We start from the raw sequence: 72,089 nt of genomic DNA, 5'->3' as shown, positions 1-72,089 counted from the left end.
AAGAGTTCAAGGAGCAGCCATAATCTGAACATGTTAGGCAGAGGGTCTTGCGTGTAAGCAGCCCTCCGTCCAAGATTTTAATAAGTGAAGGAGGAAAATTTAAATGATGGAGATTTGAATATTAAGTTTTCAAAAGCTGTGGAGGCAAAATACAGGTTTTAGTAAGACGTGTAAGTTCAAAGAATCATCATTTATCTTAGAAATGTCTACAGTTGAGTGACGGGTTCTCTTCATTTTCTAGAAGTGATTTGAAAGACTTTGTAGTATGTAGTACCGTCCAATACTAGCATCATATTTTATAACAAAAAGGAGACCAAGCTGGAATGACATTTCCATTCTACCTGAGTCATTAAACGATGGAAATGATGTTTAGAGAAGTTTCAGGAATAAAATAGCATGACATGGTTCAAATGAAGTGCTTTTCAGTCTGATCCCTCATGTTAATATTCTATTTCTTTCAAATACTTTTTATGTCTCTTTGCATTTTTATGAAGAATTTAAATTATATTCTCAGCAGAGAATGGGCTTACATGTCATGGGGACCTCTTCCCCAGAACCCTCCTAGACCATGCAAGACAAGATATTAGAAAAAAATGTTCAATGGCTCTAAAAAGGAGCCATAGTATTTTTAATAATGTACTAATTCAGATTAGCTACCTAAGTTCCCTCAGAGAAAAAAATTTAAATATATATTCCAGTGGTAGTATATATAATCTAGGCTCCCAGAATCTTTAAAATAAACCAAAATTGTATCTCTTCCAAATGACAGTATATCTTATCCATTGACTTCCCCCTCTCATCCATGAACTCTTGCAATGCAAGTCTAGTCTTACAGAAGGAGAATATCCATGAATATCCACACTTCTAGTGATATTAGAGTAACTTGTTTCCTTAATTTGTTATACAGACAACTCCCTTGTGAGTAGCCTAGTCTGAGAACAGGGCAATTCCTTATATGCAATTTCTTGCTCAATATAATAGGTCATTCTAAGCTTGGAAGAAGCTGGTTGGTGTTTTTCCATTTATCTCAGGGTGGCAGCTACTTAAACTTGGAAGTGGATTTTACCTCGTAAAGCTCCAGACCACTGGGTGCATCTACGTGATCCAATAATGTGGTGGATTTCACAGTGCACAGCTTGATTTTGGTCTTATAAAAAGGTCTCTGGGTGATAGCAATCTGCCAACGCTGTGACCGAACGGTATTGTTCTGGAACTCTGCACAGAGGTGTCGGCCAATGTAAAATGGCACATTTACCAACCTTTGAGCCATGTGCTGAAATCATATTTTAGGTCTTAAAATGACTGCCATTTTGTTATTGGATTCCATAAAATAGTCTTTCCTCTATTCAGATAGAACCAATATACTTTAGAAACAAGTTAGAAATTACTTCTTGTTTTCCCGTGTAATCACCATTACACCGCAGATAATGCTAGTTTAAAGCCATGAAGCCGATTCTAAATTGTGTTCTTTTTGAGTTTTCATTCTGTGTTCGAATTCATGAATTCATCTTCTCACTACCTTAGGTAGATAAGAAGGAACCTCATTAAACATTCTCCTGCTTCTCCCACATTACCTAAATGCCAAGTGGCTGTCCGGATGCTGAAATAGTGTATCTGCAGCCGATGGCGAGAACATGGCTAGCAACCTCTTCAATAACATGGTTTCAATTGTAGAGATAACCAGAAGCCAGAAAGAGAGCCGCACACTAGGTGAGGGGCAAAGAAACATCCTCTGGCAGCTGGCGGGAGGATGCACAGTCCGCCACGCATTATCAGGATTGCTGACGTTTCATGAAGAATAAAGAATTGGGCTGGATATAAGTGAACAAGAAAAGCAACAGTTTTCATTAGCTGAGTGTTTACATTCTACTTTTGGGGAGCACTTGGTCGGCTCTCTACATTTTAGAGTAGCTAGTTAACTGTTGCAGGGCTATCCTGGGCATGGCAGGATCCATTGGCAAGGAGTGTGATTGGGAAATTGGCCCCACTTAAGAAGAACGATTCTCAAAAAACCAGTATTGTCCGTTTCCATTGCTGTATTTTCTGCCTTAAAGTTACGTTTGACAGGTTTTAAGATGCTAAAAGAACAAAGAAGAAGTTGAGATCATTAGTGCCGATTCAACAAAGACAAAATAATCCATTTGGATATTCTTTCAGTATTCTTAATGTTTAAAGAGGTCATAATCCAATATATGCATATGCAACAGAGTGATGCAATGTCGATGGAAGTCCATGTTTGAAGAGTCACCTACAAATCACTGGGTAAAGGTGTAAGAATCTTTAGGACCAATTACCACTTGGAAAGCAGCACTCCCTAAAATTGTAGGAGTGGTATTCTCTCATTAACTGTGAGAAATCATTAACCACACAAAGTCAGTCTTTTTTTTTTTTTTTTTTTGACTAACCATTCATCATTTGAAGTCATTAGCTTCCTCATAAAATTGTTAGAAATGCAAAATTATTTTTCAAAAAATCATTAGTTACAGGGCATTGCATTATAAAAGCATGGGTCTATTACTCCATCCTTTTCTGCATAAAAACGTGTCAGATATGCAAGATCATTTATGTTGATAAATAACTTTTTAACGAAGCCCATTGTCTCGTGGTCAGGCTGATATTAGCTGTTCCATTTCAACAGTGATTTTTATGGCAAGTCCATTTTATAGATATGAAAAATCCCGAAATGAAAGAGAGCAAAGATCATTTTTCATCCAGCTGAAAACAACATTTGAAAAAGCAGCTTTGTTCCGTGTAATATGTGGCTCGGAGACTTAACTAGAGGCAGCTGCTTTCCTCTGTTTACCAGCGTTTTGTCACTGCCTGGGTTCTATTCACTGAAGATTTGGCTTCCTTTCCTCCCTTCTCTGATTTTTTTTCAAGCTTAAAACAAGTGCCACAGCCACCAGGAGAGAACTTCAAGACTACTGCCTAATGATTTTTCACCCAAGGTATGTTATGGAAGATAAACATCACACCAATTGTTGGCCTCCGAAATGAGCTATAAAATGCCATTTCTTCTTTTTCTCCCTTTTCTCCAAGTTCCTAAGATCTCGGAATGATTCGAAGCAAATGTTGAAAAATGGATTATATACTACATTCTGTTTGTTTGGTTTTGGTTGATATCTGGATATAGGAGAGTTTGTTAATTTTTAGACACTAGGCCTTGTAATGGGGTCATTGTTTCACTTAATCCTCTGAGGTCTACTGGTAACCTACATTTCCAAACAGGGATTCTGTGCTGGTAGAATAACTCCTGTGAGCTCCAGGCCAGTATGCTATGCCCAAACGAGGTGGATGTGAAGAAATGCCACTCCATTCGCAGTCCCAGCAGGAATCTGCCTCATTGGCTCTGACCGATCACATGCTCATCGCTGAATCAATCACTGTATCCAGGGAGAAGGAAGCGCTCTGGTTGCCCACAATGGAGTCATGGGCATATCCTAGATTCCTAAGTGGATTCAATTCTCTGTGTGACATAGAAATAGAGTGACAAAAGTATCGGTCCTTCTGGGGAATGGTGAATAGGGCAGATGCTCAGGGAAGATTTTTAAAGGAATCAGCTGTTGAAGTAGATTCTGAGTAGGACATGGAAATCCAGAAATAGAGGGAATGGCATGAACACATGGCGAGTATTCATGGAAGAGTAGTAAGTCAGTTCAGCTATGGCCTTCGGACAAATCTTGTTTTGGTAAGCAGAACATAGCCATGCTCACTCATTTCCATAATGCCATGACAATTTTTGTTTAGATTTGAGTAGTTGTGACTGAACTTTTGAATGCCTGCAAATCCTAAAATACTTACTCTCTAGCCCTTTACAGGTAAAGTTTGCCAACCGCCCAACTATAGGGTAAATTTTGGAAGTAGCATGTGATTCATCTGGAAGAATTGTATGTGCACAATAAGAGTTGAGAAGACTGCCTTTGGTGTTAAAATCAATGGAAAACCATTGTCAGATATTGAGAAGCAGATGATATGATTAGAACTGAGCCTCACTGATGCGAATCTGGCAAGAGTGTATAGAACGCACTGGAGAGAGGAAGTGCTTTAGCACAAACTTCAACATGCAGAATTATTGAAGAGCTTGGGCCCAAGCAGATTCCCAACCGCAGCTCAGAGTTGCTACTTCAGATATGAGGAATCCGTACATATAACCTATTCACAGGCCATCCTTATTCTGCTAGTTCATCAAGTCCAGACTTTTTAAAAGATTGAACCAAATTTCTAAGAAATGGATAACCAATCTTAAGATTGCTACAGTAGCTCCTGTGAAAGATGGCGGCATCTCACTAGAGTGGCCCGCAGGCTTGGTTCTATTGTTTATAGAGCCATGGTTAGAACTCCAGTGGAGACACCCAGCCTCTTGCACACTCCCCTTTTCTCCCAACCCCAGGATCCATCCCTTCCACAAAGGGTCTCTTGAGCATATGGACACCCAAGGTCATGTTGCACATGCATCCCCTCTTCCAACAGCCATGTCAAGTATGCAGTGTGTCCTTGGGAGAACAACCCAGGAAAGTAGACTTGGGGTCATTTGGGCAAGGTAGTCTAGGGTCCTCGGTACCTTCATCATGATCTGGAATGGGACGTGCGAGCTTCATGTGGGAAAATTTTCTTGGTCTTTGTAACTTTCCATCTTTTGGCAAGGTTTGTGTCCAGAGGAAGGCCAGAGTAGAACCTCCTGGGATGTGAGACGGGGGCCCTGATTACCTGGTCTAAAGGTAGGGCTGAGAAAGGGAATAGCGAAGAGATGATGTGTTTTTAAGATACTGCTCTGGTAAAATTGGAGGGCTCAGTAGCTGTTTTAATATAGGATCTCATGAAAAGGAGAGTGAGTCGAGGGTAACGTGGTTTTCAGATCTTCGAAATAGAGGAAGTGTGTTGTCCTCGTAAAATAAAACAGAAAGTCAGGAAACATGTAGGGAGAAATCATGGGCTTCATTTAGGTATCTTATAAATGAGGAATAAGAATGAAATCTAAGTGGTAATGACTTGTAAGGATTGATAAATAAGGAAGAGATAGAACAAAGTATACAATATAGTGTTAAGAGAATAATCCTTTTGACTCCTTTACTTATGGATAAATTTAAATAGGTTTTAATTTTACCAGTCCTTTATTATCTAGACTATCTTAAATAGAGAAATTACCAGTTGTCAATTACTTGGCAACACAGGTAAATATTGCACAGAAAGGCAACATAAATGCCTCAACATTTATGAATGTTTGAATACTTCCTTTTATTTTGTAGTTTTCAGCTGATGCAGCTGTGCCCTATAATTTTCTAAAAGTTAACAATCAGGATTCATTTTTAAAGGTGAGTAGTACGTTTTGTTTTGTTTTGTAAAATTATGGACTCACAGATTTAACAGATAAGATTATCGGATGTGTTTTAATTCACTGCAATTATCTTTACTGCTATTCAAGTTATCCCACTTGTGGCCAGAGGGAAATTCTTTGAGTTGGCCCCTGAGTCATTGGTCATGACCCCCATCATCTTTAATAGCTTCCTTGCTATCAAAACAGTTTGCACTTTTTTCATTTCAGAACTGGATTTAGGAATTTCTCCAAAGATCCTTGAGTCATTTTAAAGAGATGTGCTCTTTAGAGATTATAATATAGATAAGAATAGTACTTCTTGCTTCTGGGCTGCTGATTACCATTAGTCTCCTTCCTGTGGCCAGTCCAACACAGTTCATATTTTTAAAAGGGAAAATTTATAGTAATTTCATGCAAACACTTCCAATTCGATATGGTTTTTACTCAATCTCATCAGTCTTTCCATATGTTCCTTCTCTCAAGCCAAAAATCCCAGTTGTCAAAGACACCAATATTCCCTTACTTCATCCCCCAAAACACCCATCATAGGCCAGAATGACATGATTTGCTCCTTCACCAATACAACAGCGTGTTAAAAAGTGGGAGGCTTTTGTTTGATTGGTTGGGTTGAATCTGCTCTTCTTTCAATTTTGGGGTAAATGTCATCAGGGTGTCTAGTGAAATTATAGTTTTAAAGTCATTTGGGAATAATTCCATTTTGTGGGGTTATGACAACTACCTTTATATATAGTTAGGTTCTCTCATTTCACTTTTCTTCCAAATTTGATTGACAATTTATTGTGTGTTGTTAATTTATTAATCTGTGTTTTTTAATAAATAAAAGATACCACAGAGTTATAGAATCAGGTTTTAAAAAGTTATATTGGGAAGAGTCTAGCTTCTGTTTCTGTCTCCTTCAAACTCTTTACCAGATTATTACATTTTATGTTGTTGTTTATCCTTTCATTTTTTAAAAATAGAAGCAAATATAGATATATTTTCTACATTTTCTTAATGTTTTTTGTTTGTTTTTGAGACAGAGAGAGACAGAGCATGAGCAGGGGAGGGGCAGAGAGAGGGAGACACAGAATCTGAAGCAGGCTCCAGGCTCTGAGATGTCGGCACAGAGCCCAACACGGGGCTCGAACTCATGGAGTGTGAGATCATGACCTGCGCCGAGGTCGGACGCCCAACCGACTGAGCCACCCAGGCGCCCCTATTTTCTATATTTTCTAAACTCACTCATAGAATAAATGTAGCTCACTGTATGTTTTCTTTTCATTTTGCTTTTCCCCCCACTTATTTCTGTATCTTGCTGATCACTTCACAGTATTTTATAAAATTATTTCCCATTCTTTTTTTTTTTTATAGCTACATAGTGCTCCAATATGTAAATGTACCAGTTTATTCAACTGATCTTTTATTGACAGATATTTAGGTAGCACATAACAGACATTCCAAAAGTATTTATTGAATAATGATTTAGATGCTGGTCTTTGGGCCTGTGATTATGTAAATATCACATGTATTTTTCTGTTATTTTCCTGAAAATTTAAAATAGAGGAAGATTCTTTTCCTTCACTGATATCCTAGAAAGAGCATAGGATATTTTTATGACCAAATCAGACAATGCACACGTGAAAATTAAGAGGTTTTTTTTTTTTTTTTAAGTAAAAAGCAATATTAAGTCTTTACATAAATGTTTTGAGAGTACTGGTTATATGATGATTTTCAGTAACAGTTCCCTTTCAGTTAACTTGGACATTTAAATGCTGTTTGTATTTTCCTCCTCAACTATATTACCATATTATAGCTTATAAAATAATCAGCTTTATTGTTTTCAGTATGTTCTTTATATGCTGATAGAAAAATATATAGACAGCTGAAGAATTTATAATTTATGAACAATTGCAATTTCCTAAAATTTATTGCCCTGTTTGCCGGAGCTTTTAAAGCTGATATTGGATATAAATGATATAGTAGCCTTATATTTTGCACTTTGATTCACTAGAATACAATGGAAAGTTGCTCTCTGATCATGCCTACCTCATCAGGAGCTAGAAGGACAGTGATAGCTCATCAAACACAATACTGCCATTTGTAGCCCCCACATGTGAGACCCTGGCCTAGGACCCGAGGGATATCCAGTTAGGCTTTTGCCAATGAACCATCCACGAGAGAAAATAATGAGAGCAGGGTGAGGGAGCATTCCTAGGACAACCTCAATTTCTCCACTAGTAGGAGGATAATCCTTGGATGACACCAGGTTTTATACAGGGTGAATGGATGGAAGATATGTGTTATAGGTTCTAGAATCATTAGTGAAATGTTTTATCTGTAAAACTAATGTCATAAAGGCAGTTCACTTTGATGTTTCTTAAGTGTTCTCTGAACCCTTCAACAGAGCTTATATATATATATATATATGTGTGTGTGTGTGTGTGTATGTATATATACATGAAATGTTAATATGTATATATAATGTAATATGTATATATTACATATATAATATAATATGTATATATACAGAAATGTTAATGAATTGACATATCCCCATCTCAGATACTCAGGAGACACTGATGTGCCTGGCTTGTTCTTCTGTCAGAGGGTGGCCCTATTGAAATGAAAATGTCACAGGATTTGCTGACAGCCATTTCTGAACTTACATGCCGTATCTGTTATCACCAGCTATGGGTCCTTGGGCAATCTGCTCAGTCTTCTCGAAGTAAGAAGGAAAGAAACACTTGTTTTCGTAATATCTAATAGACTAGAGTACGTATCTAAAGAACACTGCACAGTGACTTGCTAATCAATGAAGTTAGTTTCATCCTTCTTTGATTCATTCTTTACACTTCATCTATTTAGAGTATTTTTTTTTTCCAGCACAAGATAGGATAATTTTCTAATTTAGCTCATTTTTTTTTCTCATATATCTTTTCAGGGTTTTGTAAGTCTACACATTTATTAGCACGACTCGATAGCTACTGCCCAGCACCTCCCATTGAATATCTTCCTTGTGTTTTTCTCTAGATGCCCTTTATGGCTCTTTGAGTCTCCCCCCTTATTTTCCTGTGCCCAGCAATCCTAAGAACCTGGCCAATGGTAACTAATTAAATGCAATTGTAGAATAGGGGCAAGAGTATTGTCCTTTGCAGCTATGTGAACTTGAACTTGACTTGTTTCACATCTGTAGGAGCCAGTTTGTTCTTACTCTTAGCTTGGACTCCTATCATTTTGGGCCTGGGTTTTCACAAGTCTTTCTGTTAGTTGTCCAGCTTCCAATCAGCTTGCCTTCAAGCCTGCTTTTCCTATAATTCAGACCAATACACTAATGCATCCATGAAGTCAACTGCCCAAGAAGAAGATTGGACGTTGTAAAACCTCTTCCTGTTCAACACTCCTTCCCGCATTGATTCGGCTTCTGCTTGGCTTTCAACAATTGGCCTGACCACTTAGATTTGGCAGCTGTAACTAGTTTTTCCATTTAAGTCTCTCAGCCTTTGCCTTAAAGGTTCTGGCTTGAATATGACCTAGATCTTTCCAAAATTTAACTTTTTTTCCTGCATCTGTGAACAAGGTAATATAAAGTAGCTTGAATCCCAGTTCTATCACATATTTTCTATATGAACTGCACACAATACCCTTCACTCCATAGCCCATATGTGACTGTTAATGTTATGTATGTGTCAACTTGGCTAGGCCGTTGTACTTAGATATTTGATCAAATGCTATTACAGATATTTTTGTGAAAGTATTTTTTTAGATGAGGATTAACATTTTGATCAGTAGAATCTGAGTAAAGCAGATTACCCTTCATGATAGTGGGCCTTATCCAATCAGTTGAAGGCTTAAAGAGAAAAGATTGACCCTCTCCCCCCAAAGAGGGAATTCTGCCAGCCAACTGCCTTTACTCAGACTGTTAACTCTTCCCTGGGTCTCCAGCTTACCCGCAAATTTTGGGTTTGCCATCCTTTACAATCATATAGATACAGATAAAGAGAGAGAGAGAGAGACAGAGAGAGGGAGAAAGAGACAGAGAGAGAGGGAGAGAAGGACCTTATTAGTTCTGTTTTTCTAGAGAACCCTAATATACCACAGTTTTTTTTTTCTCTTTTGGTAAAATGGAAATAATAACCATACCTAACTCCTAAATTTATAATGATAATTAAGGAGCTTAGCATAGTGCTTGGCACATAATACGTACTTAATAAATGCTAATTTTTCTAATTATTACTTAGTTCCTTTCTTAACTTGATCCCTTGGATCATGCTTTTCCCTCTCTGTGGTTGCCATTCTCAATCATCTCACCTGGAAAACTCCTCCAAGGATTCAATCCAAATGCTATCTCTCCTGGGAAGCCTGCCTAGATGTCCCTCAGGCATGGTTATTTATGTCTACAACACACGCTATAGCTTACCAAGCTGTAATTTATCTGCTTAAGTATAGTCTTCAAGAAAAGGCTGCAAATGCCTCGAAGTTCTCAAGGTCAAAGACTTTCATTTTTACATATCTGGCACCAGGCTCAAATCCTGGCAATATTTGCTTCCCAATAACTATTCCCTGAATGAGTATGAGGCGATGCCTTTACTTCCTGTATTAGGAATAGAGGCCTTCTGTCAAACCCACGTGTCTGTGTGTGAGGGCAGATGTGTTGATTCACGAGACTGTTGTTTTTCAGGTATCTGTCAAGGAGGGTGCCAGTTGCTTCATTTTCAGCATTCGGGGGGCAAATGGTTGATTGGTGGAGGTAAGAGAGACGTACAAATAAGTGAGGCTTAGCGTAACACTTCCATTTGGAAGGCATGGGAAAATGATATCAAAATCTGGAGGGGGAAGTTATTTTTTTCTGCCTGGGTGAATCAGGGACAATTTTTTCATAAGAAATAACATAGAAGTTTTAGTCTGCAAGGAAAGGCAAGTTTGGAGGAGAAAGTCATTCCAGGTAGAAGGAACAGAGATTAATGTGGTCAGATATGTTTGAAGAATGATGACTTGTCCCCATTGGGGGTGGCATAAGGAAAGAGGATGGGGCAGCCGGAGATAAAAGATGGAGAAGGGAAGGACCATTTTACCAAGAGGATGGAACACTAGAACAGAAGCCTCAGGACTTGAAACCTCATTCAGGGCACAAGGAAATCTCACTGCATTTTCTCAGTGGATGCCAAGTGTTTAGGTCAATGCTTAACACTTAGATTTTTAACAGGAATGTGATAGCATTACAAGCTGAGAAGGAAGGAATTGGGACTTGGGAGACAGTGGCAATGGAGGGGTGGAAAAGAAGAGTTCAACCTGGGGAGCCAGTTTGTCCTGCTGTAAACTGGGATGTAAAATGATGAGGGAAACAAAGCCAGAAGGATTAAATCCAGATAAAATTAAATCTCCTTATAACCTGCAGCCCATTGACAAATACTTGAGGCAGGAGGAGTCAGACATTTTCCAGGAACTCCCAACTGGGAGTTCGTACTTAATATTCATACTTTGCTAGGGGGAAAAACAACCTTAGTGGGATAATCCTCCAGGATCCCGAGTCTTCTTTCGCGTATGAAAACCCTTTTGGAAACTTCCCCTTGACTTTACCTCCTTCGACTCCCAAGTATATAATCAGTCCCTCCTCACAATCCCAGGGAGGCTCTTTCTACCCATGGGTCCATGGGTCCCGTCCCTGTGCTTTAATGAAACCACCTTTTCACACTAAAGACATCTCAAGAATTCTTTCTTGGCCTTTGTCTCCAACCCCAACATTTCCACATCACAAAAGAAGCAAGAAAAGCAAATATTAAAAAACAAACAAAAGAAAAAAAAAAGAAAAAAGAAAATATTGTCCAGTGATTCCCAAATAACCTTTTTGAACTCCCAAATAGTATTTAACACAGCGCGCTTACTATGTGTCAGGCACTGTTCTAAGTGCTTTAAATGTGTCTACTCAGTTATTCCTTAGAAACAATTTTATTGTCCCCTGTTTTACAGATAAAAAAAAAAAAAAATGGAGACAACAGAGAAATTAAGTAACTTACCCAAGTTACACAGCAGGTGACTCATAGAGCTGCTACCCGATACAACGTTTCACTCTTTTACCTAATAGGATACTTACTAGATGCAGTGGGCAGCTGGGGAGCGCCTCTTTAAATAGTGCTGCTTGAAAATAAGAAGTGGAATGAAACATACATCATTTTCCCTTTGCCTTTCTTTGTACTCCTCAGTTGCAAACAACTTTTTCCCCCTTCTCTAAAAAGCACGCTTCAGAAAGTATCTTGGAAGCCAGAGACAAGTCAAACTCTGTATGAGCGATTGTTCCACCAAGGGGAGAGTGCCTGCCTGCAAGTCTTTGCAATCCTCGAGAGCAAGCCATCCTGAACAGGTAATGACTCCATAGTGCAAAGGAGCCCAACCACTCCCTCCCTGCGACTCGCATTCTAGAATACAGAAGAGAATTCAATATGTCTTACCAGGTTATTACAAAAGAAACCGGCTGTTGCCTAGCTCATTATGGGCAGCTGACGACGGGTTTTAAACACAATAAAACAAAAATAATGTGTACCTTTACTTTTAGTGACAAGAAAACTTTTTCTTGCTTTGTTCTTTGATATCAAGCTGTAGGTATGTCTGCCACGGCTCTTCGTCTGATTTGGAGACCCTATCTGCTCACGTAGGCTTCTCTTGGACACGGAGAAAATCAAGTCCTAAATTGGAAACACTTGGAACAAGAAATAGGTACTTCTGCAACAAAGGCAGTATTTATTGTATTTTTCGTTTTCTTTCTTGAAAATTTTTTTCAAAAATGTTTATTTGTTTTTGAGAGACAGTGAGAGACAGAGCACGGGCAAGGGAGGGGCAGAGAGACAGGGAGACTCAGAATCCGAAGTAAGCAGGCTTCCGGCTCTGAGCTGTCAGCACAGAGCGGGACACGGGGCTCAAACCCACAAACCGTGAGATCATGACCTGAGCCAAAGCCAGACACTTAACAGACTGAGCCACCCAGGTGCCTCTAATTTTTTTTTTTATGTTTATTCATAAACAGCTCTGAGCTGACAACACAGAGCCCGATGAGGGGCTTGAACCCATGAACCGCTATACCATAACCTGAGCCGAAGTCGGACAATCAACCGACTGAGCCACCCAGGGTCCCCTATTTCTCGTTTTCTTAACAAGACCACGTCTTCTCTAAATTTTCTGTTTTCAAGAGTTCTTACTGATGGTGATGCGTCTCTGCTCATGAATGAAGCAACACTATAAGCAGAGCAGTATAATGATGCCATTCTGCAATCCAGCTTTTCTTTCTTTATTCGCTCATTCGCCATTTTTTTTTTTTTTTCTTTAGGGCCTAATCTATGCCATTTGCCCACTATCATAGATAGTGGGCGTTACGGGATATATGTACGTTAATGAGATGGTTCCTGCCTTGAAAAAGTTTAAGCCACCTAGACAAAAAATTCATATGCATGTGCTTCAACACAAAGGAAAGTCTGATGGTGTCTCAGAAGAAAAATAACCTTTAGGGAGGCTATAGGAAGAGGGCGTTGGGTAAGGGGAGATTTTTCTGTGCCTGCAGGTGAGCTAAATATTTAGTCAGGGCGGGGATGTATCCCTCCATAGGAAGGTCTAGAATTTTCTCTGCGGACTTGGCAGATATGCGATCCATGTTTAGAAAGGCTTCATTTCCCACCATCTTTTTCCACATTGTCTTTGCCCCTGGCTCCCATTCTAACACAGCCCAACAAGTTGTGACACGGGCGCGTTCTGCTGAATAAGGACAAGGCTTAAATCAGATGCAAATTTCTTAATGCTTCCTTTCCACTTACTTACACTTGCCATTTATATGCAAATGTCAGTCTTTTCTCCGCTCCCCTTGTAACCCTTCTCCCCCCTCCAGCTTTGCCCTAAAGGGGCTCTAGGCAATGGAGAATTGTGTTTGTTTCAATCTAGAGCCATTGGTAACTATTTGTCCACTCAGTAACTCAAAAACCAAATGTCTCAGATCATAATTCTTCAGGAAACAGCTCTCCATAAAAATGTGTATCAGAGTCTGGGTGATAATGTAATCATAAACTATGGGTGTTAGTCAAAGTGCTTACAGGTAAATTTCCTGGCCGTATTCCCACATCCATGAAACATGATCATTTTTCAAAACCTGATGCCTTTGGCAGAAATGTGCACGGGAGGATTACTAACAGGCTTGTTTAGCACGTACAAAACCCAATCAGGACATTTCACTAATATATGCATCTGCATTGATTTTTCTGTTTTTTCTTCTGTGTTTATTTCTGATGAAATCTGTCCTGTCTGCTCAGAGGATAGAAGCTGAGCACTGCATTATTCGTAGCAGCTTAGGAGTGAAATAAACGCTTGTCTAATACTGTACGGCTCAATGCCCCTGTGTCATATCTATGCATGCCATAAAAGCAGTGATAAACATGATATATTTTTATGACTCTGAATGCTCTACGTGTCAATAAAATATTTTTTAAACTGGATGAAGGCTGCAGTGAACCTGCCTCCCTCCCGAAGCACGGAGTCCCAGTGTCCCGGATCTGATTCAGCCCGGATGGCAGAATCATCAATCGTCTGTGATGAAATTAGGTGCCTACTGCTGGTGGCATATGCAATGTTTTAGTCTTAATGGTCTAAGAGTTTTTTTCCCTGATACACATTGAGAAACACTTCCCTTGCTTCTCGTTGGGGAAATGGATCACAGCTATAATCGACCAGAGGAGCTAAATGACCTTTCCTTATTTGAAATGCCCTGGGATTTTACAAGAGGAAAAGATCCATAGATGCGGGGGAAACTGCAGTGTAAACTTTTCAAAGGCACTCTAATAGGCTGCTTTTAAAAAATAATTTAAATGTGGAGGAGCCCCTTTCCAGAACGCTTACACTGACTGAAGATATCTCCAAACTTTGGAGGCACGGTATTATTTATTCTGTGACAAAGGACAAGTACAAGATGTCATCAATAGTATTACCTACAGCCACACCCTGCTTTATTTTGTAAATATTTATTTATTTACCTATTTATTTATGAGAGAGAGAGAGAGAGAGAGAGAGAGAATGAGCAGGGAAGGGGCCAAGAGAGAGGGAGAGAGAGAATCCCAAGCAGGCTCCAAGCTCAGCAAGGAGCTTGAAGCAGGGCTTGACACAGGGCTTGATCTCACCACCATGAGATAATGACCTGAGCCAAAATCAGGAGTTGGAGGCTTACCCCTTGGAGCCACCCAGGTGCCCCCCTACATAGTATTTTATATTTGCGAAAGTCTGTCACATTTAGTTCTTGCAATAACCCTTAGAAGAATGAGTTATGTGCTATTCTATAAACACTATAAATAATAGTGTTGGGGGTGCAGCATGTTAGAATTGGTTAGACCAGGATGGATCTTTCTGTTATCCCACATTGTCTCCCCAGTATTTTATTAGGAGTAGCCGTGAACCACTCTATAATGAGAGCAGGAAAATGAATAAGGAAGCAAGTTTTATTTGTTTTTTTAAGGTTAAAAAAAATTTAAGTTTATTTATTTATTTTGAGAGAGAGAGAGAGAGAAAGTGCACCTGTGAGCGAGAGCAGGGGAGGGGCAGAGGGAGGAGAGAGAACTCCAAGCAGACTCTGAAATGTCAGTGCAGAGCTGGACCCGGAGCTTGAACTTTCAACCCCGAGATCATGACCTGAGTGGAATTTCAAAAGCTGGATACTTAACACTCTGACCCACCCAGGCACCCCACGCACGGTACTTTCTATTTGCTAAAGGATGTTACATTTAGTTCCTGCAATAACCTTTAGAAGAATGAGTTATGTCTTATCCTTTTTCTAGTACATAGAGCTTTAGAAAGTTTACATAGCAGGGGCGCCTGGGTGGCTCAGTCGGTTAAACCTCTGACTTCGGCTCAGATCATGATCTCATGGTTTGTGGGTTTGAGCCCCATGTTGGGTCTGTGCTGACAGTTCAGAGCCTGGCGCCTGCTTGCTTCAGATTCTGTGTCTCCCTCTCTCTACCCCCTCTCCTGCTCATGCCTTGTCTCCCTCTGTCTCAAAAATAAATAAATGCTAGAAACTTTACATAGCAAATTAGTAATAGTGTTGAGGCTAGGGCATGTTAGAATTGGTTAGACCAGCATGGAAGTTGTTATATCACATTGTCTCCCCAATATTTTATTAGGAGTAGCCGTGAGCCATTCTACAATGAAAGCGGGACAAAGAATAAGAAACCAAATTTTATTTATTTTTATTTTTTTATTTATTTTGAAAGAGAGAGAGAGAGAGCACAAGCGAGTGCGAGCAGGGGGTAGGGGCAGAGAGAGAGGAGAGAGAATTCCAAGCAGGTTCTGTGAACTGTCAGTACAAAGCCAGACATGCGGGCTTGAACTCAGAAACCTGTGAGATCTTGAACTGAGCGGAAATCAGGAGCTTAGCCGACTTAACCGCTTAAACAACCGAGCCTCCCAGGCTCCCCAAGAAAGCAAATTTTAAATGGTACCGTAATCAGAGATACGGCCATACCTTTCCCTCTTCACAAATAAAGGTTAACAACAGACCTCCAGTCACGCTTTTGAAATGCCTGATGAGGAGCACATCTTCATCTTGAAACTTGCAAGTTTCCAAAATTGGCTGAATAAGAACATTTTTTTCTGCATTGAATATAAAATGTGTATATTTTAAGTTTCCCTTAGTTAACCCGGTATCTGGGTTTTGTTACTGGGGCTTTGAACTAATATTCATTTACTCTTTATTATCACTGGTATACAATTCTAGGCCCTGGTCTGGCACTTTACATCTATTACCAGCTTAGAGGGTCCAAACAACTTCATGAGTCAATCCACTTTCCGATAGAATTCTCCAGTCACCTTTCAGAGGGGAAAGGAAAACCTCCACTTCTCTGGGATGGTGCTCATTAGCATAGGGCTCTACATTGCAAATCTCCCTGGAATTGCTGGTATTTACATACTGATTTGACATGCATTAGAATTTTCAGGATGGGCACTCTAAAATGTGAGCCCACTGAACACAGGAACTTGAATCAAATGCATAATGTTAACGTTGCTTTTCCGTCCAATTGCATAGCGTTTTGGTTAAAAGTTAAGTTGACACAAATCTGCCGATCCCCACTTTTTATGATAGGCAAATGCCAAGTACATCTCAAGTGAACATTGACATATGACAAATGGATAAGAAATCAATGCTAATAGGCCTTTACGGAGGTACTCACATGAGAGCAAACGAAATTTTGTAAGAAATGAGGTAGATTTTAGGTTCTGGCTCTCTCTGTTTCCTTCTAGATGATATTCTGCTTTCATCCTGTTGTGCAATGATTCCCTTTTTGAAAGTAAGACAGCTTAGCAATAATAGCATCCATTGCCCAAGTGTGCCTAAACTTCTCTACGTTGTGATATATTTAATGTCATTTGTAGATATATTGAATTTACTTCTTTATTGACAACACATTCAAAGATAAAGGAACCAAGGACTTGACTCGGACCTCAAAAAGTCTCATAGTGTGACAGATCAGTAATAAGATCATGGCTTGTTAATTATAGAATTTAGATCTTTTTAACTTTGGGGCCCTGATCTTTCACAGTGGCTGGAGTTTTGACAGCTCTCACATGAGTGAATATGCCAGGAATGTTCAAGATGTCCTCAAAATAAGAGACGCCATTAAATCAAAGAAAAGTTTTAGGGCCTGACAGATTCTGGAAAGTCCCTAACTACAGACTTGATCAAATATTTGATTTTTCTGAAACTATTTCCTCAGATAATGAGAGTAAAACATTTAGTACGGTGTTTAGGATGTGTATGAAGATTTTTGGTATATGTTAAGCATCAGGATACCATGGATATTATTCTCAATTTGCTTTTCTTTCTCATTAGCACCATGGAATATCGGCAAGGTCATGAACCTTTTTGTCAGCGATCAGGATTCATGTATTAGCTCTGCAATTTTTGTGTGTGAGTCCAGAAAACTCACTTATCTTCCCAGAATCTCTGTGCTTTCATCTAAAAATTGAAGACAATAGTATAGTATTTAGGGATAATAGTTGTAGATCACATAAAAATACTCAATAATAATGGAAGTTATGATAGTACCTATTATATCACAATGCATACTTATAAATATACAGTCTGTAGAGATACAAATTATATAACCTATGTATAATATGTGCTATAATGTATAATTGAAATATATGTCATAAATATATTATTTATTATTGTTATTCTTATGATTCATATTTATGAATGGACACATTTAGCCGTATATTTTTGCCAACAAACTATTTCTGATCTTATTTTAAACTGTAGAGCAATTAACAATGTGGTCACAGTAACAAATCTTTACCAAAAAGAGGAGTAAAGACCAAAGTAGATTAAAAAAACCCAGTGATTAATGAATATCAACCTCCGAATGAAAAAGAAAGAAAAGAAAAGGGCTCCCTGAGGAGATTACCTGTGCATCACCCTTCTTTAACTGCATTATATTCTCCACTCTGCCTCCTTAGTGGATTGAAAACCAATCTTAATGGTTCTGTATTTAGTCATTGATAAAAAGGTAGAAACATAATACTTTTCTTTTTTTCTCAGTGGAAACCCCCCTCCCTCCCAGGGAGATCACTGCGGGTGTTAGAGAAAGGACAATACTATTAACCATTACATTGTGCATGTCTATAGTTATTATTGTTTTCGAAATCAACATTCTTTATTTTAGCAAGAGCCACACCAGGTCGCCCACTGTCTTCTATCCTTCTGGTTTATACTAACAACTGGTGATAGTGATGCTCTGAGCTATAGTCAGGAACGTTTTGTTTCCTAAAGTTCTGTATTAGTAGCCTAGCTGATCTGAAACTCCGTTAACACCAAGCTGTTTTGGATTAGGCATATTTAACAGCAAAAAATTGTAACCAGCTGTTTTTCACCTCATCCCAATGCTTTAGTAGTAGTAGTAATAATAATAATAATAATAATAGATAACACACACTGAGCGGTTTTTCTATGACAAAAACTTTAATAGATTAGTGGTATTTTATAAATGGGGGAACCGAAGTCCAGAAAGACTGAGAAACCCACTGAGAAGCACTTGGCTGGTGTAGATCATAAGTTGGATTTGAACGCAGGCAACCTGAATTCAGAGTATAAGCTAATCATTTTTATAATGCATGGTATTACATTGCTCATAGGTCCTGTATCCCCAAAACAGAGAGAGAAGATTAAGTAGATTGCATAAAAATACAGAGCAAACGTTCTGGAAAGCTGGGATTTAAACTCAGCAATCTTAATCTTTACATTAAGGATTCTTGATTTGGAGATGAGGACACAATTAGTGAGAGATATGATTTCACATAATTCCATTTTTCTATTAGCTATGTAAGTACAAACTGAAAGGATTTCTCACCACTGATACTTCTTGACGCTGTTTGCCTTGCAAACACATGGAATTAGCAATTAGCAGTTTACAGTCCTGATGCTTTACTCTCACTGTCATCTGAGCTTTTTCTCAACTTAGTACTGTAAAAACCTGCCAAGCCCTAACCAGCTTCGAGCGATAGAGCACAGCACTTGGGGAAACAGCTGACGTGATGAGCGGATCTGGTCTGTGCACCTGTCAGCCTGTCTCCAGTGTGTTAAAGTGACTAGCCTGGGTCCACAAGTTAAGTTTGTTTGTGTGACTTGTGAAAGCACCCTGGCCTCCATAACGGGCCATTTTGTCTTCAGAAGGAGATGTTGAAGGCTTCATGGCTAATTCGGGTACTGGGGAGTGAAGAACCTGGCCTTGTGCAAAGACGGAGTTCTGGCTATTGCCCTCAGATTCCAGGAGGTTCCGTACGTCGTATCTGATAGGAGTGCATTTGTTTAAGACAGAGGCTTTTACCGGATCTTAGGGTGCAGCCAGTTGTGCCTGATAGTCTTGGGGTGGGAGTGGCCCGTAATAGAAAGTGCAATTGTGATTTCGGTCACACGGTAGCAATTGATCTTGAGACTGAGTTCAGCCATGCAGGCAATTAATCAATACCTTCATAATGAAGCCCCAAGAAAAACTCTGGACATTAAAGACTCAGTGAGATCCCCTGGCTAGCAATACTCTGAGTACTGTCACACATCAGTGCTGGCAGGATAATACCTCCTGAACATTTGTGTTTGGTACCCTCCCGGACTCTGCCCTGTGCACGCCTTCCTTTGGTTGATTTTAATCTATGCCCTGTCCCTGTAAAAGAACATAACTACCTATAACAGCTTTTAGTGTGTTCTGTGAGTCTTCCTAGGAAATTAGAAAAACTAGAGGTCATTTGGGGAACTCTCTGAACTTGAAGTCAGTGTCAAAAGTGAGGGCAGTCTCGGTAACTGTGACCTCAGTTTTTCAGAGTAGTTAATTGTGGGTAGAAACACAGTATCTTCACAAGAAAGAGAGGGAAGAGAGAGACAAAAAGGGGAAGAGAGAGGGAGGGAGAGGGACAGGGAGGAAGAGGGGGAGAGAGAGACAGAGGGAAAGAGAGGAAGAGACAGGGGGAGAGAGAGGAGGGAGAAGGACAGAAAAGGAGAGGGAGAGAGGGAAAGGGAGAGAGACACAGAAGGAAAGAAAGGAAGAGAGAGAGAGAGAGAGAGAGAGACTATCTGGCTTTGAAGTGTTTGATTATGTCCAGACCATGGGTCTGCTCCATGCTGGTTATGTCTCCTTGGACAATTTATTTCAACTCTATGATTTTACATCTACTAATATGGGAGCTGATACAACATACCCGGCAAGATTGCTGTGAGCATCAACAGAACTTATTTACAGGATATTCTCAGCATGTCTGACCCCTGGTAGGTGCTTCATAAACATTAGCTTAATGTTCGAAATTCATGACAGACTTGTGGAAAGCAATCTGAGGGAAACGTCTATTCTTCACTGAGTATAGTCATTTCAGGCACGAGCCCTCAATGACTGTAAGAGCCTTAGAGGCAGTGGAAAGCTGTTGACTTGCGGGCGGCCATAATTGAATGTGAAGCCACTCCCCCTTCACCCACCCTTGTGGAGAGAAAGTTCAGGAAAGCGTTTGGAGAAAGGCTGTAGGAAAGGTGAAGACTGGGAACCTGCTGATTACAGTGACCTCACTGGAGAGTCACAAGCTACTGAATGTGGGTGGCACCTAGTTCACACATTTATTTTTTCAAAAGATATGTATTAAGAATTGTTTATGCGCTTGCTTTATGGGACAAGCTTTGTGAATATCTGGGGAAGGGAGTGTTCAAGGCAGAGAGGAATCTGAGAACCGAGATTCCTGAAGATATTGGAAAAGCAGCAAAAGATCAGCCTAGGTATAGTAGTTAATTTCATTAAAATTTTCTGGTCAATTTACATATTTTAATTTAACCCTGTTCCAATGTGATGTTTTTAAATTGGACAAAATACTTCTACATAGCTCTGAAGGAATATATAACTAAGAAGTAAAATTAAAAGGACAACGTAGTGGGGTGTCTGGGTGGCTCAGTCGGTTAAACATTCCACTCGGGCTCAGGTCTTGATCTCATGGTTCATGAGTTCGAGCCCCGAGTCTGGCTCTGTGCTGACAGCTCAGAGCCTGGAGTCTGCTTCAGATTCTGTGTCTCCCTATCTCTGCCCCTCCCCATCTCATGCTCTGTCTCTCTCTCAAAAATAAACAACCATTAAAAAAAAATTAAAAAAGAAAAAGAGAATGTAGTGAGGCTTTCCCAGTGGCCTATTTAAAAGCATTATTAAATGACAACAAATAGAAAGTATAGTGAGGATCCAAGAATCAACAGCCAGATTCATGTGGTACCAAAGGCCTGGAAATACTCCCTGAAACATACCAGTTAACATCTAATATCATTATAGAACCACTGGAAACCTTTAGTAAAGGGGATACATTATTCAATTGCTTATATGGGGAAATTTTACTAATTGGAAAAAAAAATGAGTTAGGGTCTCCCCACACAGCTTGTACCAAAGTCTTTTTTAGTTGAGTTACTTAAATATGAGATTGCAATCCATAAAAATGAAACCAAATCATGGATTAGTAGTTAGGTAATCTTTGCATAAAAAACGACTTGTACAGTGTCTTCAGCTAAAATGTAAATTAAAAAAACATACATATATTAAAATACCACAAATCTCTCCCAAATCATCTGTAATGAATTTTTTTGATAGATGAAAAAATTTTTCTAAAGGAAATGGCTAAACTGGGCATTTTTCTGATATCTCCGTATTTCCCTGTATTTTTCAGCTTATCTTGTGTCCTAAGCCTAAGCTTGTGGGTATTATCTGAAATATGATTTTTACCTAATAATTAGAAGTTGTAGTTATCACAGTTCTTAAATTTAACATTAGATGCAATCAATCATGTTCAAATGATATTAAAAAAAAAAATCATGCTTCCCCATATAAGAAACAGAAGAATTTAAATAGGCTTCAGAAAAGAATCATATTGCTCAGACACCTGTACAAATTCTTTAGAAATTGTATGCCCTGTCCATCACAGTATTTCTGGAGACCATAATAGAAACCCCATCCATGGAAGGAGACATTTGAGAACATTTGGATCCCACTTTGAAACTAGGATGTTTTATTTTCCCCTCCATTTCACTCACAATCAGAAACATATGGAATGTTTTATTTGCAGGCTACAAAAACAAATCAAACAGGCAATCCTGTGTTGGGAAAAAAAAAAAAAATTCTTCCTGCGGCTCAGAGGTCTGGCTTGGTGGCCACACTCCCATACTGATCACTTTCTCTCCACAGTCATCAGGGTTAATGGCAGCTTCCGTGCCCTCTGTCATTGCTTCCACTCTGGGGGGTGTTATCAGGGGCTGGACTCATTTTCCCTCCCGATGTTCATTATTCCATCGTCATCTTCTGTTTCTTGAAAATGTGTTGTTTTACCTGATTACTGCCAGTTGCTCTGTCAGGATCACGGCTGGTGTGGTTGTTTTGCTGATCTGCCCCCTTATCTCTTTCCTGGAGTCCTTTGGTTCTCTATGTAAAGGTCTGGTCATGGGCACCTCATCCCCACAGGGTTTTGATTATAAACCTAGAAGCAGGCAAAGGACGATGCATCCATAGCCAATCCTTAGGCATCACCCCTTTCTTAACCATGTCGAGGAGGTGTTGAAAGGGACATGAACTATGTTGCTTCATCTACTGATAGGGATAGCTTTCTCCACTGGAATGGTGTTTTCTTCCATAGGGAATTATGATTGAATGGAATAGGAAGACAGTGGCTGTTTTTAGGATTAGATGCAGAGTTTGTTGTATGAGTTCTGCCAGCGGGTTGGATCTAATTACTGATTTTTGACATGTTTTACAGCTTGAAATCTCTTTGATAGAAGCATTTCTTAGCTGTTCAACAGTATTCACAGTACTCAAACTTTGCTAATAGCCTTGCCTTTGTCCCTCCTCTTCCTGGGACCACTTCTCTTTAGGCTTCCTTTCTACCTGAAGAATGTTAAAGAACTCTTATCAAAGATCCTGTAACTCTCGTCTCTGAGTTCAAGACTCTTCATCTCCAAGAATATTATAGTAACCACAAAACGTGTTCTTTGAAGGTAGAAAATGGTGATTCTGAAATACGAAACGGTGAGTAAAGAAAACACTTGTAAGATAAATGAATTACAGTGTGAAATATAAGCAACTTGAGTGAGTCAGGGATTACATCTTGCTCTGGACACTGGCACATTGGACATGCGGATCAAAACTCTGTTTAATGGAACAATACCTTCTCAGTATTGTTGACAGGAAAAAAGGTTTAAAATTGACCTGATCCCAGCAAGAATCCGTAGAAGTTTGTTTTTTAGATCACAGAAAGAAAACTCAATTACTTGTAAAATAGGTCAGAGGTAGAAATAGTCACATGTAGGCATGGGTAAAAAAGTTGCAATATATTATTAGGCATTTGGGACTATGGATGCTTAAATAAGGGTTTCTATATGCTACTCATATTGTATTTCTTTGGGGCACTTCCAGTTTTATGACCAAACCCATTCATGCTGGTATCGGAGGTATCAGGTATTTGGATGGGGTATGTTTTAGAGCCCTTTGGAGCCCATTCTTAACAACTAGATCACTGGTCTTTTCTCCTGCCATATCCTTGCCTTATATGGTACTTACAGAGAATGCTGACTGATTTTTTTTTTTCAGCACAAAAAAAGTTTTAATTTTTCCAAACAAAATTTTCAAATGGTAAATGAGCAGAAATTCAAAAGTTGCAAATTTGCAGCTGCGGTCTGTGGGGAGAGGAAAACTGTACCCATCAAATCTGCAAAATATACCAGAATGTAGAAAAATCAATTGATTGGCAGCTGTGGATATTTACATCTCTCTTTAATTGCTTAAAATCAGCAAGCTGGGAGACTTCACTAAAGTTGGCAGTGATTCAAGTCGGGTACTGTTCCTCTTTCGGTAGGAGACTGAGAGAGTTGAAATGTGTATGATACCTTTCAAACAAGAAGAAAAAGAAACTTAGGGAGATCATGGGGAAGTTACTGGCAGAGAAGCTGGAAGAAGTTCAGTGTCATGGCCTCGGGGAAATTAAAAGAGGAGAAAGTTCGAGGAAGCCTAGAATGGCCATCATCGAACGTAGAGAAGTTAAATATCATAGACGGATACAGGCTAGTGCATTTGAAAAATAGCAGGTAAAAAAAAAAAAATCAACATTTATATAATTGAAACCAGAGGGTTTTTTTCTTTTTTTTTTTTTTTAATGTTTATTTATTTTGAGAGAGAGAGAAAATCCGTGAGGTGGGGAGAATCCCAAGCAGGCTCCAGGCTGTCAGCACAGAGCCCGACGTGGGGCTTGATCCCATGACCCGTGAGATCATGTTCTGAGGCAAAATCAAGAGTCAGATGCTTTACCGATTGAGCCACCCTGGCATCCCAAAGATAGAGTTTTAATAGAACAGAAGGTATACTGCTGGGAACTTACCCAAACAAAATACTCCACTCACTAAGTAGGTTGTTAATTCATCAACAAGTAGGCCTTGCTGAGTAACTAAATATCATGAGCCACTTTTCAATTTTCTTTTCTTTCTGAGATGTCCGGTTACTTACTTTACATTGCTTATATAATATTCCAAAATAACTAACAACAGAAACACATTAGGTAAGGTAATTAGGTGACTATGGAATTTCTGTAATTTTCTTTATGCGTGTACATGTCAGGGAAGGTGTTTTCGTGTGATGTGAGCGAGAGAATTCATTTATGTAGTCACACAACAAACATTGCATAGACAATCACTCTGACCCAGACCCTATGTTAAGGACACAAAGAAGAAAAAGACTCAGCTTGAAACTCTGGGATATACACAATAATGTAGGATACAATATCAGTCCGGGGTCCATACAGAAATAGAAATTTCTCTTGGTATCACATTTCATCATTTCTGGAATGCACATATGTCAACTTTTATCATCCCTGAAATCTCAAAGTATCTTAAGATTGATGATATGTTATAGTTTAATTAGATGCTTTCAAAGTCCAGGGAGGTGACGGTCGTAGAAAATTGCTTCTAGGTTTAGCAAAATGGGAATTATTGAAACCACAGGAGCTACTTCTGTTTATTCTCAGCTGCCTGTAACATTGAAGGTGTCTCAACTGGAAGTCATGGCCAACCTCATGGTTGTCCTTGCACCCGTGTCAACCTAGGGGGGCAGAGGGGGAAATGGTTTCTTCTTTTTCATCTATAAAAGTTCATGGGATTCCTCTCTTCGGTGGAATTTAAGTAGAGCTGTCGGAAAGAGAATCTGCTATAGGATTTTGAGGCCTTGAGCCACCACGATGTAGGGAATAACAGCGATGGTGTCCTGAGAAAATCGGGCACAGGGACATCAAATAGTGAGTCAAGGACTTACACCAAGTTAAAAAGTGACATTTAGATCCAAAGATGCAAGGCACTGAGGGTAAACTGAAGTTTGCAGCAGCTTTGCTAGCTTTTAAGTGAATGTTCTGTCTGATAGACTCTGAAGTAAGTATAATAGCAATGTTCTATGAAGGAGGAAGTTGAAGGTTAATTTTCCAAGATGACATGCATACCAAGTATTACAGTCAAGATTTGAATTCAGGTTTTAAAAGGTAAACACTCAGCATCTTTTACCTACGCCATGTCACTTCCCGCTGGAAAGTCGGGGAATTCATGAAGAAAGAGACAATGGGCACCTGGGTGGCTCAGTTGGTTAAGTGTTCAACTCTTGGTTTCATGAGTTCGAGCCCCGAGTTGGGCTCTGTGTTGATGGCGCGGAACCTGCTTGGGACTCTCGGTCTCCCTCTCTCTCTGCCCTTCCCCCACTCAAGCTGTCTCTGTCCTTCCGGAAATAAATAAATAAACGTTAAAAAAAAAAAGAAAAGAAAAGAAAAAGAAAGAGAGACACATAGGTCTGAATTGGAGCCACTTATGCTACACTTCAATTCACCAAACAGAGACTTAACTCCCTAACTACCTAACCTAATTACGGGAGTTACCTGGTCAGCATGAATGAGGCCATCTGCCTGATAGACCCCTGCAGTCCCTTAAAGGAAGAGGTGACCTTGCCACAATCAATCTACTTTTTAGCTAGTGTAACTTCCCTGGCCTCCTCTCTGAGGTTCGTGAAAGTGTTTCATTTCCTGCAACTCCTTGGAGCTCTTTTCTCCCTGCTATGTGGGATGCTCCCCAATTCATGAATCGTTGAGTAGAGGCAGTAAGATCTTTCAAATGAACTCACTTGATCTTTGTTTTTTCACACCCTTATATTCAATATACTGAGTGAAGTCTGCTATAGGAATGATTACAAAGAGAACTTAGGGAATTATTTTTTCCTTATCGCCTCAGAATAAGAAAGATTTTAGTGGTCACAAAATACCTCTGCATGCTTCTGAGGTCTGGTACTCTAAATTTCTCTCCTTAGTCTTGTTTTTCAATTTGTTTGATATGTATCCACTTATTTTATCATTTAGGTTAAGTTTAGAAAATTGTCATATCCTACCCCCAAAAACACCATTGATTTTTTTTTGCTCAATTTTTTTTTTTATCTTAAATTACATTAGATTCTCAATTGGAGTGGTTCTTTGAGGGGTTCTTCGTATTTTGTGTGTGTGTGTGTATTAAGGTGTTCGCTATATTTCCTAGTAATTTTCTGTAAATTTCCTAAATTTCCTTTATAAGTTTATTCCTAAGTATCTTGTAATATGGTGAGTTCTGGCAATTGGGCTTGTTTTCCATTAAACTTTCTGTTTAAATTGCTGGTATAAAGACAATATTAACTTTTAGTAATGTTTATCGCTATTTATCCAAACACTCCAACACCTTTTATTAGTTTTTTTAATCTAATTATAGAATTAGATAATCTACAATTACTTATAATTGTTCCCTCTTTTTTGTATTTTATTACTACATTTCTTCTTACTCTGTTCTTATCTTCTTCTATGTTATTTTCTTCCTACCCCTTCTACCTCTCCTCCTCACCATCCTCCTCCCCCCACCCTCCTTTTCTTTCTTCTTCTATGGCAGTTACTAGAACTTCCAGAGAATTGACAGATGGTAATGAGAAACAGTGAGGCAAGCGATAGAAGCCTTGCTTCTGACTCTATTGGAAATGGCGGGTGCTCTGTTCAGTTGTCAATTCCATCTCACTGCCCTCAATCCTGTACCTGGATGTTCTTCCCACAAACAAGTACAGAGCTAGAATTTTCACCTCTTTGTGGGTCTTCGTTAAAAACTTACCCTCCATTGCAGTGTAAACCCCATGAAAGACAGGGACTGTCTGCCTGGACTATCTCTAAGTTACACACTCACATCCTAGGTAGAGCTTAATAAATATCTATTGAATCAAAATTATTGAGTTGTTGAGAAGAGTGTTGGTTGGTGAGTTGAGACAGCTAAGCTTTATTATGGTAAAGAATTTCAAGGGCCGCCTGGGTGGCCCAGTGGGTTAAGCATCAGGCTCTTTGTTTCCCCTCAGGTCATGATCTCAGAGTTTTGTGGGTTCGAGCCCTGCGTCTGGCTCCACACTCAGAGCGGAGGCTGCTTAGGATTCCGTCTCCCTCTCTCTCTGTCCTTCCCCACTTGTGCTATCTCTGTCTTTCAAAATAAACTTAAAAAAAGAATTTCATTGTATTCCACCATCACTAAAAGTTTGCTCAGGCTGGGTTAATGAGTTTTGCTAAACAGTCTGGGATCTCTTGAAACAATTATTTATTTATATATATTTTTTGCTTTTGATCCAATGGTGTAAGACCCATATTATGAGATTTTCCAATATTAAACGACCCTAACATTCTTGTAATAAACATTACTTGTTTGCAGTGTATTATTATCTTTTTTGCCATGTATTATTTTTAATATGCTGAATTTGATTTGCTAGTATTTCATTTAGAATTCACGTCTAAACTCAAAAGTGAGAGGTTTCTGTAGCTTTATTTTTGTCACCTACTTTTTAGGTATAGATACCAGGTGTATGTGAGATTTGAAAGCAGAAATGGGCTGTTTTCCACATTATGTATTCTTAACATGGTATTGAATTTTGTAACCATATTTTATATAAATTCTATGTTTAACTTATTTTATTACCACTGGCGACTTTAAACCAACACTTGCTTAGTAGCTGTTCTGTTCATCTCTGATTAAGGAAAGTTAGTAAAATTCAAAGCCTGCTCTAGCTCCACTGGCCAGAATGCTGCACAGAAGGTTTCCTTTCTGGTATCTCCCTTATTTGAAATAATCATTCACTGGTTAGAAGATTGATTTTGCTGTTTACATTTTTCTTAAATTATTTATTTTTGAGCGAGCACAAATAGGGGAGGGGCCCAGAGAAGGGTATGGAAGATCAGAAGCGGGCTTTGTGCTGACAGGCTGACAGCAGAGAGTCCAATGTGGGGCTGGAACCCAAGGACCACGAAATCATGACCTGAGCCCAAGTCTGACGCCCAACCGACCGAGCCACCCAGGTGCCCCTTACGGGTTACTTCTTATTTCACAAAACTCTTTGCTAGTGTCTCCTGTCATGTAGGATGGAAAAGAAGTTTGAAGCTGGACCATGATTTTACCTACAGAAGAGCAAGTCTTTATGCTTGAATGTGTTTTGAATATTTTTATCTTTGAAATTTATCTTTTGGAATTTCTGTTTTTCTGGTCAACCCCACACTTCTATTTTTTTCCCATAGACTTAGGATTGCTGAATTGTTATTATTTAGTTGAGTCTCCTTCTCTTCTTCATATTGTCTCTGGTTTGTGTGTTCTGGCATATCTCTGTGGGAGTCTTGCCTGGTCAGTTTTCCACAGGCTACCTCAAAAGAGATCAATCTTGTATTGGAGTAGGGGTTACGGATCTGTTCTCTGTGCTTCCTGCCAGCATAGCTCACCCACCTTGATTCTCGAAGAAATTTGTCAATGCACATGATAGACGAAGTGCAATTTTTTTTTTTTTTAGTTTTGGGGATTTTCATATTTCTCTAAGTTCTGCATCTTGAGGAGAGCTTGAAAATAACAGGCATTAGAATTTTTTTTTTTGATTTTTAACTTGTTTTATTTTTTCTTTTCTTTTTTAATTTACATCCAAATTCGTTAGCATCTAGTGCAGCGATGATTTCAGGAGCAGATTCCTTAGTGCCCCTTACCCATTTAGCCCGTCCCCCCTCCCACAACCCCTCCAGCAACCTTCATTTTGTTCTCCGTATTTATGAGTCTCTTCTGTTTTGTCCCCCTCTCTGTTTTTATATTATTTTTGTTTCCCTTCCCTTATGGTCATCTGTTTTGTCGCTTAAAGTCCTCATATGAGTGAAGTCATATGATTTTTGTCTTTCTCTGACTAATTTCACTTAGCATAATACCCTCCAGTTCCATCCACGTACTTGCAAATGGCAAGATTTCATTCTTTTTGATTGAACACTCCATTGTATACATATACCACATTTTGTTTATCCATTCATCCATTGAGGGACATTTGGGTTCTTTCCATACCTTGGCTATTGATGATAGTGCTGCATAAACATGGGGGTGCATGTGTCCCTTCGAAACAGCACAACTGTATCCCTTGGATAAATACCTAGTAGTGCAATTTCTGGGTCTTAGGGTAGTTCTATTTTTAGTTTTTTGAGGAACCTCCATACTGTTTTCCAGAGTGGCTGCACCAGCTTGCATTCCCAGGCATTAGAATTTTTAATTACAATTTTAGTTTTACTCAGATTTCTTGGGTCAAGTGTTTCTTGTAATGTCTACAATAATGCCAATAAGAAATGCTCAAATCCAGAAGGAAATGAGAATGGTTATATGGCATTCTTTATTCAGATGGTATTTTTTAGAGTACAGTCTTGAACCCCAGAACTTTCCCGATATTCCATTTATAGAATACGGAAACACTCATAGGATAAATCAATTTCTTTATGATGATACACATTCTCGAAAAGGAAAGGAGGGACAGAGACGCACGCATGGTCCCGTCATGCACAAACAACATTCATCGTCTCTCTGTTGTAGCATAAAACGTACCGTGTCACTTTTTCACTCAGAACCTCCACTGGCTTCTTGTTTCACTCAGAGCAAAAGGCCGGGATGATTTATTTTCCTCTTGCTTCTTGGAATTGTCTTCTATCTCTCTCTCCACGGGGCAGTCTGCTTCGTCTTCACTAGCTCTTTTGTTAGGCTGACATGCTTGTCTCCTTGCTCTGTTCCATGGCACCTGCCAGTCCCTCTTCTTGGGATGTTTTCTCCACAATAAATATACGGTTAGATTCCTAACTTCTTGTGGGTCCTGGTTCCAAACTCACCCTCTCAGTAAGGCCACTAACATTTTAATCCGTTCCATTTCATGTTAATCCCATTGATATTTCATGTTCTTATCCTCTGATTCACTTATTTTTCTTTTCTTTATTTCTTTCTTTTGTTTTTTTCTTAATTTTTTTCTTAGAGGAAGAGAGAGTGGGATTGGGGCAGAGGGGCTGAGGGAGAGAGAGAGAGAGAGAGAGAGAGAGTCCCAAGCAGACTCCACACTCAGCATGGAGCCCAAAACAGGGCTCCATCCCACGACCCTGGGATCACAACCTGAGCCCAAACCAAGAGTTGGAAACTCAACCAACTGAGCCTCCCAGTCACCTCCTTATTTTTCTTACCACTACATAAAATGCTTTGCATTTCATTCAGTAGCTTGTTTACTGTTGGTCGTTTCCATTATAATATAAACTTCCTAAGAGCAGGACTCTTAGTCTGCTTTGTTTACCACCACAGCCCTAGTTCCCAGAGCAGGGCCTGGCACATGGTAGGGACCCCATAAATACTTGTAGAATGAATAAATAATGAGATTTTATCGTGAAATCGGCAGTAGTGTAATTGATTACCTAGGGAATACAATTCACAATATCCAGACTACTACTGGAATTTCCACCTGGGACTACCCTTGAGGTGGGAGATGGGTGATCTTTGGATCGGGCTCTCTCTTGGATGGCTTGGTGCTCTATAGCAATGAGTGGTACAAGTGACAAAGATTTATGGAAATCATGATGCTGACAGCATAGCTCTGATGTTACAGGACAAGAAAGGCTATTATTCTGTGGCAAAGCTATTCCCAGCCAGTTCTGTATGTACTTATGGATGTTTACAGCTCAAAGCAATACTCCTGGCACTGACTTCCAAAGAGCATCTCTGCTCGTGTTCCTTCTGATCGACTGTTCAGTATTTTGAATGCCTTGTCTGCTTAAAGATTGTATGAATTTTCACCTTCGTTATTGGGATTCTTTTGAGAAAAATAACTGTTGTTGCAGTTTGGAATGTCTTAGGTCCTTCCTTTGTTTTTTCTTCATTGAAGCAATTTTTTTAAAATATTTTTTTTAATGTTTATTTGTTTCGAGACAGAGAGAGCCAGTGGGGGAAAGGGACAGAGAGGGAGGGAGGGAGAGAGGGAATTCTAAGCAGGCTCTGCCCTGTCAGCACAGAGCTCCCATATAGGGGGCTTGAACCTTGAGATCATGACCTGAGCTGAAATCATGAGTCAGACGCTTGGGGTGCCTGAGTGGTTCAGTCAGTTAAACAGCTGACTCTTGATATTGCCCTCAGGTCATGATCTCATGGTTTGTGAGTTCAAGCCCCGCATGGGGCTCTGCACTGACAGTGTGGAGCCTGCTTGGGATTCTCTCTTTCTTCCTCTCCCTCTGCCCCTCCCCTGCTAGTGCTCTCTCTCTCTCTCTCAAAAATAAAATAAACATTAAGAAAAAAAAATTGGATGCTTAATTGATGGAGCCACCCAGCAGCCCCAGAATTTTTTAAAATCTTGATTTGTGATAAAGCAGTTTCTTAGAAATTCAACAATAATGTTAGAGTAGAACATCTTGTAAATTCTCATGGATTTCATTGGTTTTACATTTGTGCTTTTCTTCTGCCTACAAAGGCTTTCCTTGTATCTTGCATAGTGTAGTTTTTCTTGACATTTCCTTCTGAGAACAGATGTTACCTTTACAGAGAGACCATCCTTGTTCCCACAGTCTAGCATAGCTCATCCCCATATTCTCCTTTTGTCCCTTTTTTTTTCTCTATAGCACGTGTCATTAATTGGAGTTATTTATTTATGTATTTATGTATGTGTGTACTTAATTGTCTGTGTGCTCCTTCCCCAGAACATAAATAAGCTTCATGATGGGAAGAATTTTTCCATCGTTTTCAGCACTGTGTCCCCAGCACAGAGAGGAGTGCCTGGTACATATTAGACGTTCAGTAAGTAGTTTCTTAATCAAATGGATTGATGTTGATCTCTTGAAATAGTTTGATAGCTAGGTTCTCTGATACTAGCACTGGGTCATGGAACAGGTGTTACAGGTAATGGAAAGAAAAAGAAAACATAAGAAAATCGCTCTCAGGACACACACTAAAAGGAAAGGCCACCCAGTCGCCTTGTATGTTATTTTATCACATGTAGCATCTGGAAGGTGGTCTTACCACTTCTATTTTCATACTATCAACACGCTGCTGCCACATCCATTGGAAGTGATGCATTTCTGCACCAAGACGAGAGAATTGCTTTTGATTTTTTTTTCTCCTATAAAGCACTCAAAAATACATCTAAAAGATAAAATGTCTGGAGGAGGATAGGTGGGAGAATGATGTGATTCAAACCAGAATCTTACATAAGAATTGAATCTGGTCTTAACATACAGTGGTAGCTGAATTTTGGAAAATTGAAATGATGAGGTTGGGCGAAGCCGTAAGTGTACTCTCAATGGTGTCATATTGTTTGATTTGAAGAGAAAAAGACATTTCGCTAAATTCGTATTTGCACTAGCACTAGTCTCCAAATGAACCGACGGATTTTATGTTTAGAGGTGTGTTATATATATTCGGCATCTATAGAGCAAACATGGGTCGGTATCATTCGTTCCTTCCATCAATAGGTTTTACGCATAAAGTGCACGCAGGGCACTGTGCTAGGTCCGGGAGAATTCAACAGAAACAGGACACGGTCCTCGCCCTCTGCCCGTGGCATTCAATACTGACTATGTACGTCAATTTGCCCAGCAGTGGGGGTGATATAGAGCCAACGTGCTACCAAGGGCTACGGTGAAAAATTAGAATATCATCAACTATGTGCCTAACCACGTGAGTGGCACCCAGTAGGCACACAAGTAAAGATCAGTGGAACTTAAGTGTGTGAGAATGTGTTGGAGTTGGGGTTTCTTTGTGTTTCTGGTGGGTGTGTGAGTTGAATTATAACATAGTTGGAGAAAGGAAGAATACACATGTACATAAAGGTCAGGCATTCAATGTTATCTGTGCATTTATGATAAGTGCTTCAGACATTCCGAGGAAGAAGATCAATAAGTCTTCTCCAATTGTTGAACCTTATGCAATTTTAAATAGGTCTTGAGGGATTAATAAGAATTAAATAAATAGAAGAAAGGAGAAGGGAGCGATGCCATTGGAGACAGCGAACCAAGACTTCGAGGGGGCTGAGGTAACTGGTCCTTAAAGTCTCTCACATTCTGGAAATTCATTGATTTTCTTTTGAGTCACAAAGAAAAGGCACAGCTAGATAAATTGGTAAAGGCCAAGAATATATTTTTAGGTAGGGGTTCTCTGTATGTAGCCCCTAAACCTGTAGCCTCAACACCACCTGGGATTTGTTAGAAATGTAAAGTCTCAGACCTCAACCCAGACGAACTAACTCAGAAATTGTCTAGGGCCCAGCAATCCGTGTTTTAATAAGTCCTTCTGGCAATTCGGAGGCATGATTGAGTTTGAGAACCACTGTTCAAGGGCGTTAGTATGTATAGGATTAAAAAAAAAAAAAAAGCAAGAAGCAAAATGAAAAGTCAGCTCTGACTGAGAGTTGGGTTTTGTTGCAAGTCGTCTGCCGAGTGAATCCCAGAGAAGGTATCTTTGCAGGCTCTGTGCTGGGAGAACCCACGTGACCAGCTTACACTGAGCAGCTTATACTGACTCTCGACCCATGTTGTGTGTTCTGTACTTTTCCTCCGTGGTCATGCTGTTCCCTCTGGATGCCCTTTCTCTCCGTCTCCATCGATGGGGTCTACCCATTCTTTGAGGGCCTCCAGAAAAGCATTGAAAAACTTCCTTTTCCCTGCAAACTTTTCATTTGAATTATGCCTACGTTACTTGTCTGCTAGGTTTTATTTCATTTATTTTTGAAGAATCGTATTGAAGAATATTATGCACACCCCCCCCCCCCCACGCACACACACAAATACCAGTACCTTCCATGTATACTTTGAGGGATGTTTTGCAAACCAAATATGCTTATGTAAATAACACCCATATCAAAGAACAAAACATTACCAGTACCCAGAAACCCCCTCATGCTCTTTTCCAGCCACTACCTACCCCCGAGATGCGGGTACCAACTATCTTTATTTCTGATAGCAGATATTTTTATTTTTTTGGTAGTAGATATTTTTCTCTGTAATTACTCGGGTTTTGGTTGTTTTTCATGTTATCAGAGCAAGTTGTTTGGGTGTAGACTCCTATTTCAGAGTCCCGTTTGATCATTTCGTTAGACGACAGAAGCGTCCCTTCTAATAGCAACCTTGAATTGTTGACAAATCATTTCTAATAACATACTGCGACCGGCCAACCCGTGAAAGAACCCATGCTCTTAGAGACTGCAAACTGGGAAGGAAATGTGCAATCATACGACCCATCACCCATCAGGACAACAAAAAGCAAACAAAGGAACTATGAAACCCTGTCTCACCAGCAAGGCTTCTAGGCATCTCCCCAATCCTCCTTGCTCTTTGACACTAATGTAACCACTCCTTTTCTTTGAACCAACCCGCCTGAGAGAAATCCTTCATCTCCAAAACCACCTTGCTGTCAGTATCACCTCCGTGATGTGCCCCACCCTCCTTTTCACCTCACCTGGCTAATTTTCCTGGGATGAGAGAAGTGTTGTTTTCTCCCCTTCAAGGACTGGCTTACCCTCTTCAAAATTCACTACGTGCACATTTATTTCCTCTTTGGTATCCATCCATTAGACCCTGAAACATAAACTCTGTGAGAGCAGGAATTCCCGTCTCGTTGATCACTGTCCCAGTAACACCTAGAACACGTCTGGCACGTAGTAGATGTCCAACAAGTGCCCATTTGAAGTAATGAACTGTATTGCATGAGTAATACAATCGGAAGTCAACAAATATTTAACTTGGGAGAGTTTTGAATTTGAAACGCATTGGCTCTGTCAGTGGCTAACCACTTGACTGGTCAAGCCACTAACCTCCCTGTGCCTCAGTTTCTTCCTTTGTAAAAGTAGGACTGTGGAGGTTATCCAAGGTCTTGAACTCGATGGAGAACATAAACCAAATAAGTGGAAGTGGGGACCATGACCAACAGGTTTCTAGGAGGTGCCTCTTTTAAGGCTCCAGGAGGTTATTACAAAGCAAAAAACACACATCAAATATTGCTTCAGATTCTAGCACTTCTAGACTCTGAACCTCCAGACTTTTCTTCAGTGAAACTCTCACAAAATGTTCATGATGAATTCAACTAAGAAACTGAAAGCACCTTTAGCTGAAAGTGACTCATAGTGACTTTTTGTCCTTGGGGCTAGGGAAGCATCAGCAATGCTTTGACCCATTGGTCATTTTACCTTCCTTAGCCAAACATTTATTTGAGAGTACAAGTCATCAGATTTCTCAAGATTTCCTAAACATAAAGAGAGATTTGTAAAGTGAATCTTTTTATATTTCTGAAAGAGTGGGAGCAGGAATCTTTCTTTCAAAACTTTCTCCTCTGTGTATATATAGTTCTGTAAAATGGCATTTTTGAGAACAGATCATTTTGATAGATGTTTTGATGGTAGCAAATTAAGAAGTCACTACTCAAATTTCAAGGACTACTGCTTTTTTCAGAATTTCAAGCAAAATAAAATAAAAATAAACTAAGGTCTATATATGAATATGTCTTCATAAAGATTTCTTATACATTTAAATTTAATTAGTAATCATGAAGTTTGGAAAAGAAGCTAACCAATAAAACATAGAAAACAAGTTAGATAGAAAGCGGGGCACCTGGGTGGCTCAGTGGGTTAAGCATCCAACTTCAGCTCTGGTCATGATCTTACAGTTTGTGGGTTCAAGTCCCATGTTGGGTTCTGTGCTGACAGCTCAGAGCCCGGAGCCTGCTTTGGATTCTTTGTCTCCCTCTCTCTCTGCCTCTCCACCTCTCTCTCTCTCTCTCTCGCTCTCTCTCTCTCAAAATAAATCGGCATTAAAAACATTCAAAACAAAAAAGAAAACAAGTTAGATATAAAGCAATAGCATCACTAGGGGAATGACTGAGTAAACTCACTTACTTGATGAAATATTAAAGTTATCAAAAATGACAGCAAATCTCTTTTACAAAAATAAGAAAATGAAACATATCTAATGTTAAATAAAAAGAGCAAAATACTAAAAGATATTTGGACTGTGAGGCTAATTTTTTTTAAAAAGTTGTATTAAAAATACTGGTAGAAAAAAATATTACCAAAATGCTAGAAATGGATGGGTTAGGGAGGAAAATTAGGAATGATCGTTTTAATCTTTTTTTCCCTAAGTTTTCTGGATAGTGATTCTATCCATCATAATTTTTACACACATTTGTATGTGTGTGTGTGTGTGTGTGTGTGTGTGTATTCCATCCTCTACTATGTTTACTACATAATGGAGAACACAGATCTATTAAAGGAACAGAATGAAAGCCAGTCATAGTATTAAGCTGAGTCTTACCCTGCTCTGCTCATGATTTTCATCCAGAGTTTGACCCCTAACTCTGCTTCACTCTGCACATAGGCCTGCCTTCCCGGCACATTCAAATGAAGGAAGATTAAAAATGAGACCAGACGCTATTTGTCTCACAGACAAATAGCCAGATGGTCCCTCAGTGGGGGAAAACGAGCTGTCATAGCTATCACGGACATGAGAGAAAACACCTAACAAAACAGCAGCAGGAGCAGGTAAGAATGAAACCATCTCTGGATGGAATCCCCGGGCTGCCTCAGGCCCTGACTCTGGCTCTCGTAGGTCAAGACATGTGTCTAGTATACATCTGACGCCCTGAGAAAACAGAGGTTTAGAAAGAAATGTCAGGGTGGGTCCAGGGAATTCAGGTGTTGGCCCAGCTTCGCTGCTCCAGGGAGAACAAGATAAAACCATGTTGCTCAGAAGTCCTATTTAGAGTTTAAAACACATTAAGAAAATATTAAAATGTCATGTTTGATCAGTTCTTACACTCCCAGAGTCCTTCAGAAATGAAGGAAAGGACACGGGTTCCTGGAAAACTGTTTTTAATTGTTCTGTGTGTAGGATGGATTTGGGAATGAGGAAGAGGTAGGTCCATGGATGAGACAGAGAGAGAGAGAGAGAGGGAGAGAAATCAACAAGTAAGAGACTGTTTGACAATATTCAGTGCTGAGCAGATGATAAAAATAACTGAGACCCTAATGACAAAAGCAACACCCCAGGGGAAGATCGTTTGAGAGAACATTCCAGGCAGAGAGAACACAGTCCAGGCTCATAAAATAGGAGTGAGCTGGCAGTTATAAGGACCAGACAGGTTGTGGGGCTCTGGTAGGCGAAGGGCAAGGCCTGGAGGAAACGATCCTGAAGATGGAGACAGGCGCAAAGTCATGCAGGGCCTTTTCATCCAGGTTGGAGGATATTTTCTTAAACAACTTGGAAGCCATCGAGGGTTTTTACGTTAGGGAATTAGAACGATCTGATTACCGTTTTTGAAAGATCACTCTGGCTTATGATGACATGCGTTTCAATATTTTCCATTTATAGTCTTGCCTTTGAACATCTAGGCTCTAATCCAAGCCAGCAGACACAAAATGGTGACATGATTAGGAAAAGGCTCTCTTTATAGTACCCATTCTGGACCAATCTGTAGCTTTTATGTGCACATTATCATTGCCCTGAGCCATAATGGGCCTGAAATTAGAGGAGGCATTCCACCTGAGTCACCATCCAAACCACTTTATGGAGCCATCGTCTCTGTAAGTCTCTAGACACTCATTCAATTACTCATAAGGCCCAACTTTTCTCAGCTTATGAGGAGTATCAAAATCACAGATACAGATACTTATATTCACATCAGTTTGAGTAATTCTGTTTTCATAAATAGTCACCAAGAATCAATCCCTCCACACATGAAACGTAACAGAGAACAATGATAGAAAGAGTTTTGTAACTCACTGAATGGTTGTTTTTCTTACTCTGTTTCTTTCTTTCTTTCTTTTCTTTTCTTTTCTTTTCTTTTCTTTTCTTTTCTTTTCTTTTCTTTCTTTCTTTCTTTTTTTTCTTTCTTTTCTTTCTTTCTTTTCTTTCTTTCTTTCTTTCTTTCTTTCTTTCTTTCTTTCTTTCTTTCCTTCTTTCTTATTCTACCCTAATCCTTCAGTGTCTTGGCAAAAGGCAAATATCAGTATTTTGCCAGACTCATATTATTTTAGGCAGAAAAAGAAGTTCTCTGAGCAGAGAAAGTGTTTTTCAGCTGAGGCTGGAGGAAGTGAACTAGGGGGGAAGTGATGGAGGAGAGAGCCTGGTGGAAGGTGGACAGTGAGAGGGCTGGTGGGGAGAGGAGGAGATGTAAGAGAACATGCTGGAATGATAATTCCACCGGAGTACTTTCCCTCTGATCCTTCAGTTCTTCAGACACAGGCTTATACAAATACTGGACTGCTTGGGTCAAGGATTCCAAAGTGTACAAATATGAGTGATTTTTAAAAAAGGGAAGGGAAAAGGAAAGAAAATAAAGAGAAGGAGACAAATGGAGGGCAGGAGATTAGAATAAGGGAGGAAAGCATTCACAAGAAAGATGAAGGGTTTTCTCTCTTACTTTTACAAACCCTGGGTGCAAACGGGTTCATTTTCTAAGACGTGAAAGAAGCCATTTTCATTCTCGGTGATACAGAGTATGGAAACAAGGCACAACGACTTCGCATGGCACTAAGAGGTGCTCCAGCATCTGGACTAAATCTAGCTGTTATTCCAGGTTCCTGTCCTTTTAGGGCTGGTCCTGTTCTGCACATCAGTGGTGGGCATTTATTCCCCGGTCCCCAGAACTCCAACTCTTCCTCACCATCGTGTTCTCTCAACCAGAGATGCCTTTCTCTTCCTCTTCTCATTAAGGTATTAAAGAGTTATCTATGATATTTTGCACATTCTACGTGCTAACGATTCTAGATACAGAGATACTCGTACTATTTGAGAACAAATAATTCAATTTTCTGCTTCTCAAAATTATTCTGAAAAGTGCATGAAAATAATTTGAAGTATAATATGAAGTCATAAGCAAGAATTCCTGGTCCATAATCATGTTCTCAATCCTTTCATCCGTCTCTGTATTACACACAAAGCCACACCCACGGCATACACCTGCAAAACACACACACATGCACATACACACACAATTCGACATCCTTTTCCCACCTCCCACATATACCAAGTATAACAAATCTTTGTGGTTTAAAAAATCATTATCTGGAGTCACACAGAGAGGATTATAATCCTGTCCTAGTTAGTGAGCAGCTGAGTTCCCAGAAAATGCACAATATTTTAGGTTAACTCATTAGTAAAAGTGAATTAACAATCTTCCAGTTTCAAAATTCTATTAAATCTACACATAAAATTCATATATATGTATGTATACACACCATAGGATTCTCACATACATCTTTATTTGCTATATACCATAAATATGCAGAGAATTTAAAGATTGTGATACAGGTTGTTATAGTTATAATTAAAGAAAAGAAGACAGCCTTTTCGGTGGAATAACTATGATTGCACTACCTGAAGGGGTTATATTTTTTAATATTTAAAAAAATTTTTTTGTTTATTCATTTTTGAAAGGGACAGAGACAGTGTGCAAGGCGGGGGTGGGGGGTGCAAGGGCAGAGAGAGAAAGGGAGACAGAGAATCCAAAGCAGGCTCCAGTCTCCGAGCTGTCAGCACAGGGCCTGATGCAGGCTTGAACTCACGAACTGTGAGATCATGACCCGAGCTGAAGTCAGAGGCTTAACCCACTGAGCCACCCAGGTGCCCCTTGAAAGGGTTTTCAATGACGAAAACACATTAACTGACTATAGTGCATTAATATGGTTAATCAAATGCTCTCACAAATAAACCTAACCACATGGTAGGTTGACCAGGAATGGAAGCCTGCTTGCCAGGCTGAGGAGTATTCTATCTCTAAGGAGTATTGTCTCTCACTGTTCAGAGAAAAAAAAAATCCATCGAAATGCCAAATGAAATTCTAAATCAATTCTCCAGTTTGCTGTTTAAATGTAAAGTAGTCAAAACATTAGTTGATTAAGCAGTTAATTTGGAGAAGCAGGTTCTTGAAAAGAAACTTAAGGACATCAGAGCTACAATGCTAAACAATGATTTTCATTTATAGCTGACTAACAAAAAAAAGCCCAAGCTGGTCAAAGAAGAAGCATGAATAAAAAGTGTCTTGAATTATAAAAGAATTATATAGCGTTCAGGAAGCATATCCTCAATCATATAATTGATCGGCGATAACGCTTATAGTTTTGTCTTTAATAAAATGAAGACGAAGGAGAGAGAGAAGCTCAACGGATACGAATAACGAAAATCATGACATATCCACCTCCTTGATGCCGTCTATGCAAGAATTCATGATTCATTCTAAAATCTCAGTAGGGACCAGCTGTTTATTAGCTAGAGGATGCAAATATTAGCTAGAGGATGCAAATAAAAGTTATTGTTTAATTGTTTATATCAATTGAAATAGATGAAAAATTAAGAAAAAATAGATTGGGAATTAAGTAGCTATGACTCATAAACAGTTTAGCACACAGTCCCTATGTAATACTACATTAACTGGGAATTCATTGGTTGGAAGAAATCCACAATTTATAAATCCATTCGTTATTTTTTATTTTAATGTTTATTTATTTTTCCGAGAGGGAGAGAGCGAGCATGAGCAGGGGAGGGGCAGAGAGAGGGAGACAGAGGACCGGAAACAGGCTCCGTGCTGTCAGCTCGAACTTACGACCCTGAGACCATGACCTGAACTGAAATCAAGAGCCAGTCACTTACCCCGCTGAACCACCCAAGGGCCGCCCCCAATTACTTATTTAAAAAAATAATAATCATAAGAGATCCTGATATATGGTATTTTTGTTTTATGGCAATATTATATCAGAAACAAAATCTGAAGCTTTCCCCAAAATTTTAGAAACAGGTTTCTGGACATTTATCGTAGTCTTTTCAGCACAATGATACTTGATAATTTTTTATGTTGGTTTTGAAAAGAAATTTCTTACTTTATTTGTATAAATCGTGAGTGATCGAAGGGAAAACAAGAATAATTTTCATGGGAAGGAATAGAAAAATAGAAACTATTTCACAATTATCTCTAATAGAAACAATAGTTGTGTTTAGAACCATCATGAGCTACGAGCACATCCACGAGACCAATGTGAGGAGAGTGCAACGGAAGTAAACATGCATACTTTTGAATGAGAAGGGACAAACTCCTAACTTTTTGAGTGTAGCCAAAAGAACCATTAAGATATACCCTTTACCTATTGAAAGAGAGTGCTTGAGCAAGAATCTGCAAGGAAAACAAACCAAAAAAGGGACAGATCATGCAACCAGACTCTGAAAAGGCATGCAACCAGACTCTGAAAAGTACACACCGTGTACTGTGAAACGCTGAGATGCAGTGAAAAAAGAAATACAGTAGAAGCGACCTTTTCAACAACTACCTTCCTCCGCTCCCAACACACCCCAGGGGCCGTTCCCTCTCGAAGGGAACCCACCTTTCTGCAGACACCCTTTGTACAGAAAGTGGCAAATGCTGGTAACACATGGGCAGTGAGTGGAGCTGGCAGGTGCCAGGAGGCTTCTCGCTGGTGCAGACCAACGAAGCCAGGTTAATACTCCGCGCTCAGAGCGAGACTGGAGGTGAAAAGTCCGCGTGAAGTTACTCAAATATGACAGTCACTCTCAAATACACCTCTACTTTCCAAATCAAATTCTTGAGTATATTCCTTTCCTAATTCCAGATTTCTCAATTCTGTGAAATGGCAAGGGTCGACATGTACAGCGAACTTCCTGAAAAGAGGCGGCATTTGTTTATACACTAACTGGCTTCCTTTCCCCTCAATGCCTTTTTTATTCTACCCCCTTCCCTAAGTCTTTCCATGAGGAAGGTCTGCTACTACCCGTTCAGATATTGCTGTATTATATACAGATGGCTGTGTCACTTAAAACGTCATCTTCAGGAGCTGCTGGGTAGCCCAGTCAATTAAGTGTCCAGCTCTTGATCTAGGCTCAGGTCATGAACTCATGGTTTGTGAGTTTGATCCCTTCATCAGGCTCTGTGCTGATTAGTGTGGAGCCTGCTTGGGATTCTGTCTCTCTCCTTCTCTCTCTACCTCCTCTCCACTCTCTCTCAAAATAAATAAATACACATTAAAAAAAAAAAGGAAAAAGAATGGTTTCTGGGTAGCTCAGTCGGTTAAGTGTCCGACTTTGGCTCAGGTCATGATCTCATGGTTCAAGAGTTCGAGCCCAGTGTCAGGTTCTGTGCTGACATCTCAGAGCCTGGAGCTGCTTTGGATTCTGTGTCTCCCTTTCTCTCTGCCTCTATCCCGCTCGCGCTCTGTCTCTCTCTCAAAAATAAATAAACATTAATTTTTTTATTTAAAGTTCTCATTTGCAGAAAGCAATCAGTTGCTAACAGCAACTCATGGAATTCTCTTGTAGAAATAAAATCTATTAACATAAAAATACTATTAGTGAAAAAATATAAAATGAATGTAAACCTATAAGACATAAAGCTTAACCTAGAATATAAATATCTAACATTTAAGATTTGTCTCCAAGTTGATGTTACTTTTCATAATTAACGTTTTCCTGAAAAAAATTATGTAAACCGTTTAATGTAAATTTTTACAAAATTATGTAAATTTTATGTAAACCTGAGCCATTTTTTACATGGGGTATTTTAGCCAATTACTTAAAAAGTATAAAGTTAATATTTTGTGAAGTTAAGACTTTTCCAAGTTTTAAGCAGGCACTAAAAGACCTTCATTTGGTCTTTTAATTTTTTTTTTAACATTTATTTATTTTTGAGACAGAGAGACAGAACATGAACGGGGGAGGGTCAGAGAGAGACTGAGGCACCCAGGCACCCCTCATTTGCTCTTTTATACTGTGGCTGATTAAAATACTTCCAGGGGGCGCCTGGTGTGTCAGTCGGTTGGGTGTCCTACTTCAGTTCAGGTCATGATCTCACAGTCTGTGAGTTCAAACCCCGCGTCAGGCTCTGTGCAGACAGCTCAGAGCCTGGAGCCTGCTTCTGATTCTGTGTCTCCCTCTCTCTCTGCCCCTCCTCCGCTCATGCTCTGTCTCTTTCTGTCTCTCAAAAATGAATAAACGTTAAAAAAAATAAAAAATAATAAAAAATAAAATACTCTCATAAAGCAATTCACACTTAGCGAATGAAAATTAACTAGGAGGTTGAGCAGTTGGTGGATTGATCGTAGATCGTCTATCAGATAGTAATTCGTTTTCCAAGCTGAATAATCTCTCCTTGTTTTCTGGGGAGTTGGGGGATGGGAGCCTCACATGTGATATTTGGGTACTGTCCCATTTATTTCGGCTACAGAGGCCATGTGCTTAGAACAAGCATTCTTTATTGACGTTGCTTGAGTTCCTCATGCTGGGACAGTCTGTGCTAGCCAAACTTGTGTGGCAAATGTTCAGTATGGAACTATTACCCTTATTCCACTGCCCTGGTTCACATCCAGCCTGTGTCATCTCGATCACTGTTCCTCCAAATATTTCCTTATATCTGTCTTGCCTCAAAAAAGATTATTAATTACCTTTTTGGGGTTTCGGGTTATTTTTTTCTTTGCATATGCGTAATAAAAGCCCATTTATTTTACTCTGATTTCACTCTCCCAAAACTTCTGATGCTCCTGACGCTTACAGGCAATTTCCATTTCCAGAAATAGCGAGGCATCCTTCTGAGATGTGGTTAAAGCCCGCTTTAATTTAGCATGTGTTTATTTAAAGTCAGTGCCAAATAGCTCCTGGGTGGTGGGTTTTGCTTATAGCCAAAGGTCAAACAGGCCACGGAGAATAATTCTAAGAGGGAAAAAGGTTGTTCTGTGACAAGTCGAAAGCCCTCTAGGGAAGAGAGTGCTAGCGGTGGTACCCTTCACCTTTCAGGAGGAAGAATCTTGTCTTCATTTCTCATCATTGGGCCATTAGCCTTGTCAGATTCTAATACATTGTTCAGGTTCCGTAGGAACCCAGATATTAACGCCCCATTTCTCCTTGCTGGGATGGGAGAAACACAGAGTCATGTCTCTTAGTATGTGAGATGACAGACAACTGAGTCCGCAAAAGAGCCCAACCCACACGCAAAGATCAGCATGCGAGTTTAATTTCCTATTCCGGTACCAAGTACAAATAGCTCCCTGTTCATTTTTGAAGATAAGGAGAATAACCCCTTAGAATCGCAGAAAGAAGTGAAGCAGGAGTACACAGCATAATGTTTCTTAAATGCACACAGATAACGCAGGGGCTTGAAATACCACAAAGAAAAGGGGTTTTATATATAGCTCAGCCGCTGAAGACTTAAATGCGTGATGAACTTAAAACTAAAAGATTCTTTCACAATGTATCATTGAAATGAAGGAAGAAATGTTTTTTTTTTCTTCCTTGCGAGCTCTCTCTCTCCCCTTTATTAAAAAATTGGTGTATCCTTCGATTTAAATACCCCCTTAGAGCTTAAGCCTTCAGACAGTCATCTTGGCAAAGCCACCCCCCTTCGGCAACAGAATCCTCGTCTTTCTGTCCCTGCTGATCTACCTGCTCCCTCCCGTGTCCCCGGCAACAGGTGTCTCATTAGCACCTGAGTGATGCCAGCTTCTGTGGAAGGCTGCGAACTGATTAAACACATGCTCCATTTTTATCTCTTTATGAGTCATTACTTAAAGGTTTTATCACCAGATTGCCACACTTAATTATGTGCAGCCATAATTAAATATGAGCATTCTTAGGCCTGCTTTTTTTCAATTTTAGTTTAAACTTCCGTGACGTGTTTTGCTGTTTGCAAATTTAAAGCTATCTTTAAGAGAACGGTAGAAGGTGTTTTGTTTGAAGGGCCATGGTGGGACAGGGTTTTTTTTTTTTTTCTCATAGACCAGTTTTTTTTGGTTTTGGTTTTGTTTTTGTAATCTGTAAGGGAAAAAAAAAAGCCCTACATTGTATTTAAAGACCTAGACAGCATCACCAGAAATAGGGGTAATTAAATTAGAGGGTGTTAAGTGTATTTATATAGGATTCATGAAAGTAGGTTATTGCTTGCCTTATAAATTACAATTTAACTAAGGTATTAGGGAATCTCAGACAAAAGCAGATGACTAATTGAATTCTGCATTTTCCTTATATTTTGAAGGTATCTGTTAATTAGTTGTGGGCCATATAGAACAAAATTAGTCATTCCTCAAGAAGATTATAAATGGCAAGATTTCCTGTTTCCTGTGTTTTTGTTTTCCTCTGATCTCCTTCAAACTGTCTTATATGTGTAACTCGGGCCTAAGCCAGAGCCTGTCTCCAAGCCCCCTCCATTTGCTCACCCATAGGGGGACACCAGAAGGTGTGATTTAATGCTCCTGTCTGTCTGTGGCCTCTCCAGGACATACCTATAAGGTCGTGAATCTTTTGATGTCCTCCACGTTTTTATGGGATGATCCACCATAAACAGTTCTACTACTGGAGACCACGGACCTTAGACCCCTCGGTGGTCTATCATTCTTCACACGTTCCACTGGGAACAATGAGGAAACATAGTCACCTACTCTCCCTGCATTCTAGAAATGAGCAAGCCAGATTGTGTAAACTATAGAAGTTGTGCACATTTCCTAACAAAAGATTTAGGGCAATCACACAAGGAACTTACGAAAAGAGAGCAAGTCCCTTCGTTTCGAATATCACGTGAATAGACATCTAGAATCTGAGGGATCTACGATCTACGGGAAGGACATTTTGGAGGATCTCCTACCCTCTAATTAGCATGCTTGTCTCTCAAGCATCCCATTCTTCACGTGCTGAAACTGAGTCCTCCTTTGTGGGAAGACTCCTTCCCTTGCCTCAGGAAGAGATTTCACTCTGGTTTCCTCTAGGGTCATCCACCCTTGAGAAAGTCCCTGGCCGTCACCCAGATAGAATGAACGTTTCTTCTGCCTTATTTTACAGGAACTAGAGAGGGTTAGGTGGGATGGTAGTGGAGGGCAGGCTGCCGTCCCATAAATTAGGATCCTGGTTGACTCTTTGGTGTGAGCTTTTATCCTTCATCTCCTACAAGTAAGCACCACCTCTCTGATGTTCCTTTACTAGTTGACCAGCTATGACAATTTGGAAGTCTTCTGTTGAAAATGTAAAAACAAACAAACAAACAAACAGAACAAAATAAAGCCAAACACAGATCCTCTTATTCCTAACTGGATTCAGCAAAAAGAGAACAGATTGGCTTTCACTCATGAAAAGTTCAGGAGCAGCTTTTGCTTCAGCATGACTTGATGGAAGGGCTTCAACAGTGTCACCAAGACGTGCAATTTCCCCCTCTTTTTCTCAACCCCCTTTGAATCGGTTCACCCCAGGTCATGTGAACTGAAAGTCGTCAAAGAAAACTGGTACCAGATGGAGTTAAGAAAGCAAGGAAGACGATTGCAACAGGGGAGATTGAACTCAACCCCACTGAGACAAAAGGTAGAGGGGTTTTTAAGCACTGGGGTGAGATAGGGGAAAAGTAGTGGGGAATAAAACGTTGGTCAATGTCATTAGGCCACTTGTGTTTGCTAATTGGTACTTACAGAAATTAGGCTCCTACCCACCCAGAAAAATTGTAAGACGGGACTCTATCTTTCTTGATGATTGAAATACCTATATTTATATTTCAAAAAAGATGGTTCTCAGGTCCCTGAGAAAATCCTTCTTGGGTTGTAAAATGGGCAGGAGGTAGGCAAAAGATTTACATCTTAAAAAGGCAGAGAAAGAATGTAAAATGAAAAGTTTTTAAAGATAAAAATCTCCAAGAGAGGATGTGGAGAAACGGGAACCCTCTTGCACTGTTGGTGGGAATGCAAACCGGTGCAGCTGCTCTGGAAACCAGTGTGGAGGTTCCTCAAAAAATTAAAAATAGGCCTACCCTATGACCCAGCAATAGCACTGCTAGGAATTTACTCAAGGGATACAGGAGTGCTGATGCATAGGAGCACTTGTACCCCAATGTTGATAGCAGCACTCTCAACAATAGCCAAATTATGGAAAGAGCCTAAATGTCCATCAACTGATGAATGGATAAAGAAGTTGTGGTTTATATATACAATGGAATACTACTTGGCAATGAGAAAGAATGAAATATGGCCTTTTGTAGCAATGTGGATGGAACTGGAGAGTGTGATGCTAAGTGAAATAAGCCATACAGAGAAAGACAGATACCATATGTTTTCACTCTTATGTGGATCCTGAGAAACTTAATAGAAACCCATGGGGGAGGGGAAGGAAAAACAAAAAAAGGTTAGAGAGTGGGGGGAAGCCAAAACATAAGAGCCTTTTAAAAACTGAGAACTGAGGGTTGATGGGGGGGTGAGAGGGAGAGGAAAGTGGGTGATGGTCATTGAGGAGGGCACCTGTTGAGATGAGCACTGGGTGTTGTATGGAAACCAATTTGACAATAAATTTCATATTAAAAAAAAGACAAAATCTTCAGAAAAAGGAGCTCAGGGTCTTACAGTCAGGAGTGAATCTGGCTCAAGTTTCTTCAAGCTGAGAGAAATACATTGGTCAAGGTGAATCCTCAAATGAGAACCAGAGGCTTTGGAAGAACTTGTGTAGAAGATGTGAACAATCAATAGCTAACCACCAAATATACCTTCTATCGTCTAAACTCATTCTGAGGAAGATATAGGTGCCCAAAGAACAAGGCTTTACACATGCCATTAAAGATAATAGCTTTCCATTAGAGTTGTGGGTTCCTTTTGTTCTTTTCTATTTAGCTTGGCAGCTGGTACCATCACATTCCACGCGTTCTCTGTATTATGCAGGTGAAGGAAATGTTATGTTAACAAACAAGCAGAACTACATCAAATTCATTTGATTTGGGTACCATCTTCAGTTTAGGGAAGTCCAAATATTTTGGAAAGGTTTTAGTCTTCTATCGCCCCTGGCTGTTTTGCATACTGCTCCTGATCCATAGTGGTCATTGTTGATTAAAATCATTTGGCTTTATTTTCTTTTTGTTGGTGCCTACTTTGGGCAAAAAGATTTTGATCGAGGCCTCTATGTTGTAGAATTCAACCTCCTGGGGACTACTTCTCAGTACAGAGACCTGCATTAGTGGAAGAATCTCTCCAAGTTATTACCTTTCTTGTGTTTGGGAAGCCATCTTGCTTTAATACTGGGTCGCTCAATGAGCAGAAGTCCCATTTCTGACCTCAGAAAGATACTGCAGCCTAATTCCCTGAAGGAGAAGCTGACATGAGGAAAGTTGATATTTAAACACAGAGGGTCGCCTTCCCTTCCAACTAGGGAAAGAGGGAGAGACAAGTGTTTTCTTTTTTTAATTTCATTAAGTTTCTCATAACAACGAGGACAGGATAGAAATTAGTACTTCTATAAATTATCCTGCTACATAATTTTTAATGTCTTCTTTCTCTTTTACCCAGGAAATGGCTCTGGCCTGAATTAAATCATTTTGATTTATATTTTCTCTCTGAAAGAAGTGGGTGGGATAGGCTGTGGTCAAGAGGAATTTATCCCACCATTTATAGGAATGTGATTACACAGTTTATTTTGCATTTAAGTAAGACCATTTCATCCTGCTAGAATTTACACTGTAGAGTTCCATCTTATGAATTTAATTTTTGTCATGTAGACTAAGTGCCTTGGCAAAAGAATAAAGATAGAAGTTAATCTGATGGAGTTCTAACACTATCTAATTCTTTCTGCATATACTTGTTTTCGGGCCTCAGAGACAGAAGTGCGAGATAGGATTTAGAAAAATTGGCTACTTGGGAAAAAAAAAAAGAGAATGTGACAACAGGTAAGGATTAGCATGGAGGGAATAAAGAAGGAAGAGAAAGACCCAGGGAAGAAAATAATATCGCCAGTAAGAAATTTTCCACACGTTTTGAGGAAAAGGTGGAGAAATGACTCAAAAGTGGGTTTAGTGGTGAGAGAGGTGAGATAATGCCCAAATGGCAGGTAAGAATAATGAATTAGAAGAAAGTGTTTTGGTGTGTTTGGAAAAAGGGAATTCAGAAGATCATGAATAGGATGGACTAGAATATGTCCTTTCAGGGTGTGTTTATAACCCCTCAGCGATACTTGCATTATGAATATGTAATAATGCAACAGCTCACAGTTTTTGCTGAACCATGATTGGTGCCCAATAAATGCATGTGGAACAGAAGATACATTTTTTTTTTTAAATTTTTTAAATTTTTATTTATTTTTGAGACAGAGAGAGACAGAGCATGAACGGGGGGAGAGTCAGAGAGAGAGGGAGACACAGAATCCGAAGCAGGTTCCAGGCTCTGAGCTGTCAGCACAGAGCCCGACGCGGGGCTCAAACTCACGGACCGTGAGATCATGACCTGAGCCGAAGTCAGACGCTTAACCGACTGAGCCACCCAGGTGCCCCCAGAAGATAAATTTTTGATTCACCTCTGCTTTTTAATCTTTATTAATGGATTTTAATAATTCTAAATCTCGTTTTCTAGGGTACTGTTATTATGCTTTAATTTGTAGTAGAAACAGGAGATTTTGAAGTCTTGAAAAGTATAGGAAATGTACTCTTTACAGCACGTAATTTCCTTAAATAACATTGATTATTCATGGTATTCTTGAGATAAATGCCTAGGATATCCAACTGCCTATTGTTGGCTGTAGATAAATCCTCTTCCTGCCTACATCTGGGGGTCTTTTCAAGGAAGTCCTTTGAAGAAATTGTATGGGAATTAAAAATTCCATGTTTATCCATTAAGAATTTATGTGAAAGGAGACATTCTGAAGAATTCACATTGCCTGTGCTTAATTTCAAATATGGACAGCATGGAGCCTGTCGGGAACATTTCCAGATTTCAGAGGACAGTCGATTTGGGAAACTAGTGGAAGCCAATTCTTATTTGATCTCAGACTTTTTTTCTAATTCTCAACACTTCCAGTTTAAATGTTTAATGTAGCATCTTTATTGTACATGCCTCGCAGCAATATTTTTTCCAGAGATGATTCCGTATTTTGTGGGCTGCTGTTGTGTAGGTGTTTTTACATAAAAAAAAATTTCCCAATGAGTGTTTAATTGCCAATATTTTAGTTTAAAAGCTACTGGAAATAATCTAACATCCATATTTTTCAAATGGTTAGTGGAGGGTGTCAAGTGTATGATATTGATATAGGATTCATATTTTTAAATAGAGCAAAAATATTGCACTGTAACTTTCCCAACCTTGAGGAATTTAAAGGATATTAAGCATTATCATGTCAGTCTCATCCCATAAAGGATTTTCTACTGCTTATCATTTGTTTTTCAGATGCTATTAGAGGAAACAAAGACAAATAAGGCCAGAATATTTTTCTTAAAGGATTGCAATTTAGGATAGAGATTGTATGTGGGTTTTTCACCCATACCAAACAATTACGCAACATCAGCAGAGTGTCTTACAATTTAACTCAATTTAAAACACACTGTAAAATAGAGGCAGTGTCAGATCACTGACACAGAATAGCTCACAGAACTTCTGGAAGCAAGCTTATCAGTGTGTTGAAGGCATGGTAGAAGATATAGATGAGCCACAGAGAAAATTTGCAGGGCGTTCTGGGAGGGTACCAAGTACAGAAACTTCTGTCCCCATTGAGTCGGGGTGCATTACCCTCTTGGTGCGTGGATGTATTCGCCAACCTGGAAGCTCTCCAATCTTCTCACTAATGGGAGTTTATGGAGGCTTTCTCAAAAAGGCATCATCAGTTAGTAACTCCATTTCCAGCCCTTTTCCCCTGTTTAGAGAATGAGGGCAGGCTGAAAATTCCAGCTCCCATCCAGAAGCCACCCAAGAACTCACCGAGAGTCACTTCATTAGAATAACAACAACAACAACAACAACAACAACAAGGAAAACATTGCTATCACCACCAGGAAATTCCAAAGTGATTTAGGAGCCCTGTGCTCAGGAACCAGAGTTAAAGGCCAAATATTAAAACCAAAGATGCCTCTGGTGGTCTTATCTAGGAAATTACAAGAGTTTCAGGAAACTGGTGCAAGAATTGGGGGCAGAGACCAATGATGTATTTTCTATTAGCTCACAAATGAGTAAACAAAAAAGAAAACACAATTCGGGCTAAGAACTAAATAATTGTTATGGGGCTGATTCTTCTGCAGATAAAGAGAAATTCTCAGAAATATTCAAAAGCACATCCAAAACCTCAAAGGGTCCAAAGAGGAGACTAATAAGGGGACTGAACAAAAAAGAGGTTGGTCCTGATGCGTTTCAGGTTTCATGGTGTCTGCCCTGAGTACAGACCTTGCTACATCTTCTGTATAAAACCTACTATACTTTGGGCTTCAGCAACCCAAGACAGAGTTCAAGGCATCAATAGCCCCTGAAAAACAAAGAGAGATATGACGGAGAGGAGACAGCCAGAGCAGAGGAAGTCCAAGATCCTGAATCCAGACGCAGTGCAGATATATCCAGTTATTATATAACTCTGGTGCCTCCCACGGTGGTTTTGTACAAAATGGGCCCTTACAAGAATAGTACACAATGTTTATGAAGTACCTACAGGGTTAATAAAGTTGGAGATAGGTCAATAGAAATTTCCCATCTGACAAACAAAAACCACAAAGGAACAGTAAACTGCAAGCTCTGTCATAGAGTGCTGTATGAGCATAGGTACTGATGCAACTCATTTTGTGGAAGGATTACTAAAAAGTGACTTTTGAACTGGACCTCGAAGGGAGAGGAGGCCTACCTATGCTAGCCAACATAGCTCCGGCAAAGTGAAAAGCAAGGACCAGAAAAATAAGGAAAATGCAGTAGCTTGGATTCAAGGATAAGCTTGGGAGGGAGAGGGATGTGTTAGTTTGTCTGATAAGAAATTGGAGGACAATTAGAAGCCCTGATAAAGATAACTGACTGGTAAAGTAGGAGATTTTGAGGGCGATCCTGAATCCGTGGTTCTATCTTCCGATACTCTTTTCTATATTTCTTTTATTAAACATACAATCGGTACTTACTAAATTGTATTTCCCTATTACTAACCACACCTAAACTGTTACGTCAAATTGTGTTTATTTTTGCCTTCTCTCTCTCTCTCTCTTTTTACCTTCTATATACCTCATCCACCTTTCTGGTGTGGTCTCTACTGCCACAACCCGAGTTCAAATAACTTCGCATAGCTCCTGGGGATTACTGCACATAGTTCATGGGGATTAATTTAACATAGTTTCATGGGGATTAATTTAACATAGCTCCTGGGGATTACCTCACATAGCTCATGGGGATTAATTTAACATAGTTCATAATTCATAGTTCATAGATTACTGTAGTAACCTCCTTGTATCCATTCATGCTCTGCTCCAATCTATTCTCCACGTAGGAGACAGAGTGTCTCATTATACTGTGTCTATACTTAAATCACTCTTCTGTTTTAAATGGGAGAGGATTTGCCTTTATTTGTAGGACATTGAAAGTGTGGAAATCATGAACGTGGCCATTAATAGAAAAATAAAAATAAAAATACAGACTGCTATATACTTTCTCTACAGAATCTTTTGTAGTGGGTGTCAGAAGAGTTAACATCTACTTACATGGTAATGAATGAATGTGAATACATGAATGCATCATAAAAACAATAAGGAGTGGGAAAAAAAAGTTGCTGAATGCTATGTACTAAATAATGTCATTGACGTAAATTTAAAAACACACAAAAACTAAGGCAATATACATTGTTTATATCTATTTATTAAAACATTTCAAAGAAGTGGCCCCCCGGGTGGCTCAGTCCGTTAAGATTTCGACTTCAGCTCAGGTCATGATCTCATGGTCCATGGGTTCGAGCCCCGTGTCGGGCTCTGTGCTGACAGCTCAGAGCCTGGAGCCTGCTTTGGATTTTGTGTTCCCTCTCCTGCTCCTGCTCTGTCTCTGTCTGTGTCTCAAAAATAAATAAACGTTAAAATATATTTTTTTAACATTTCAAAGAAAAGTTAGGAAGGTAGGACATCTTTTCCAGAAAAGTACTTTTATTCCCCTTAAAAGTTTTTAAATTTCTTAGCAAAGTAAAGTAAATGTAGCAAACTGCTACATTCATTAAATATGGGCAGTGGAGATAGAAATGTTATGTGATTTTCTGTTTGTTTTTTTTTTTTCCTGAAATATTTAACAGTTAAAAATAAAGCAAAAAATACCAGACAGCCAAACTTTGACAAGTTATTTTTTCTGATAATTTCTGGTCAAAAATTAATCAGTTTTACGATAAGGATGGGAGGTGAGGAGTATTCTTTATGGGAATGTAAAGATAGTACAAATAGTTTGTATGGTACTTTTTCAGTACCATAAATTTCTTACTTCTAGATATTTCTAAGTAGATGCAGCTTCTCTCAGTAGTTCTCAAAAATTTTGGCCCCAGGACCACTTTAAACTCTTAAAAATTATTGAGTGTACCAAAACCCTTTTGTTTATGGCAGTTTTATATAATGCTATTTACCATAGTAGAAATCAAAACTGAGAACATTTGAAAACACAAGAAGACCCAAGCATATATTCTACTAGCCATGAGAATAACGATGTCACTACATGGCAATAGCCTCTGGAAAACTCAATTATACACTCCTAAAGCATGAAAGGGAAAAGATAAATAATGCTTAGAGTCCCCAGGTATCAGACCTTTTGATATCCAATGACTTAGAGAAAATCTTGCACATCATCTGTGATCAGGCGACATGTATAGGGATATTATTGGAATTTTTTTTTTTCAGAAGGGAAATTTGGGAAACAAAAAACTGAAAACGTTTGGGAATATCAGAACGGATGAATAAATTTTGGTATCTTTCAAAAGAATTCTATGCAGCACTTGAAAATGCTTACAGTGAATTTTGAAGTTTCAAAAGTAAAACATAAAAGTTAAACAAGTAAATTGTAGAAAGGTATTAATTATGGGCTGAATGTTTGTGTCCCTCCCTCAAAAGTCATATGTTCAGATCCCATCCCCAATGCTAATGATATTAGGAAATGAAGCTTTTGGGAGGTGATTAGCTCATGAGTGTGGAGCCCTCGTGAGTAAGATTAGTGCCCTTGTAAAAGAGACTCCAGATTGTTTTCTGGTCCCTTCCATCTTGTGAGGAGAAAGCAAGAAGATGACTATCTTTGAACCAGAGGACATTGGGCTCTCATGAGATGGTAAATCTGTGAGCGCTTTGATTTTGGAATTCAAAGACTCTAGGCCTGTGAGAAAGAAATTTCTATGTTTTATAAGCCATTCATTCTGTGGCATTCTGGTATAGCAGACTAAGCAGGTAACTATAACGTGTTGCTTCTTATGCCCAGTTTTAAAAGCAGGCTAAACAATGCCATATAAAGTGTGTATACACACATGTATACTATAAACATATATGAAAGGATACTTGCCAAGTTAGTTTTGTGTTTACCGGGTCAGAGAGAAGAAACAACCAGGGAAGACAAAATGAACAAAAACTAATTTAAATTTACATGTAAAAACAAAATTTGATTTTAAAAATTTCAAGAGAGGAGAAAAAAAAAATCTTATGAATTTGCCAATGGAGCTTTACATTTTTAGTTAAAAGTTTAAGGAAACCAGCTTCTTGGTTTTAATAGAATTTTATTGTGTCAGGCAAACAAATACTCACTAAACCTACATATAACATTAGAAGACCATTTTTCAATACGTACGTCATTATTGGGCAAAATTAATCCAAAGTGTTTCCCAAAACTCATTTAAAATTTTAGTTCTCGGGTAATAAACTTGTAACTCCTCATTTTTCTTTTTTAAAAAATCCCTAGGTGATTTGTGATGCTGTTAGTGAGGATGAACTCAACAGATCAGGTTTACCATGTTCTGGATTTGATATTAAGAACATTTATCTTAAAGGTAGCCTTTTGTCTGTTTACCCAAAGAACTGCTAATCTCAGAAAAATATGATTCATTTTATCCAGAGGTAGATTGAATTTAGTGGAGACAACCTTTGCTGCTAACTGACTAGAAGGAACCCTTTCACTGTTTTCACACATACCTCCTTTCAAATGTTCTATATAGGTTCAGGGGCAAATTTAATCACTTTAATGCAATTCATCTTAAAGTTAATGGCAAGAATGGCCAGAGCCTCTGTGGTAGAATAGGTCATATCCTCTTATATAATATTTATTTCCCTGCTCATCAGTGCTTCTTACCTGTCATATGTCTGGACAAAAATGAGTAATGGCGAAACCATTGCAATCCTTCAAGAAAACACAGATAACGGGGCAAATAAGCATGCACAGAATTGGTTGAAAATAAGCAAAATGAGATTGGAGACAAATCAGGGAGATATGGAAAACTGTCTGAAGACTAGTTATTTTTTTTCTCATTGAAGAAAACAGCCAAAATCTCACTTCTGCGTGAAAACCGATGTTTCTATTTGTCAGGAACATGGAGAGGAGTTGAAGGCATCTTTTAGACATTCATTTTAGGAACTTAGTTCCATCTTCGACAGACTAATTGCTTGTTCACTGGAAAGAAATCCCAACAACAGATAATGATCCCCGTTAGTTAAACAATCCCTCTTCTGGTCATGTCATCTATGCTGCTGTTGGAAGGAGCTCCTGAAAAATGCTTTGCACTTAAAAGGCACTTTCTCTCTGATGGAAGCATCGATTTGTCCCCCAAGTCCCCATTAAAAAAATAGTAAAATAAATACATATTAAAAGACCTTTAAAACGTAGCTACATTTTTCCTATCTATGCAGCTCGTCAGTTTCAGAATCTTGGTGGCTTTATTTGTATTCTCTACTTTAACTATGCATCATTAAACATCAGGCTACCAGTGCAATCATCGAGATGTTTTTCTTGAGTTGTTTGCATACTGTTTGGGAATATTTGCTTTCTGAAGGTTACAAAACAAAACAAAAGAAAAATAAGTCCGCTTGTAGGGCACGATCAGAGATGATGAGTTAAACAAGCCACCTATGAGGCTCCTGATTCTTCCTTATGTTGAATGTACAGGAAGCCTGCCTTTCTGTTTGTGCTAGGGTGGTTATAGCTTCAGTGATTAACTGAAGGAAATATGTTCTGTTTTGTGGTCAGATGTCATAGGGTCACATTTTAAGTGTCAGTTATCCCATTGAAAGCATCTAGAAACAGAGCAACCAGGAAGGTGATGAGTTCAGGATCCATGTGGTCTTTGGATCTCTTGAAGGATCTCAGTGAAGTCATGGTGGGGGGGACAGTAGACCAAGAGGAGGCAGGTTTGTTGACCTCATATCACTGAGAAGTGATAATGTACCTGAAAAGATGCAATCTGTGCTGTCCGTAGAGCCAGCACTGACTGATGAACATTTTGCAGAGAAGTACTCTTTGCATCGATGTAACAAAGAACTTCCTGTCCAGGCTGAGGATGTAATCGTTGATCAGAATATAAACTCTCTGCTCTTCATTTTATTTATGAAGATAGAACAAGAGCTTTGAGGGGTGCATTTGGTGTTTTCACACACTGGAAGACTTAACTTTTTACTTTCACCTCTGAGTTTTGACATCTGATTTCCCTTCCTTGTGTCAAATCCTGAGTCAGGCACTATGAAGTAGTCTTTGATGTCATCTCCACAACAGGTTCCTTAGAGATGGGTAAGTTTTGTGAACTGATGATTAAAGAAATATATAGCCTTTCTGAGAGATCCAGAGGAGAGAGTGACATCATGTTGATCTAAATTGAATTATTTACCTTAAATGAGATAGAGTGGCTATTCCTGGTTGCCAAATTAGTATTGAGACATGATACTAAGTGACAACAATTTCAGTCAACTTCAGGACCTTGGTTGCTTTCTGTACATACCCAAGAGGAAAAGTAGGACAAGGATCCTTAAAGAGGCTTCTGTAAAAAGTGATGCCTTATTATGACCTGGATATTTGTTTTAAAAATAAAATCTCCAAGGGACACCTGGGTGGCTCAGTTGGTTATGTGTCCAACTTTGGCCAGGTCATAATCTCATGGTTCATGAGTTCTAGTCCCACGTCGGGCTCTGTGCTGATAGCAGCCTGAAGCCTGCTTCAGATTCTGTGTCTCACTCTCTCTCTGCCCCTCCCCACTCACTCTGTGTCTCTCTCCCTCAAAAAACGAGCATTTAAAAAATTTAAAAATAACAAGATAAAATCTCCATTATGCTTGTTGGGTTTTCCTTTCATAGTAAATATCACCAGCCACTTTTTCTTTCATTAGTTCATACAGTTTATAATTTACCGAACAAGTGCACGTAAGTGTTAGATGTTGTTGGCACAGCAGATAACATAATTAAAAAAACATTTGCTTTCATGAAGCATCCCTTATAATGTGAGTTGGGAGTAACAGGCAGTATATAAGTAAAAACATAAAGGTATAAGGTACTTTATGATTGTAAGAAGTGCTATGCAAAAAAGGCAATAAAATAATAAAACAAGTCACAATAAGTTGTGTTGGCTGATGTGGAGTGAGAGGGAATTTTAACTCTGGAAAGGTGTATGACTTAGGGTTTTTCTAATTGTGTGTGTGTGTATCACAATGAAATACCACTCTACTTACTACTTTAGCCTTTAGAGCAGCTAAGATTAAAGACTTGTGACACTAAGTTTTTGTAAAGGATGTGGAACAATCGAAATTCTTACAACTTGTTGGTGAGGTACAAGCGCTTTAGAAAAAAGTTTGGCAATTTCATAGAGTTAAATACCTGCTTTCCAGATGATCTAGCATTTCTAGTCCTAGATATTAACCCAAGAAAAATAAAAACATATATCTATACTTAGGCTTTTAGCTAAATTTTCACTGTACCTCTATTCAAAATAGCACAAAACTGGAAACAACCTAATGCTCATCAGTAGGAGAATGAATATACAAATTCCTACTCATTTACACCATGAAATTCTGTTGAGCAACAAAAAGGAATCAGCTTTCAATGCATGTAAAACGTGAATGAATGTCATAAACATGACACCAAGTGAAAGAAATCTCTACATTGATATAAAAGAGTACACAAATACTGTATGCTTTCTTTATGTGCTTAAGAGCCAGCACATGAATCTATACTGAGAATTACCAAAATAGCAGTAGTCTAATGAGAGGGCCGGAGATTGTCTAGAAGGAGTCATGAAAGGTACAATAAAAGCAGTTGATATCTTGATTAAGATGAATGTAAACATTTATGGGAAGCCTTCATATTGTACACTTGAAATTTATTCATTTCTACTGAATGTAAATTTGACCTCAATTTTACTTAAGTTTATTTACTTATTTTGGAGGAAAAGAGAGTGTGAGCAGGGGCAGAGAGAGAGGGAGAGAAAGAATCTCAAGCCCCCTTTGTGCTGTCAGCACAGAGCCCAACGCAGGGCTTGAACCCACGAACTGGGAGATCATGACCTGAGCCGAAATCACGAGGGACGGACGCTTAACCACCTGAACCACTCAGGTGCCCCAATTTGATCGCACTTTAAAGGCCTATGTGTAGACGTGAATGAAAGCTAGAAGAGTTAGCAGGCTAAAGTTCAGTCATCTGGATGAGAGATGATGATGGTAGTTTGAGGATGGTTGTTGGGGAGCAGGTCAGTCAAGGATAAAGTCTGACGGTAAAGGAAGTAGGGATTGCTGATGGGTTTGGTTACAAGGGGGAAGAGATAAAGAGTATTCAATGATGCTTCTGTGATTTTGGTGAAGGCAACTAGGTGGATGGCATCAGTCTTTCTGGAGACTGTGGGTACTAAGAAAGCAACCACGTTGTAGAGTGGGTATGCAGGGTAGATTGTGTATGGTGTGCAGGGTTCTATTTTGACCATGTTACGTTTGCTGAAACTTTCTAGATGTGTGACTAGAGGATATCAGACAGGTGTTTGCATATATCTATCTGGTCTTCAATAAAGAGGTCAGTGCTGGATGTATGCATTTGGACGCATTGGCATAGAGGTGATATATAAGGCCATGGAACTTTGAGACATAAAGCTTTTAGGTATGTGGTCTCTGGTTTTACCTGCTATATGTTTCATTTCCTCTGTATAGCTAGACTGGAATCCTATGAAGGTAGAAATAGTGTTTTTACGCTTCCTTTTAATTTTTACTGCAGAGTATTTTACAAAGAAAAAATACTAAATTGGCTTAATGTATTGACAAGTAAATGAATAAATTAAAAAGTAGGGTTTTTTTCCCCCCTTGAATTAGGGGAAGAAAAAGACATCAAAAGAAAAATGATTAACTGGTAAAGCACCAAACGAAAAATGGATCTGAGTTTGCAAAATATTTGCCAATATTTTCAGATATCTATGAGAATAACATGCCTAGTAATTTTATCATAATGTATAAAAGTCAATGGCAGTTGTGACGGTTTGGGTTCTGGCTATGCTATTTTAAAAGTATGACTTTGAGCAAATTGCTTAATGACATAGTTTTCTCCTCTTTAAAATTGGGGTAATAATCATATGCATAATGTATATGCATAATTGTGCAGACCAAAGGAAATGCATAGTGTAAAGCCCTTTATAAGTGGTCCTAAGCAATGAAAATGAAATGACAATGCTGGTCATTATCAATGTATTTCTTTTGTTATTTATTATCACAATGGGCTATCCAATGTCACACTTCTATTAGCCTTTACTTTCACAGCAGTCTTGTTAAAGCTTTAGCCTGAAAACGATTACTGGGACTCCTTGAATTTTAATTTGTACTATCAGATGGAAAAGTCCAGAAATCATGCACCTCAAATGGAAGAATTTGAGAATCTGATGAGGAGCTGTTCCCAAAAGGCAGTTCCGCGAAACTCCACAAACAGGTTACGTAGAGGGTCTACCTGTCAAACTGGCCTTGACTTATGAGCTGCAGGCACAAACAGATTGCCTTCTCCTTGGGGTGGGTCATAAAGGGATTTCACTTGACCTTCCTCTTCGCTGGAAGCACAAAGGTAGCGGACCCTATGTCAGAAGCATGCCATCAATCCCCCTGATCTGTTTCTGCCAAGGTGGAAGATGGATGAAGTCGGAAAGCTGCCGTGCCTAACTGCATTGAGGAGCACTCAGCAAAGGCAGTCTCAGCCAGAGCTCTGGGCGTGCATCCGTGATCCGGTACTGAGTCACTTCCCCTCGCCCAGGTGGCAGACAGCTCTGGGTTTGGACAGCTGGGTCAGATCACACGGGCATGGAAGCATCACAAAGATGGAGAGTATCATGGGATGTATCCCGAACGTAGATGCCAAAGCAGCTGCTGCTGGCTGATGCAACAAACCACACTGCACAACTGTAAGACTCCATGAAACAGTTATTGGTGACAGTCTCCCCTAGAGCTTGCACAATCCTTTGTTCTTACCAAAGGTCTTTCAGTCACACCCAGTGAGGTGCAGTAGAAATGCACTGGGTCCACGTTAGTAGATGTGAATTCAAATTCTTGCTCTATGCTTATTATCCTTATAACCTTGTGCAATGCCCTTGCTCTCCTTGCCTTGTTCATATTTTCATTGTAAAATTGGGGGACATTATTACGTATTTGTCAGAAATGCTTTTAATCTATGTGGTCCAAATTGTAGAATGTCTATTATACAGTTTTGCACACATGAGGTATGCAGAATCAGTGAACCCACTCTGCTTACCCTTGTTATGATCTAAGCCAATGGCACCTAAAAGAAATATAATAGAAACCACACATAATTGTAAATTTTCTCATAGCCACATTTAAAAGAAACAGAGAAAATTAATCTTTTTTTTTTTGCATTTTATTTATTTTTGAGAGAGAGAGAGAGAGAGAGAGAGAGAGAGAGAGAACAAGTGGGATAAAGGCAGAGAGAGAGGGCGACACAGAATCCAAAGCAGGTTCCAGTTCTAAGCTGTCAGCACAGAGCCCGACACGGGGCTCGAACTCACAAACCGTGAGATCATGACCTGAGTGAAGTCGGATGCTTAACGGACTGAGCCACCCAGGGGTCCCGAGAAAATTAATCTTAGCAATGTATCTTAACACAGAAATCTACAAGGCTATCATTTAATAAGTAATCAGTATAAAATTAATGACATATTTTCCATTTCTGTTTATATTTATATTAATGATAATTAAATAAAATAAAAAATTCAGTTCCACAGCTTAACTCACCACATTTTAAGTGTTCAACAGTCCCACGTGGCAATGGTGTTGGAGAGTAAGGGTCTCGATGGGCATCAGTTGTGAGGAATGGATAGATGCAGACAGAATAAGGTCAGATTGGCTAAGCCTAACGAGCCACTAAGAGAAAATGAGACGGATTTATCAAGAACGGTGTTGAATCCAGAACCTGGAATATAAGGTTATCATTGTTGTAGAATTAGAGAAGCAGGAGTAATTTAGAGGGCTGGATGGGTTGGAGATAAGAAAAGTTCAATCATGAACATGCTGGGTTTGAGATGTTATCCAGAGCCTTGTGTAGAGAATACCTGGAAAATAGATGGACATGTCCACAGGGAGCTTGGGCATTCTTTTCGGTACAGGTGTGTATGTCAAGGATATGGATGAGCTCTCCAAGAGGGAAGGGTTAGAGAGAAGAGTATTTGAGGGGGATTGAGGACCTCTGGTTTGCCAGCATTTAGATCATGAAAGGCCAAGGAACCAACCCAAAAGGATACAAGACAGGAAAATAGGAGAACCAAGCGGGGGTGTAGTGTCACAGAGGCTAAGAGTTAGGTGACTTTCGGAGAGGCAGAAATGGCGTGAGGTGGTGTGAATGCTCCCGGAGAGGGAGGGGGAGTGGAAGGAGAACCAGCTTGCCACTGGCTGCCACCACCCCACTCCTGGCTGCGCCTGCTCTTCCTGTGCTCCCCACCCCATGCCACACCCCCCGCATCATGGTGGCCAGCTTCTGTTTGGCTCCCACAGTCCCATGAAGCACCATCATTTTTCCTCCTGCGTGTCTTGCACATAGTTTTGGTGACTTGGTTGTTGCATTCGACTTATTCCTCTATTAAATCTGTACTTATTCAGCTCCTACTTCCTGGTGCTCAGCACCGGGGGATAGAAATGAACAAAGTCCCCCCTTCTCTAAGACGTTCGTGTTGCTTTCCATGAGGCTGCCTTAGGCAGACCTGCGCGTTCCTACTAACTCCTAATTAGGTGTTTGTTAAAGGAAGCAACTTTGCCTTCCCCACCGCAGAAGGGGAGCTTCTATTCGGCAAGATGCCTGGGGATGCTGGAGGTACTCCTTAATTCTCCGAAGCCTCCCAGCTTCAGTGTGCCTGGTGTCACAACCCAGCATGTTCAGGCTTATTGTCTATGAATGCTAGCTGATACTGGCTTTTAAACTTAATCATGATGTTTCCCTTCAATACGCTATTTTAAAAGAAATAGATTTTAATTTAAAATGTGAATTGATTTTAAAAAAATGTTTATTTATTTATTGACAGAGAGAGAGAGAGCAGGGGAGGGGCAGAGAGAGAGGGAGAAAGAGAATCCCAAGCAGGATCCACACTGTAAGTGCATAGCCCAACGCGGGGCTTAGACTCACGAACCACGAGATCGTGCCCTGAGCCGAAAACAAAAGTTGAACGCTTTAACTGACTGAGTCACCCAGGTGCCCCCCGAAATGTGAACTGCTTTTTAAAATATCAGGCACATAATAATTTTGGCAAGTTCTGATGATGGCGAAAATAATAATATCGTAAGTTTGGAAAGTCCTGAATTAGAGAATATGAGCATGCGTGTCATTAGTATCGATGAGGTTGCCTGGCTTAGACTCTAAATTCTCCAGAGAGACACGGACAGAGTTTACCCCTAAATGATGCGGGCATGTTTTTTTTAGAGTCTGAGAAGCGACATCCATGCTGCACTGACAGCAGCCAGCTTGAGGCAGAGTCCCAGCTCGCAAACTGTGAGACCATGACCTGAGCTGCACCCAGGTCCCTGAGCACGAGTCGTTTTGTCTGGTTTCTCAAACCCCCTTCCCACTGGGTAATGTGAAGAAGCAGATGACACCTGCACCTGTGGAGGGCTGCATTTCAGGAAAGGAGCCTTTAGTTTCGGGAAACTTAATCTTTTATGATGACGGAAAGCGTGGTTCCCTGTGTTCTTGAGTGATCCGTTATGGTCATTACGTTGGGTTCAAGCATGCCTCTCATTTGGTCAGGGGAAGACTCGACCTCTGCCTCGCTAAAGAAACGTTCAGAAGAGATAGGGCAGACCAAAGGGCAGCGGTGCCTTGCTTCACAAGATAGAGACACAAAATGTGACAGCCACACGGAGGAGTGTCCCTCAATGATCAGGATGTAAATCCACGAGGCGAAAAATCCAATAAAAAGCCATTTTGTTTATTGTGATAGATGGCATGTTGTAAATTGTTAACACATAAGTTCACAAGCTGCAAGCCATTTAGCAGCTCTTTCTCTTTGGGCAGCGACACTTCTGTTTAGAGAAACCAGCCATTAATTAGACTTGAAATGAGCTGTTGCATCACAAAGTGAGTATAACCTCAACAACCAGCGGTGTTTGAAGCACTCGTGCCCGTGTCCATCCATCAACGAATGCGACTTATTTGAGATAAGACTTGCCGATTTTTTAACGTTCACTTGGAAAAAGCACAATCGTAAATCTGATGGGTTTCTGAGTAAAATACTACAGATATGAATATGGCATTTTAGGGATCTATTATATGCCATAACACTTACTCTGTGCAGACAGAGGTGGGAGTTTTGCAATTATGCTAAAATTTTACGGTGTAAGGAAATCTTCCGACAAGCACAGTATCAAAAGATTCTGCTAATTACCTTTGAGAGGCTTTTCTCCCCCCCTCTTTAAATATATGTTGCATATGCCTCATGTGTCTGGGAAGGCTGATTCTCTTTTTATTGATCAATTTGACAGTGTTAAATATCTTTATTAAAAGCTAGAATCCTGTTTCGTAACACAAAATTCACTAAAGCCTGCATTTTCAGACAAAGTTGAACCTCTTTTTAAAAACAGAAACCACTGGGTAGACAAAATATAGAGTGGCTAATTTGGAAGAAACACAATGAATGTAATACCTTCTATGTGAGTTTACTTTTGCCAACATTCAACGAGTCTTTAGAATCTAGTTTGGAGGAAAACTATTCGTCTGTGAAAACCCATTATGAATAATGTATTTAGCCAAGACTGTGGCTGGTTGTGAATGGGTATAAATTCTTTTTCAAGGTAGTTCCCTTGTATCACTAGGATGCACAATACCACCAGAGTGGACATTCACAACAGATTATAACATTACAATGGATTGTGAATGGATATAAGTTCTTTTCCAAGATAATTCTTTTATATCACTAGAATGGACAATAATTCAACACTGGAGAAATGGGATTATTCTCTCTAATATGAGAGCATGAATCTTAGCAGACTCCAGTTCATCAGAGATGATACATTGTTAGAACTGGAATCTCATATTTTTCAGCTTAAAAAATGACTTTACCCCTAATTTTATATAAGTATTTAATTGCGGTCGTATACACATTCTGCTAAGTTTTGATGCAGCTTTAAAAATTCTCTCCTAAAACAAATATTATGCTATGATAAATAACTGGAAATTAAATACAAATTTGAAACATTAATTTTTTTTTTTCTCTTTAATTACTTGGTTTACCCTTTTCCTCTACTCCTTTAGCCACATTATACATCTATCATGTAACCAGCTTGAGTGTCTCCTTGTGCATTTTTCTCCCGGCTCTGATTATAATACTAAACAAGACATATGAAGGTCATATCATTGTTTTATACCAAGTCATAATACAACAAACTTATTATTATATTTTACCTTTCTTACTTAATTTTTACAGAAATCCCTTCAATTTAACATGCATGCTTTTAATTCTTTTATTTTAATGGATGTATAAAAATACACCAAGGCAGGGTGCCTGGGTGGCTTCGTCAGCTGAGCGTCTGACTCCTGATTTCAGCTCAGGTCATGATCTCATGGTCGTGAGAATGAGCTCTGCGTAGGCCTCTGCTCTGGGCATGAGGTCTGCTTAAGATTCTCTGAGAGGATTGTTCAGGAGGAGATTATTAAGACTCTCTCTCTTCTTCTCACTCTGCCTCTCTCTCTCTCTCTCCCTCTCTCTCTCTCAAAAAAAAAAAATTATTCTATGGCATGAATGCACCATGATTTATTGATGCATTCCCCTAGTAAAGAGCATGTATTTTGTTCCCAGATTTTGTTTGGTCACTATCAACAATGGTATGATAAACTTCCTTGTACATATATACTTATACGTACTGGTACTTTTATTTCTATGAATAGATTTCTAAGATGCGGTATATTTACATTAAAAAAAAAAGTAATACATGTTGCTAGGCTGCTTTCCAAAAAGGTGATAGACATTCACATTTCCTCCAGCAATGAATACCCCAGTAGCATTTTCTTTTTACTCCTATCAACTGTAGGTTTGCTGATTTTTCGAAAGGCTGAATATCATAGCAAGGGAAACCAAATACTCGGGAAAGAACTCATCACTTCTCATTAATAAGAGAGAGTTTTCACTCTTATAATTATTGTCCTTAGCCTGAACACCAACAATTACAATGAGAGCATTCTACATTTGATTATATCAAATAACACTAGCTCGAGCCACATGGATTTATTTGGTATTTTTTGTGTATATTTGTACATATTGTACATATATATTTTGTATATATTTGGTCATTTTTCACTTAAAGCATGGCAATTTCATATGGTTCAAACTCACATTTTTTTTTTTTTTTGGTGGTATTTTCTAGGGTTTACATTGTGATTGAAGAATTTTAATAGTGATACTAACTGGATTCAGAAGGTGTATGCTCTGTGTCAGATACACTGCTCAGTACATTCTTTTATTTGTTCTTTATGACAATTCTTTGAACCTATTCAAGGGGACACCTGTGAACTTACCAGTTAGGGATCAGATTCTATCCAGGTCTGGGCTTGGCATCCTTCCCTACAGTAATTACATTTTCAAGTTCAGTCTTCCTCCCGTCATTGCTTTGTTCCCCCTTCTCCTTTATTCTTTGTCTACCCACCATATTCCCCTACCATGAAAATGATCCTACAGGAATGCTTTTGTCAAAAGATACTTGGTACCTCATTTCTCTCACATGTCAAAATTCCAGAAGTCTAGGTCTGATGATGATCCATATGTATTTGGAGGGAAAAAGAGTTTAGCTACTGATTCTGATATGATCAAACTTCAAATTTGAAAACCACTGCCCAGCTCAGAGCCTGGAGCCTGCTTCCGATTCTGTGTCTCCCTCTCTCTCTGCCCCTCCCCCATTCATGCTCTGTCTCTCTCTGTCTCAAAAATAAATAAAAACGTTAAAAAAAAAATTAGAAATGAAAACCACTGCCCAGGACATTAGCTATTGTTGAAATTTCCATTGAAAACTATTAAAAGGGTGCGTGACTATCATTCATTACTTTCTATTGAAACTACTCTCAAAGGTAATGAGTGATATCAGCTAAGCACTGACATATAATCAAGGCAGATTTTAGGAATTCATATTTAAACACAAATTAAGGAAAGCAAATAAATGTCAAACGAATGGCATGCCAATAAAGAAACCTGTCACGGGTTAGTAGAAATAACTGAAAAGCAGTGATAACATTATAATCAGGATGTCAACAGAGGTAAATGCCATTTATACAGGTGAGAGGAAGTGAGGTGACAGGTGGCAAAAATATTCAAGTGCCTAAATGTCATTTGGTAATGAGTGCTTTTTGACATCTTTACCCAGGATCAGGGCTAAAATTCTGTTCAAAGCATTTTCTACAAATTTAAAATAACACGGATGTATTTTCTCCTGTACTCCAGCTTTTCTGTATCGTCATCATTTCTCCTCAAGTGGTTTGTACTTCCTAATGGACTAGGGAAACTTTAATCTATTCTTTATTTGCTTCTCACAGTGAAAGGTACATACATAACACTGATTAAAGTAGTTGATTACTCAAGGCACGCGGTGGGCCTTGGAGGAAGAAGAAAGTGGATATCATAGTGCAAAACGTGCATCCTAATAACCTGACATTGCTATGGATTACCATTGTGCTATGGATATACCATTGGAGTATATTGTACCAATTTGACATTCAGTCTCTGAGGGGCGCCTGAGTGTCTCAGTCGGTTAAGTGTCCAACTCGATTTCAGCTCAGGTCGTGATCTCTCGGGTTCATGAGTTGAAACCCCTCATTGGGCTCTGCGCTGACACCACAGAGCCTGTTTGGGGATTCTCTCTCTCCCCCCCCCTCTCTCTGCCCCTCCCCTTGTGTTCTTTCTCTCTCTCTCTCAAAATAAACATTAAAATATTAAATATTAAAATATTTCCCTCACTTACCAAAGAAAGGTAACAATAGCATCTCCCTCATAGGCTCATGGTGAGGTTTAAAGCAGTTAATATGTATAAAAGAACTTAGATGTTTGGCATTCAGCAAGCACTCAATAAATTCATTGTTGTAGCTATTTGAGATTGTTAGCATTATTTCAGTAAAAAAAAAAAAAAAAAGGAAACTCAGAATTTACCACGACACCGATATCCTCAGTGTCGTGATGAGGACCAATCCTGGGTGAAATTGAGAGCTTTGATCCGACAGACTTGGGCTTGAATTCTGGCTCCTTCCCTCTCTAGCAATGGGAACTGATGCTAGTAAGTTGTTTCAGTCGCTGCAGGAAGGAGATGGTCCACACACTGTAAGGATTGTGGATGTTTTGATAAAGATACTTTTCAGTGTACAGTCAGTGTGAGGGTAAGCCAAGGAGAGAGAGCGAACACCAGGGGTTGGGAAGCCTGGGGCTCTTTCAGGTCTCAGGTGAAGAGGCAAAGGGGAGAAGCCATCACTGGATCTTGAGGGCAGGAGGTAGGGTTCTGAAAGTACTGCTAGCAAAAACACCAACAACACTCGATTCTATCAAGACTTTAGTCTCCTCCCCACTCCAATTCCTACCTCCCCTGTCCCGTCAGTGTCTCCCATGGGGAATCCAGTCAGAAGCCAGAAGACAAGGAGAGCCTTTGATAAAGTCCATATAGACCCTCCTCCCAGAACAGAACAGGGAAGAGAAAGGTGGAGAGTTGACCTACGAGGATGGACAACTCAATCCATTGTTTAACCTCTCAAGCCTCACCTGCACTTTGTCTCTGCCCTCCATTAGCTGCCCCCGACCTTGAATATTGTCTCCAAGGATGGTTTCAAGGCTGGCTCTCCCATTAAACCATGTTGCTCATTCCAGTGTCTAATATTGTGTGAATCCCCTTAAGAAGAATGGATGATGAGGGCTTGAACTCTAAATTATCTAAATTTAAACAAAGCTTTAGTGTTACCAGCAAGTAATGGCCTATGTGGTTAGAACAGTGTTTCCCAAAATATATTTCACTGAATGTAAAATACTGTGTAAAGTACAAACACATAAGAAAGCAACAAATAAAGCAAGCACGAAAATGAATCAATCAAAAGATTCGGGGTCAAGTTTGGTCGGAAACTTCTGGGTTTAGTGAAGTGTTCCTTAAGTGAAGAACTTCTCAGATCTTTTAATATACTAATATTATAAATCTCCAAGATGGTTAAATAGACCTAGATATCCACGTGTAATTTATCTTGAAACGTAAAATTTTCTTTTCCGCACGAACATGCAATTTTATAAAATTGTGCATTTAAAGTAAAACACAGCATCATCTTGCTTTTTGTAACTTTGAATGCCTTGCATATAGGTCACTATAACAACTTATTTGGCAAGCAGTTATTTTACCAAGTTTCCATTACCCACTATTCAATATTGCCACATTTTGATAGAACCACCCTACCGACACTATTGTATGTCACAGACACAGAGTAATGTAATGACATTTTAGTTGACATTTTAGTTCTAACTTCCAGGACCAGGAGAGAGCTATTCCACTACTCATGAATGGAAAGGAAGAAACAATTACGAAACAAATCTGAAGAGTCAAGGGTAACTGAGGAAAAGTGGAAATGAGAGATGATTATTTTTCACAGAAAAAAAGGAGGTGAAGTCATATCTCCAACAACCCACATGACCATCTGAGAGAGAGGAGGGTGGACAGGTCATTTTCCGTTAGTTGATAACATTCAAATATTCAGTCAGCCAGTCAGTTAATTCATTATGAAAAGCTGGGAGGAGTACCTATAGCAACCCAGGGAGGTTCCAAACACTGGAGGATAGCAAGGAGTAATTGGACATCGTTGCCGTTCTCAGACACCTCCCGCTACCTGGGGTGAGTTGCGGTGGCGGAAGGATATACATAATAAACAACACAGTCTCTTCTCTGGTGCACCAAAGAAAATTGAGCTGGATGAGGGATTGAAGATTACTGGGCAGGGAAGTCTCCTTTGAGTAGGATCCACAGAGAAGACCTCTCTAGGGAGGTTATATTTAAGCAAAGGGCTCACTTAATGACTAGAATGTGTGAACACGAGGGAAAGAAAGTGTGATGGAAACTGAGGTAATAGAGAGTCCCCAAGACTTGAGGTGGGGACCTTCTTAGAGTACTCAAGAAGCACAAGGAGGCCAGAAGGATGTTTGTTCAATGAAACTCTGCCAGTATAAAGCCAATTTAAATAAGAATGCTTTTGACAGAAGCAGATTTTCTGTGCTAGTCCCATTTATGGGTATTGTTCTTTTTGATCCTTCTATACTCTGCCCATTTTGCCTCAAACATCTTCCCCAATATCTAGTTGTAGCTTAATACTTTCAAAAGGATTCAAATTGCAAACTACAGTTTACATGACATTGATTATTTTTTGCTTAGTCCATTAGGCTAGTACTCAAATATAGTCTTTGACCTTTTCCAGAGATTCTTTAGTTTCACTAGTGAGTAGAGCTAGAATCATACTCTTTTTCCCTCCAAATGATGGATGTAGTGCATTTTAAAGATGACTCCAATTCATCACTCCTTCTTAGACACATGATTGGGGCATGTAACTTTGCAGTCACTTCCAACTTTGGGCAGGACAATATGCCTGCTCCTTCGGCTCTGGGCTCAGTCGTGTGACATCCTTTGGCCAAAGGGATATTAGCCGATATGACACAAGCAGAGGCTCGGAAACCTTGTGTGTGATTGGGCTTGTCTGCTCTTATGTTTTGGTCATGAGACTATGTCTAGGCTAACTTTCTGGAGGATGAGGGACATGGAGAGTGGGTTGAGTTAGCCATGCCTTCCCAACCAAGACCACCCTGGATCATTCAACTGCCAGCCCACCCTCTTCCTTGAAGTGAGCCCAACCAAGATCTACAGAACCTCCTAGAGGGCCACTCAGACATATGGAAATAAAGACATACTGTTCTAGACTGTGGGGAATAAGCTTAGGAATTCCAGAGCCTGCCCTGATGGGTTAACAAGGCACAAAGAATTAGAAAGCCACGGGATGAACACACCCAAGTTTGGGTAAACAAGATTAGGTAAAGAAGAATAGGTAAAGTGGGGCGAGTGTCCCAGTATAGGCCAAAGGTATAGGAACAGGGAATCACAGGATGAAAACATCCAAGATGAGGTAAAGAAGATTAGGGATTCAGGGCAGAAGCACCCCCAATTTAGTACTATAGCAGAAAGTTGCTTTCACAGGAAGGAAGGACCAAATTAGGTAAACAGGTAAATGGGGCTATAGACCACAGCTACCAGGGTGAAGTTGCCGAGAGCAGAGCTAATTAACAAAAAAAAAAAAAGGTGCCTTGTTGACCCTGAGGTGGATGCTCTGTCCTTCTTGTCCCCTAGGCCAGTTTAGGTAAACAGAAGTGGTGGCTCACCTCTGCTGTGAACAACCTTCTGCCCCGGGCCAGGATTTTGTTTTGTATTGACCCAAACCCTTAACTCCGCATATCTTCAGAACCCCCTTTCCCCTCACACCCCGTGAGTTAATGTTCACAGTTTCATTGTCTTTTTATGCATCATGTTTGTTAGCCCTCTCATCCTGATAAAAACGGAGCAAGGACCCTTAATCTGGGCTCCTGTCTTCTCCTGGACATTAGCCATCTCTCACAGTTTTAATCCTGCGTCCCGCTTTCTTGCCGGACAAGAAAGAACTCCAGACCCAGAGTTTGCAACACTAGACCACAGAGGTTTGTGGTTGGTCATTACACAATGATATTTTAGTAATAGGTACCGATACTATGAGCAAAGAAAAGCAGAGTTTTGTTCGTACCACTTAATACTAAAATATGTTGGAATACAGTGTCCCAAACAACAATGGGATTTTGTAAACCTTAAATGGGAAACGTTTTTGTTGTTATAGGTGCTGGGTTCACTCTACGTTTCATGAGTAGAGTGAACCCTACTCTGGCCTCATTGAATACAGCATAATAATTTATTTATCTAGATCGCACACTTGTGACAGCTTCTGTCTTCTAGGGAACAGTCTCATGCTCAGAGATGAGGATAAAAGGACCCATAATGTCATGAATCTGTATGAAAAGCCATCATATCTTTGGAAGCTACTTAATTATTAAGTGTGTTTTGAGCACTTTGGTATCCGGAACAAAATGTAAAGGATATTGCCCACACATGGTGACTAACCAAGTTAAGGACGTAAGTCTTAGGTTAAAACCTTAAAAAACAACAACAACAACAACAACAAAAAGATCCAATCATTTTCAAACTGTAAATGTCAAAGAAACTGAGGGGTAAGGGATGCTCCTGTAGTTAAGGAAGGCTTTCAATTAGTTTTGTAATTGGATTCAGTTTTGCTCAAGTGCCAATTTCGAAATCTCGGTAAGACTACTCTCAAATACGAAATTTCAGCTTCATATATAAAATCTTATGTTGTGCTTATTTCCGGGCGGGTTCAAAAGAAGAGCGACCACTCCACTTTATAAAAGGGTGTGAGGATGGGAATTTGAATGAAACACAAACAAATGTCACTCTTTTATGTAGCCGAATGGTAATTCCTTGCATTAATTGACAATTTTCCTCCTCACCCAGAGTCTCTCTCTAGTTTCCGTGAGACCATTTAAGCAGAGATGTTTGCCCAGCCCAAAAGGAAGGCTTTTTCTTTTTCTTTTTCTTTTTTCTTTTTCTTTTCTTTTCTTTTTTTTAACAATCTCCAGGGCTTTGCCTTGAAAGGGTCTGATCCTCTGCTAACTGTAGGCCTTTGAAGTTGAGAATTTTCTGTGTTTTAAAGGGAATCTAGTTTCATTCTTCAAGGAGATCT

Source organism: Panthera leo, chromosome B3 (genome assembly GCF_018350215.1).
Source record: "Panthera leo isolate Ple1 chromosome B3, P.leo_Ple1_pat1.1, whole genome shotgun sequence".
Taxonomy (NCBI): domain Eukaryota; kingdom Metazoa; phylum Chordata; class Mammalia; order Carnivora; family Felidae; genus Panthera; species Panthera leo.
Note: the sequence above shows the minus strand (reverse complement) of the source record.